This window comes from Neopsephotus bourkii, unplaced genomic scaffold, assembly GCF_033783945.1.
Source record: "Neopsephotus bourkii isolate Nb327-2 ecotype Australia unplaced genomic scaffold, CSIRO-AGI_Nbou_v1 NB_1139, whole genome shotgun sequence".
NCBI lineage: Eukaryota > Metazoa > Chordata > Aves > Psittaciformes > Psittacidae > Neopsephotus > Neopsephotus bourkii.
Genome location: NW_026901625.1, coordinates 2,475,808 through 2,533,573, shown reverse-complemented (window position 1 = coordinate 2,533,573; position 57,766 = coordinate 2,475,808). Strand labels below are relative to the sequence as shown.

The window sequence follows — 57,766 nt, the reverse complement described above, 5'->3', positions numbered from 1 at the left end:
CTTCCAACAAATGAAAAACTATTAGTAAACGGGAGGGTTTTTAATGCAAACTGACCCAATTTTGATGCCGCTTCTCCCACCTCAGGAATAGTCTGTGCCAGAGTTGGAGCGAAATTAGGTCATTGCTGAACAAAGGTCATGAGAGAACATGAAAAGCTTTTCAGTGGGAAACCCCAGGTTTTATGGCTTTTGTTCTATGGAAATCCCCTCCCAAATAAAGTTGCAAATCGAGTGACCCAAAAGGCACAAAACACATCCCTGCATCCTCCCGCTATGCCCAGTTGGGTACGGTCAAAAAGTCCAGCTTGGCCCAGTTGTGGATGTGCACCTCTTGCAGTGAATTTGGGACAGAAAAATCAAAAACCCTAGTGAGAACCTGGTGGGTTTCCTACTAAATCCCTGCATCCTTCACACCCGAGCACTGCTGCCCTCCTGCAGAATGAGCATTTGGGAGCTCCGGGCAGGTAGGGCTCAGCGGTGCCTCTGATTCAGGAGCATGCACTCCCATCCCCTTGACTTAACCCTGGCTGAATCAAAGCTCTTACAGTAAATACTCACTTGGCTTTCACAATCGCCATCGGATGATCTAATCCCTGCCCGTTTCCCTGGGAAAGGACAGCAGAGGCAACTCCTTTCTGCAGAAAACCGATGCAGATGAGAGCCAGATTTGGAACCCCTGGGAATCTTTCACAAATAAGTGAATCAAAGCTCATCCAGGTCCAGCCCCTGGCACAGGCAGGGACACCTTCCACTGGAGCAGCTTGCTCCAAGCCCCATCCAGCCTGGCCTAGAAGGTTGGGAAGATCAATAAAGTTAGAAATGGGGAAGTTTGGGAAGGGCTGCAGACAAAGGAGGCTGATCCTGCACCAGATGCAGCTCTGGTCCATTGTTCGGCTTGATTTTAAGGGCTCCTCTGTGTGTGTACACACACATACAGATGTATCTTCAAATGCACAACGCCGTGCATATTTTCCCCTCATTCTTCAAGGGAAGTTTGGTCTCAACTGCATCTGATTTGGGCGGTTGCTCAGGGTGCTGGTGGTGACTTCCCCATCTGGTCCTGCAGGACCAGCTCGCTCCCACTGCTGCCCATCCCTGGTCCCGGATTCAGAGCCCTGCTGCATCCCATCCCCATCAAGCACCTCAGCAGGGGCTGGGACCTGGCCTGAGGGCCCTGCAAGCAGCGGCACAAGATGCACAAGGGGTGCCCCTGAACTCAGGGGAGCTGCTCCATGGCCCTGGCCCAGTTCCTGGCTGGCATCAGCCAAATGGGAGCGGGGAGGTGGAGGAGCCCTGGGTGAGGGACGCAAACTCCAGCCCCAGACAAAGCGCTTTTGTGCTCCCTCCAGCTTCCTGCCTCCTGCTCTGGGGGCTGCTTCCCTCATCCTCTGCGTCCTGTCCTGCTGCTGGAGCATCAGACAGGCAGATCCTGACCCCCAGAGCCTCCCTCCAAACCCCTGTTCCTACCCAAGCGCGTTGCAACCCCAGCACCTTTCCCTCTCCTCCTCCCAAAGCACCATTAACATCCTCCCGGTGTCCATTTTAATGGATTGTCATCACCCAAAGTAATCACCAGTTGGTGAAACTTAATTTTACAAAAAGACAAAAAGAGGCTTCACTCTAATTGATGGAAAATTGGTCCTTTCTTGGCAGGTTATTGTTCATTTCCCACCTGCTAATGACTGCTCCCACCAGCCATGCCACCCTAAAACCATCACGAAGAGCATCCCGGTGAGCACCCCAGTGAGCAACCCCTTGCCCTGAGTGGAGCCTCTATGAAACTGGGATGAAGAGGGATGTTTTCACTAATAAACAGACCTGCCCCACACTGTCCCAAATCACTGCTGCTCAGGGATCACATCACAGCAGTGCCCAGGGCCCATGGCCTGGTCCCTTCTTGCTGGGCATCGTCTCAACGTGCCCATGGACCGCGCGGAGTTGCATCCCTGCTCCGGCGGCCCCCGGCCTCCCCGGGCTTGGTCTACACAGGCTATTACGGTAATTTGATAAGCCAGTTCCTCGTGATATGAATCTTTGCCTTCGTTAAAGAGAGGAGAAAAAAACCTCCATTGCATTTTGATGGCTCACAGGGACAGTTCATTAAGCAATCAACTCTTTTAATGAAATATTTCTTTGTTAAAATATTCATTGATCTGCCGCGGGTTTGCATGGAGGAAGGGAAGGGCCGTGTCCCAAATGCTTTCCCCTTGAGCCTTGCCCATCACCGGGTTTTGCCTGGCATTGCCAACACGGTGAGTCCCACAACAGGCGCCTTCAGGGAGCCCAGGCGAGCCCCAGCCTGAAACCGGGAGCTGGGGCTTCCTGGATTCTTCTCCCTGCCTTTCTGCCACTGTGATGCCTGATGAGGGCTGGGGTTGTGTGCACCAGGGCTGGATCTTTGGAGGAAGCAGCGGGTGATGCCGGTTCTGCTCTGGTCCAGCTCAGGCAGAGGCATTGATGCCATGCGGGGACATCTGTGAGACATGGGGAGAAGCTGGAACAAGAAGGAGTGGAAATGGGCAGAGAGTGAAAGGGGGTGTCCCAAAGGGATGCTCTGTCCCCAGTGGAAAGCAAGGAGGAGGGAGCTCAGAGAGCCAGGATGGAGCGAGCGTTGGCAGAAGGAGTAAGAGAGGAGGGGAACGAAAATATATCAAAGGGTGGGAAATGAACAACTGCAGACAAAGCACTGAATGCGGGCTCCCCCCCTCCTCAAACCTTACACCGTGAGTAATCCCCACCCTCGGCACCCTGACGACTCACACAAGGAGTCACCACGTGCGGGTAAGCATCTCCCTGAGGAAACAGCGCAGACAAGCACGGTGCGGTGAGCGCAGCCGTCCCGCTCCGGATGAGTAACGGCCTTTGAAAGGCAGATAAAGGGGAAAAAAGAAAGGAGGGGAAAGAAAAGAGAGAAAAACACCAAACCACGGCACATGCCAGTGGGGAGGGAGAAGCCAAATGTGCTGTCTCTGCGCCTCGGTGTGCTGGTAGCGCGCAGAGCAGGAGGCACGGCTCCATCGGGGATGCCCTGCTCGCAGACTCCTTCCTCTCCCGCTCTAAGGCTTTGCAGACACGGAGGAAAACCGGTCACTGTCTGGAGACCCCCCCGGCACCACATCCTCTGCTCCGTGTGTGGAAGCAGCACACCCAAGCGCTGCGGAATCCTCTCATTTCACTGTTACCTTCGGCTCAATAACACCCAGCTGAGCCCTGTCTGCCTGAGCCTCCTCTGCGCCTGCAAGCAGGGGAAACTGAGGCACGGCACAACCACAACCCCGAGGGGCTGCAGAGCCCCCGCTGGGCTCTGAGGCTGCGCCAGCGCTGCTGCACCCCCACATTGTTTCCCCCCATGTCCCTTTTCTGTGCGCAGCCGGGGGTGCCAGGACCCCCCCCCCCCCCATCCCGGGGGCTGCTCCCTGAAGGGTCTGTGACTGAGGGCACTGGGGACCCTCTGGCCAGGGCAGGGGAGCGATGCCAGACCCCAGGCAGACGCCGCCTGTCGCTTTAAAAGGGAGCCAGGAGCCTCTCATCACTTACAGTAACCGGTGCATCATTTCTGCGCCTTACGCAAGAGGCGAGCGGGGTCCAAGAGCTCGGCGTGGCCCCGCCAGCACGTCCGGGCAACGCCGGATTCCTCCGGGCGCCGGCCGGCGTGCTTGGCCCCGACGGCATCATCCCGAGGGGCCCCGGGGGTCCCCTTGGGGTGAACCCCGAAACAGCCCCGGGTGCTTCAGGCGCTGTGCGGAAGGGTCCGGTGTCATTTGGGTGGAAAAGCAGCTTTTCGGCTGCTGTTGTTGAAATGTGCACCTTGGAAGGGACAGGAATTTGGGGCTTTGCTGCATTAACCCACAGTTCCCTCCCCAGAACACTGCTCAGAAGGGAAAAAGTAACTTTCTTCCCTTGTTCTCCCTATTTTCCCATTCCTAACTTTCTTCTTTCCATATATTTTTGTCTCTATTTTGCCTTGAAGGAAGGAGGGAGAGAACCGAGGTGAGGCAGGAAGCAGAGTTCAGGGGACAGTTTTGCATCCTCAGATGCAGACCTTCCAAAGGAGCATCTTCAGAGAAGTCAGGTTTTGGTTTTGAAGTGACTCTCCCCATAGAAGAGAAACTAAAAACCAAACGGATGCTTTCCAGAATGGCCGATTCCTAACCTGTGGCAAACAGGATTTGGATCCAGCTTGGAGAGGAGGTTCCTGGGAGGATGAGGATGCTCCCGGGCTGGAGCTGCTTTGCTTTTTGTGGGATTAAGGACAAACCCAAACTGATCTTCTCCAGAGAAGATATCAGCTTCTGTCTACCCTGAGGGCGAACTGGGGCTGTTTCCATTCCGGGCAGCACTGGGATAAAATCCTTGGTTGAAAACCTACACTTTTAAAATGGCTTTGATATCCCTGATAGAAGAGCAGAAACTTTGCTGGGCAAACCAGTTTCCCCCAGATAAGAGTGTGGGGATCAACCACAGAGGCAGGAAAGTGAGGATGAGTTTGGAAGAGGTGGAACATGTGGTTTTCCCACAAGAGCCACACGTTCGGGACCCATCACTCCTGGTCCTCGTGCCACGTGTCTCAAGGCTTTATAACCAGACATTATGCAAAAGGTTTAATCCAAGGACTATAAATCCTCCTGCCTCTGTTGCACCCTTCTGGAGGTGATACATGTCCAGAGCTTTGCCTGGTGCAGAACAAAAGGAAGGTTTTTCCCTTCCTTTTTTCCCCTCTTTTGGAAGGGAGGGAATTGTCCCCCTGGGAATCTCTGGATGCCCCCGATGTCCATCAGCTCCCCAGCTGTGGCAGGAGTGATGCTTCAGGGACCAAACCCACTGAGCAAGAATCCATACAAACCCTGGCTAAACCCTTGTCCTGCTGTGTCCTTACCCAGACTCTTCCTTGTTCCTGGTCTTTTGGCTGACACAGATGAACAAAGAGGGGTCTTTGGGCCCGTTCCTTGGAGCCCTTTCCTTGGAGGAAAGCTGCCCATGTCTTTTTGTGCAAATCCTTCCCACTCAGATGCTGTTTGATGTCTTCAAAGGGGCTGTTCTTATGTTGGGAATAGAGGGCAAGCGCAGGTTTGGCTGGGGCTCGTCCCTCAGCTACTTTTCACTCAGAAAAGTGCCAGTTTGGGGCTAGAAAAATAGATTTTGGGTTTTTTAGGCTGATATTTGGGTATAAATGTGGGGAGATGGATGGGAAAACAGCTTTTGTGTATCTGGGGGGGGGAATAAAACTCTCTGAACCCACAACACTGCCTGGAGAGGATCGTGTCAGTGGGCCAGGGCACAACCAAGCAGTGGTGCCTCTGCTCAGGACCATGGGACCTCCGGGACCCCCATGGGGCAGGGGAGGGCAGTGACCCTCTGTGGGGCTGCTCCTCTGCTTGTGGGGAACCAGCTCATTGGGGTTTGCAATGTGCCAGGAGGGATCCAGTCTGAGCTGGGGGAACTGATGCTGCTCCGCTTCCCATATGTGAACCAGCCCCAGAACGGGTCGGGGAGTCCCACACCTGAGTCCTGAGCAGGAAAAGTGTGGGGCACTTCCCCCCTTTCTGATGCTCACTTTATAATTCCCCTTTGAGCACATAAATACCTAAATAAAGGGGAAAATGCCTTTGCCATGGGTGATGCCATGGGTGCAGAGCCTGCCTTGGCTGGTCACTGGCCAAAGATCCAAGGGGTGATTGGTACTCCCCAAGGGCTGGCTGGGGGGTTATCATCTTGGTTTCCCATTGCCAGGGATAGGGGAAAGCTGTCGCTCCCTACGGAAAGCACTCGGCTCCAATGGGAGCCCAAAACTGCTTGGGAACAAGCTGAGCCTCCCAGGATTCCCAGTCCTCCGAAAGGGTTGGGCGAAGGCCTGGGTTAAGGCTTGGCTTAGCCCAGAGCAGGGCTCACAGCGGGCTCACACTGGGCCTGTTTGTCACCTTGATGGGAGATTTTGGGGGGGGCAAAACTGATGGTTTCACTGGGGTCTTTGCTGGGCCCAGCAGAGCTTGCAGCTGGGGGGACCTGCTTTCCATGGCACAGGAATTCCCGATCCAGACTTTTCATTCAGAAATGGATTCATTTTTAAAACAGTTTTCATGTAGAAAAATAAATTATAGGCGAAAAAAACCAAAACCAAAAACCAACCAAAAATAAAAACTCCAGGTGCGTTGGAATACTTTTCATTCCAATTTTCAAAGCTCTTTTATCTGCCCATAAAATGGAAACTACAAAAGAGCTCCCCTGGGAACTCGGGGTGCAACAGGGCTGGGGGCTGCCGGCATCCCCATGTGTACACTGGGGTCAGCGGCGCACGCTGGGGGGGATGATGCTCCCCGTGCCTCAGTTTCCCTCCCGCGATCCCCCCCCCCCCTCCATCCGCAGCGCTGCGCCCTGGGGAAACCAATTAGCGCAGGCGTTAATGAGCTAAAGCACGGGGTGGGGGGGATGCTGGGAGTGGGGACACCGCCTCCCTTCACACCCAAAGGGGTTGGGGTTGGGGGGGGGATGCGGCCCCGGGAAGGGAAGAGAAGGGAAGGGGAGGGGAGCGGGCGGGGAAAGCGGCTGCACCTGCTTTAGAGGAACTATGGTAGGGCCGGTGCCCGCCCCGCGCCGCCGCGCCCGCGCCGCTGCCGCCGCCGCGCCGAGCCGGACCTGAGCGCGGCCCCGGCCCGGCCCCGGGCTGCCCGCGCCCCGCTTCGGCCCGGCGCCGCCCAGCACCGCCAGCAGCGCGCCAGGCCAGGGGCGGCGGCGCCGGCGCCCGGGAGCCCCCCAGCCATGGCGCGCCGCTCCTGAGCCCCGCCGCGCCGCCCCGTCCAAGTTTGGGGGAAGCGGAGCGGAGCGGGGGGGGGGGGCGGCCGCATGCCCGCCGCTGGACCCCGGCGAGACCAAGGTGGGTGAGAGCGAGCCCCCGGCACCGCCGCACGCCGCGGCCAGGGGGGCTTGGATGTGCCCCCAGCCCCGCCGGCAGGTGTGGGGCACGGACCCCCCCACATAAACCCCGGTTCTCCGCTCCCGGAGCGCTCGGAAGTTTGTTGCGGCGCCTGGACAAAGGGAGCGGGGCCGGGGCGCGGGGTCCTGGGGGGCTTGGGGCAGTCCCGACGCGGGGTCCCAGCTTCCCCTCCCACCCCCCCTTGGGGGTTTTATCGCCTGGCGGGGGGGGTTTCGGGGACCCGCGGCCGGGGTTTGGGGGGGGGAATCGGGCATCGGGAACTCGCGCTGCCGGTGCCGGATCCAGACCTGCTGGGGCCCCGCACCGGGAGGTGGGGGGGGGCACGGCCCTGCTTGCCGCCCCGGGCTCCCTTTGTTGGGGCTTCCCATTCCCCCCCCCCATCCATCTTTTTCTCTTCACCAGTTTTGTTTTAATTCCGGTTGTTTGGGGCGCTCGGGTCGGGTTTTTTTCCTCCTTATTCCCTTTTCTTCCCTCCCATCGCATTTTAACTGAGCCCCAGCCCCGCCGCTCTGTGCTGCGGGCGCGATCCCCTCCTTTGGGGAGGAATCAGTAAGTCGGGAGCCATCCCTTAAGTTTTGAGGTCGCTGGAGAAGCCGCCGCCGTCCCCGTGAACCTGCGTCGCTCCTGGGGAATCCTCGGCGGAGCCTGGAGTAAGCACTAACCCCGGCAGCGAGGTGAGGGGAGAGCAGGACGGGACGCGCGGCTGCGGATGGAGCTGGAGAATATTCCCGAGCCATCCCTGCAGGTTTGGATGCCGGAGGGGGTGGCGGGGCCGGGAAGCCCCGCGCTGCGTTCGCCCGGTGCAAAGTTTGGGAGGCTTCGGTGCTGCTTTGTCTGCGGGCAGTGGGTTTGGGGGGGGGGGGGGGTTTGTAAGCTCCACACCGTGCCCGGTACCGGTTAGGAGCCCGCTGCAGCGACCACCGCTAAGAGCAGCAACAATAACGTGTTCGGAGGGAGTTTGATCACGGAGCTGTCGGCTTCGGGGAGTTCAGTGATTCTCGGGCTAACGCCGTCCGACTTGTGGAGCCGGGAGCAGCCTCTTCCATCCCCTTCCCACCCCGGTGTCCGCTTCTTGTCGCAAAGTTCGGCCCTTTCTGTTCTCCCCGGCTCCATCTCGCTGTCCGGGGGATGAACAAACGCGCCTCTGTCTCGCTGGCCGGGATCGCTCGGAGGTTTCTTGGTGGTAAATCTGGTTTGAGTTGGCAGGCGCGTTTCGGAGGTGTGCAGCGGAGAGGACAAGTGGAGCGGAATCGGGGTTTCTGTTTCCATTTGGGAATGGTTCCTTTTTCTCCCTTTCTTTCCCCTTTTAAAACGACCCGGACCGCGTCTCTCCCTCCTGGGCACTTTTTAATACCAGCAAACAATGCACGGAGGAGGAAGCGCACTCCTGCAGGCTCCGTGGTGCTCGCAAAGTGCCCGCTTGGAAAACTTGCTCCAGGGTGGGTTGGTTTTTTACTCTTAACGTAGTCCAAGAGGAATTCGTGTCCGAATTGAGCCTCGGGGGCTGCTCCATCCCCATCGCTCCGGCTGCGAGCCGATACCGGGCGATTTCCCTTTTCCCACCCTCGGAACCGGTTCAGCAGCGATGGAGACCCCAGCGCTGTAAAGCTGTGGGGCATTCGATAAAAACCTGATCAGTTTCTGCATGGAAAGGGTTGGTTTTAACCCAAACCAGAGGCAGGATTTACTTTGTCAGATTTCCTCTTATGTGTTTAGAAACTGACCCGAGGAACATCCAGCACCGTGCTGGGTGTTGGATTCCCGGCGTGCGGCTCGGGCACGGCACGATTTCGGGTTCCCCTTCCTCGATTCCCTGTATTCCCAATTAACTGTAGTGGTGTCTTGGGCTCTTGTGAAAATCCAACTCTAAATGGAGTGTTATTTTTTAGCATTATTTATAGGAATTTCCACTCCACCTTAAAGTCTACTAAAAAAAAGAACAAATCCGATGAGCCCCTGGGGCTGGGTGGATGGAGAAAATCATCAGATTTGGGAAAAATTTCCCTTTTTCCCCCTCCTGTTTTTTCCTTTCATTTTTTCCTGTTTAATTTTTTTCCCTCCCCTTCACGTTGCTTAAATCAAGCTGGGACTGGGGGAGAAGGGGCAGCAGTGCCCGTGCTGAGCTGGGGAGGCTTTGTGAGGGCTGCGAAGCCTCACAAAGGCAGGAGCAGGGGGTAAAGGGGGGGATCAAATAATGGTCCAGGCTCCGGGTTGCAGATACTCCTGGTTTGGGGGTTTTAAGCTCTTTTTTAATAGTAATCGATTAGTTATTGGGGGGGGGGTTGGTGTGTGTTCTTTTTCCCCCCTGTCCCAAGCTCCCATTGGGATGTTTGGTGTGGGGAGGGGGCTGCTCCCATGTCCAGCATCGCTCCTGCCACAAACCCCTGAGAAACTGGCAGTGCAAAGTTGGACTCGGTGGTGGCGGCAGGGAAAAAGTGCAGGAGAACGGGATTGGGGTGGAAAATCCCCCCCTTAACATGGGCACCCCGGGATGTGTTGCCCAACAGGGCTGGGGGTGGCAGGTACCCCCTGGATTGGGGATGGAGGATGCCTGGCTGAAGGAGGGGGGGCTCAGTCTATGTGTGCCGGTGGGTAGAAGGCTGGGAAAAGGGAATGAAATGGATTAAAGTTGCTGTTGGAGGAGGGGGTTGATACACAGACCCCCCCCAAATAACATAGGAAATATCAGTAAATGCCGTGTCCAGCCTTAGCCCCATCCCCGATAGTTGGGTATCCATAGGTTTTACGTCCCGGTTTGGGAAGGGAAGAGCAGGGCCCGTTACAAACAAATCTGTGCAGTGTATAAAATGAAGTGACACTCAAACATCCAGTCGGGCCCTCGCCCTTTTCTCTCCCAGTAACCCGGCAGGAATGCGAGTGCACTCGCTTGTGAAGTTGCTGCCCTGGAGTCCGGGAGCTTTTCTTCTCTGCGCCGGAGAGGGGGATGCTGGAGCTGGGGGATGCTGGAGCTGCGCTGGGTCTCGCTGGGGGGGTTCGGGGCTGCCTTTCAGGGTTTGCTTTCCTTTTATTTCTTACTCCTCCCTCCCCCCTTTTTCCTCTTTTGTGGGGCAGGCGGAAGGGGGAGAGGTGCGGAGCTGGGGTTGCCTTTGTAGCACAAGGTGGGGGGGAGCTGTGCCCCGGCCGGCACTGGGTTAATTCTTCCAAGCGGAGAAAGGCGGGAGAGCCTGGGGGTCCCGGCTTTTCTTCTTGCTCCTTTTAAAGTAACACCCGTTTATGGCTCTTTGCCTCGTGTTTTCCCACTGCCGAGTGGGGTCTGTAGCTGGGAATACTTGGGGGAATTCTCTTCATGCATGGAGAAGGGAGCTGGGGCCGTTTATCCCCTTGGTTTGGGAGCCTGGGAGAGCCCCCGGGTTGGAGCTGGCAGGTGGTTTGCGGGGGTCTCAAGGGGATGCTTGCAGCCCCCATCTCCCCGGTGGGCATCAGGGTTTATCCCGGGGTTTATCCGGGTGTTCCCGCTGTGGCCTCGCCGTCACCTGCTGCTGCTGGAAGTGGAAACTTGAAATTTCCTGTCCCGTCCTCTTTGATTTCCAGCTCCTCCGGCACCGCCGCGGGAGTTACTGGGTGCACTGGGAGCTCGGTGCTGCCCCGGTGGGATGCTCTGTGGGCATCTTCATGTGGAGCAATGAGCTGCGTTAGTGGGAAGGAGAAATGGGGGGCATCAAAACCACAGATGCACTCGGAAAGCTGCGTGTTCCCCTCGGCGGAGGTAAAACCCCTCCGTGTGCCACTGGAGCCCGTGATGCGCTCACGGAAAGCACAGGGGTAGATGTTGAGAACAACCCAGGGCTGTGACAGCGGCTGCAGGGTGAAGCTCTTCCATGGGGAAGGACTCGCACCCGTGTTAGCCTCTTGCAAAACCTCCCCCTGCTCCCTGCGCTGCACCTTTTAAAGTCAAATAGAACTTGTAGATCAAGATGGGGCTGGGCACAGCTTGAGAAACTTCCTAGTGTTTTATTCCCCCCCTCACCCGCAATTGTTTGTTGTATAAAATGCATCAAAGCTACTGCTCGAGCATGGGGGTTTTAACTTTTGTTAATTCAAACCCTTTTGTCAGTTGCAAATCTCGGTGATAAAATGCGTTGGTGGTGATGGTGCTGCCTGCGACTGAACTGGGGAATGGCACTGGGAAAGGGAAGAACCGAGAGGCGAAAACGGAGAAGGAGGAGAGCTGCTCCCTTCGGAGATGGGAAGCGTGGTGCTGCTGAGGAGAACACAACCCAACAGGTTTTACTCTATAAAGATCCTGCTGGAGGAGAGATGAGATCTGGGAATGGAGCTGGACGGGAGGCATTAAGGGATTCCGATGCCTTGTGCCGAGGCTGTAACGGGACGTGGTACCCGGGCAAGGGAGTTCTGTGTGTGCGGATGGGCACTGGGAGTCGGGATCCTTTCTCCTTGTGTTTTTTAAGGAATAGGACAAGCAGAGGCTGTGTTTGCAGCGGCTCTGTGGAGCGCTGCGCTGGGGCGAAGGAACCTGCTGTCGGTGTCTGTCGGTGTCTCCTAGCCCTGGTTAACGTTCGCCACCGGCTCGTGCCCTGGCAAGTTGGCTCTAAGTCTATAGCGTTGTGTTGTGTCGGTGGGAACGCTCCTCCTGTGGGTCCGGATGAGCAGCAAAAACATCCTTGTTTTGTAGCGAAGCAGGGAGTGGAGCGTGGCTGCGGGAGGGGATTTCACCCGGTGCCGGCTCAGCTGCGGGCTCCGGGGCGTTTGTCAGCAGCCAAAGGTGCTGTAATAAAACTGTTCTTTGGGAGATCGTGTTCCAGACCATGGAAAAGTGCGAGGAAACGTTTCTGTTTAAGGTGCCAAAGGAGGAAAAGCTCCTGGGGTGGGGGGGGTTGGCTTGGAGGGGATTGGGAAAGTGTTTGTTCTGCCTCATTGGCAAACCTTGGTGCGACCGGTGTTGATGGGGAGCTGGTGATGGGAATGGGGGCACTGATGCTGATGGGAAGCAGGGGAGCCTCAGCTGATGGGGACATGTTGTGTGTGTTGTGCGGCTGGTGGGCAACTCATGAGATGCCGTCCTGGGGGTGTCTTTGCTCAGGCACCGATGCTCCCGTCTAAGCAAACACGGGATCGGGATCAGCCGGGATGAGCCGCTCACCCAGAGCGGGGGGTGTTGAAACATCTTATTTCAACACACCTCTGCCAGGTCGCTGGGTTTATCCGGGGGGATTTAGCTGTACTGAGGCTAATAAAGGCATAAAAGAAAGGCATAAAAACCCCAGCAGTGCCGGGCAGGGCCAGCCGAGCATCGTGCTGCAGCCTGACTCTGAACCCTTCACTTGCTTCCTCCCAGGCATGGTTTATTCCACAAAGTAGATTTTAGGTGAGTGACTTTCTGCCTGCCTGCTTATTGTGAGTCTGCAAGCTGGGGATGCTCCTGTATTTGTCCTCCTGTTGCAAGATCTGGATGGGGACCACCTAGAAGAAGCTGTCACGGGCTTGGGAAGAGATGTCTTCAGCCTTAGGAAAGAGGGACAGTGGAGGAAGGATGGAGGTAGGTTGCTCAATGCAGAATACAAGGCCAGAACCTGTTTGCAAGCAAAGGATGTGGTGGGATCCGTTTGTTCAGGAGCTTTTCCTCCTTCTGGTGTTCTCTTGACTTCAGTTTTCTCCTTGTGAGTTGTTCCCTGCGGCTTCTTACTGGGAATTAGTAGCCCATCACTTTGCCCATTGACTCAGAGCACAGATCCCTCTGTGCTTGAGCTCACGGCTCGGTTGAGTGCCACCATCATGTGCCAGGATCACAGCACATTCCTAGGCTTGGCCACTGTGGGATGGGGTTTCCAGCACGAATGATCCCGCTTTGGCCACGCGGTACTGGGTGCTGCTGGGAGGATGCTGCTGGATGCAGGACTGTCCCTGAACCCTGCAGGGGCCCTTTTGCAAGGGCTGGCGAAGCTCATCCCAAAACTGCCTGCTCTTAGGCATGGGTTGGCCTGTTAAAAATGGAAAGAGGAGAGAAATTGAGGGGTGGGGGACAGAGGGAGAGTGTCAGGAAATGTGGGGTTTGAAATGATGCTGTGCCGGGTATAGCTGCACAAACCTGGTGTTGCCGATGGGTTCTGGTGGGGGTGAGGCTGTGCTCTTGGGAAGCGCTGTCTCCAGCTTTGCCCTTCTCCTGGGCTGTTCCCAAAGGATTTGCACTTTCTCCTTTTGCTCTCCAAGCTGCTTTCCACACAGCGACGTCGCTTCCCGACCAGAGCAGTGCCACTTTTACTGTGGATGTCTGCCATGGGATGGGGTTTGTGCCATGGGCAGGGAGGGGTATCCCCGTCTCCTGCTTATGCTGCTCTGGCTTCGGCTCTGCTGGCGCAGGATTTGGGAAGCGGGGCTGGCCCACATATTCGCTGTTAATGAATTAAAACCTCAAAATCGACAGGGTTCCTCATTTGGAAAACAAAAGAGGCGTTTGTGCCCTGCTGCGTGGGGAAATGTGGTGCTGGAGGAGGAGGAGGATGTTGGTGCTGCTGCTGCTGCTGCGCATCCCATCGCTCCCCATTTGTCTCAGCCTCTCAGCACCCGCAGTCTGGGGCACTTGTGCCTTCTCCTGCCCCAGTGGGTCCCATCCTGTTCCTCTGCCCCCTGGACCGGGTGGTGGGTTTGTAAGGTGCTGCTGGCAGGGGGCCTGGTTGCTCCCCACTAAAGGTGTGAAGCGGATGAAACACCAAAAGCATTTGTGTTGGGGCGATGCTGATGCTTTGCGAGGGGATGTGGGGTCCCCTCTGTCCTGGGAGCTTCTGGTGTGGTGCCAGGTTTGTTTCATCTCTCTTGCTGGGAGGTTTGTGCTGAAATCTGGGTCTGAGGTTCCCTGGCTCCTTTGCTTGTCCTGGCAGCAGGATGGGGACCCCTGGGGCCGGCTCTGCCTGCCTGGAAGGATGCTCGAGACTCTCCAGATGCAGGTCAGGGTCAGCACAGCTCTATTCAGGTTATTTGTGCTGCTGCTTTTAAACCAGGTTTTGTCTGTACCTCTCATGGCACAGCCTGCTTTTAGGGCCTGTTTCAAAATCCATTGAAGTCTTCCTGTTGGTGCTGGTGGGCTTGAGCCCTGAACAAATGTCCCTTTCCTTGGGAAGTGGAGCTTGGTTGAACTTTGGGGCTGTCAGAGCATCCCCATGTGCAGATCCTGTACCACGGGGGTGTTGCATCAGTGCCGACACGGGCATCGCTGCTTGTGTGGCTGGGCAGAAGCAGTGCCAAAGCGATTCCCCTGGCTCATAGAGCTGGTGGCTTGAAAAGACCCTGCTGAAAAGGCCAAATCTGTTTAGAAATGCAACAAGATGAAGTTTAACAGGCGAGGGGGCTCGTTTGGGTGTTGGTGGTGGCTTTGGGGCAGGTCACTCGTGTCCCCATTGCACTGGAGCAGCGGATGCCGCAGTGGGGAGCATCAGTGCTGCTGAATCTCTTGCTGTGGATTTGGGCTGCTGTGGGCACAGAACCTTGGGGACACGCAGCTCCTTTCATTGCAGGATTGGTCCTTCTAAACGCAGTGGAGATCTGTGCTGGTCCTTGCTGTCACAGATACAAATGCTCTGGGAATTCCTGGGGCTGGGAATGGGCAGATGCTGGTTTTAGCCTGAGGTTTAAAATCATAATTGGTGTTCTAAGTTACCTGGCAATGGTCTGTGCTGGGGCAGGTACCAGGGGCTCACGGGTCACGTCCCTGGGAGAGTTGGTGACCCGGCTGTGTCCGGATGCTACATTCCGGTGTCACATCCTTCCCTCACCCTCATGTGATGAGGTTTGGTCTGGGAGGAAGAGGGATGTCCCCTGGGTTGCTGCCCTGCCCGGGGCAGCCGGTGATGGAGACCTGATGGCACTGTGTCCTGCAGACAGTGGTCATGGAGCACTCACTTCCTGCTGGGACAGGGTTATCAGTGACCCTGTCTGAGCAGGAGATGCAGAAAGATGATGGGACCTGATTGTGGAGGAGTGGTGCTGCTGTGGGGCATGGAGCCCCAGTGCAGTGATGGGGGGGGTTGTGTCAACGCTTCCTTTGGGCACCCATACAGGAGATGCTCAGGGTGCTGCTGTGGCTCCCATCAGCCAGCGGTGAGTGGGCACATCAGGAGACAACTGGGCACTGAGTGCCATGAGGCCCTTCCTGGCCCAGCACCCATGGGTGCTCTCAGGGCCTCTGGGACTTGGCAGCCGGAGCTGTGGGCTGGGCGAGGTGCGGGATGTTGGAGCTTGCAAGGGGTGAATCATAAACTGGGATTGTAAAGAGCAAGGATTATTTTGAAGAGGGATAGGGGGAGGAAAAGTGCACAATTTCCAGGGGTGCTTTGCAGGGAGGATGCATCGGCCCCCTCAGGAGCAGTAGAAATCTGTGGATTTGCTCTGTGCTCTGTCCCACACCAGCGGGAAGGTGTCGGTGGCTTCCTTGGCCACCTCAGTACAGATCACCGCAGTTTACTTCATGCTCCCATTGCTCTGTTCCAATCCATGAAGGAGGGATGTGCTGCCCAGTTTGGGAAGATGCTGCATCCTTATGTGCAAGGGCTGAGCTCAGGATGCCCAGGGCTCAGGAGTCTGGATTGGCATGACCTGGGAATGCCGTGGGTGACACCAGAGTGATGCTGCGGGACCGGATCACCCTCCCGTGTTGCCAAGCGGTCCAGAGGGATGCTGAAACCATGGAGTGCGCTCCAGGAATGCAGGGGAGAAGCTCTTGCTGCATCTTGCACTGGGCAGTGTCACCCGGTGGAGGGTGCTGGAGGAGGATGCTCTTCCCTGGAAGAGGATGTGGCAGCTGAACACGGCTCATCCAGCTCACACAGAGGAGCAGCACGGGGGACCCCGGTGATCTTCTGGCTTCAACACAGGTCTGTGTAGGGAAACGCTTCCCCTGGCCGGAGGGATGCTCCGTGCCTCTCCCCTGAGCCTTGCTCTCATCCCAAGCGCCCTAAAAAGTTGAATGCACCTTCCCAATCCCTGCCCGCAGCCACCCATCACCATTCCCAGTGCAAGACCCCAGGACAGCCCAGTTCCTCTGCTGGGGGTGCTGCTTCCCAGCTTTTAAGAAAGCCCTGGAAAAATCGCTGATGTTATTCCAGTCGCTGCTCTGCGCAGGGCTGGTTGTGTGTGCGGCTGCGATGCCGGGGCAGAGCAGGAGATGGTGAGTCCATGTGAGATGGAGCCGAGCTGTGCAGGAATCAGATGAGGAAGGATGTTTGGAAGTGCTGCTCCGGCGGTGGCTGTGAGACGGAGCCGGCCTCGGGTCATGCTTGCCTCTGATTTGGATGCAAAATAATGGACTTCAGACCAGGAGTTTGAAAATGCCCAAGGATAGTTCTCCCCCCCACCGCCTTTCTTCTTCTCCCTCCTCGTGAGCAGCATAATTTCTGGATGGAAACCAAGCCTCTTCCTGCATAAAAATGGGATTTGTGATGGAGGGCATCAGTGTGCAGCAGGGAGCGCATTAAACAGAGCGTTTTCTGGATGAATTTTTGCACAAACACGACGGAGTCTGGGAAAACTTGTGGCATCCGAGTTCCTCCCTCCTGTTCCGTAGGCACCGGGACTTCTTTTCCTCCCTTCTGGATTATTTAAAGGCCAGAAGAGACTTTTTGCATCCTCCCATCTGACTTCACACAAACTCAGCTGGAAAATTCCTCTCGGGTCTGACATGGGAGCTCGTATTCCCAGTGCTGGTGGCTCTGCCATTGCTCCTCGTCCTGGTCCAGGTTGTCCCTCTATTGCTCCAGGTCATTCTCTTCCTCCCCAACTCTGCTCTCACCCTTGGCAGCCGCCCCTGATGGGATCAAGGGCCAGGGCAGGGGGAGCTCCTGCAGCTTGGTGTTGATTTTAGGAGCTTCCTCCATACACACCCCTGCCCAGAGCCTTCCTCCGCTCCGGTGCTACCTTTGCCATTCCCAGGGCTGCTGGGTGCAGTGGGCACATCAGGATGCTTCCCTTCAGCCCTCCTCTTCCTCAGCTTCTGTGCGGCGATGTCCTTCATCGCTCTATCCAAGAGGATGAGCCCTGCTCTTCCTTGGGTGACCGAGGCTCTGGTAGGAGGGATACCCAGGAGCATGGGACCGTGTTGGGGTTGTCTGCATGTAAAAGGGATGGAGATTTTGTGTGTGCCCTGGATGGGCTCGGGGCTCTGCTGCAGCAGGAAGGCTGGGTGAGATGTGCACCATGGGCACGTAGCCGTGTTGTGTGTGTTACTGATGGGGTGTAAAATAACGGGGTGAGCTGGGCATGCGGGCAGAGACATAACCGTGAGCTATGATATGCTGGAGGAGCCTTGGGGAAGCACTGGTGTGATGCTGGCAGGGATGGACACGGTGGCTGGCACCATGTGGAGTGATGCCAGGGTGATGGCCACAGGCTGTGCAGCAGCGTGTGAGCTTGCAGCAACAGCACCACGGTCCTTGCACTGTGCTGATCCCTGCTTTTGGGCTTGGACTCTGCTTGGCTCTCGGAGCATCCGCTCCACACCAGCAGTGTGAGGTGCATGTAATGACTGTGGTAGGGTTTGGGAGGGGGCTGCTGGAAGCGCCACGTCTCCATACCCCGTATCCCATATGGAAGCACGGAGCGGCTCTCGGCAGTGAGTTTGGGGGAATCTCACGTCCTTCCTCCTGTGGGTTTCTTTTCTCATTCTTTTCCTGGGAGTTTGGAGGAATCTTTTACTTCTCCATGGATTTTCCCCCACCCTGTTCATTACCATCTTTGTTAATTAGATTGTGATGGGGCACGGTCTCTATTCAAAAGAGAGAACCTCCGAGATGCGTTGTCACGAGTGCGATGGGGGGGGAGAGACCCAAAGATGCTTGAAAGAAATGACTTTAAAATAATTCCTTCACAAAGCTCTTCACAAGCAGAACCCCCCCATTCCCCCCCCTGCATTGAGACCCCCCCAAACCCCCCCTCCTAATTAAACGATTTGAATTTCCCCGTTAACCGCTTGGTGCTTCCCCGGCGCCTCAGATGATTAGAAAGGGATATTCATTTATGCCTTTTAAACGCCGCCCCGATTAAAATCAGAGAGATTTTTTTTTTTTCCCTTCATCAAAATCTAACATCCTTGAAAAATTAATTTGATGCCTCTTGTTATCAATTAATTGAATCTCGTTGGGAGAGAGGCTCGTGCGGCGGGTGGTTGGAGCTGGCCCTTCTGTTCTTACTTGCTTTCCCCCCCTCTCCTCTCCGTTCTGCTGCTTCCAAACACTGACATTGTCCAACTCTTTTTTTATATATATATATTATTTTTACTCATTACATAAAATAAATGAATAAAACTTGCTCTCTCTTCCCACCCTCCTCCCCCATTCCCTCGAGTTCCTCTGTATGAAAGACCCTTTTTTCCCCCTTCCTTTCTCTCATCCCTCTTTCCTATAACTTCCGAGTCGGGAAGGGAAGGGGGGGGAAGAAAGTTGGGGCTTCAGCAATCTCGTGCGTCGCAAAGCGGCCAGCGTCCGTCTTTCTTCCTTTCTTTCACGGGGGATATTGGATGTTTCATTTGAATCTCCCTCTTTTCAATTAAAAGCTCACAGCTCCTGCTCGTGGAGCTGCTCTATTCTCCGGCAGCCGGGGAAGCGATTTTCCTTTCTTTAATACTGCAGCTCTTCCCTCGAGACGGGCTCTGCCTGCCTTGCTTCTTTCAATAGACTGTTTCTCCCTCTATTAAACTTTTCCAATCTCCGTCCCTTTATTTTCTTTTTTCCTTTTCCCACTTCTTTTAACCAAAAAAAAGAGAGGACAAGTTGGAACGTTTCAAGAACTGGGTCATTCAGGAAGTGATTTGAATCGCTTGAAAACCAGGCGTGCGCTTCGTTCCTGCTCTCTTTGGCGTGAGCTACCTGGTTGCTTTTAGGTTGAGTCTCTTCTTTAGTGCCTCTGTTATTTATGTCCCGTTGTGAATTTGGGGTTGGAGGCTCGGGGATGACTCCGGTGAGTGCCGAGGGCATCCCTGCTCCGGTAGGGAACTGGTTTTGTTTCCTATGGAGAAAGGGTCTGTGTTGGGTGCTGTTGGTGCCTGCGGGATGCTGGGGTGAGGGATGTACATGGGGTTTCTCTGTAGACTCCCCACAGATGGTGCCTTGAGCAAGTCCTGACTTGGTGCCATCAGTGCGGGCATCCCCCCTGTGCTGTGCCTGCCCCATCCATCCCACCCCATTGTGGTGAGGGGATGAGGTGTCCTGCAGGTCAGGGATGCTGCGGCCTGTGCTCACTTGGGTGCCTCCTGCGTGTAGGTTGTGAGGGTTTGGGGCTGCTCTACAGGTGTCTTGAGAGCCTGCCCCATGAGCCCAGGGGCCTGCAGGGCTGTGTCTGTGCTTCGGGACCTTTTTCCATTGAATTCCCATTTGGCACACGCTGGACAGAAGGAAAGCCAGGTTTTGGGTGATGGGAAATTGGAGTCCACGTGGGCTTCCCAGGGCTCAGGCTCTGCCCTGCTACAGCTGCATCCATCGGGCGTTGGGTACCAGACCTGCGGGATGCTCCAGCACAGCAGCAGTGCACCACAACCTGCACCACCGGGTGCTGCCCCTCGGGGTCCCCTGATGCAGCTCCCGAGCAGCGGGGCTGGAGCCCCCCGTGCTCCACGTCACTATTTAATTAGACATCCCTGATTAACAAAACTTGGCGTTTGCTTCCTCCTGCCCTGTCTTCCCTGGCTCCGAATCAATGGCTTTGATATGCTAATTAGGGAGTAATTTAATTTCAAAAGGCCGCAATTAACAAGGGTGTTGTGGACATGCTGTAGTTAAGCAGCGTAATCTAATTTGCATTAGTAACAAGCAGGGACTAATTAGAAGCTTAATTAGACACTTAGACGGCTCTTGTGTTTATTTTCCTAATGAGATGGAGTGGGGCTCTTTTTAATCTTTTCAAGAGCACAGCGAGGGAAGCGCAGGATGGAGATGGGCGGATGGAATGGGATGGATGGAGCAGGATGGAGCAGCCCCGGCACGTGCCCAGCCTGTGTCCAGCCAGCCCCCCCTTCATGCTGGTTTCATTTTCCTTGCAGCTTGGCAGGGAACGGGAGCCGTGCCAGCCGTTGGCAGCTCTGGGGATGCTCTGTGTCCTGGTGTGGATGGTTCGCTGGCGTGGGCACCGGGAGGAGGATCTCCCATAGGATGCTCCGGTCGCGGTGTCCTTGCTGGTGCATGGTGCGAGCTCCAGAGGGAAGGATGCTCTGAGGAAGATGCGTTTTGGAAAGGCAGAACTCAAGCAGGAATAGTGCTATGTCGCACTGACTGGTGTGGCTTGGTCCCCAGGGGCTTCCCCCATTGGTGATGCTCATGATTCCTGGCTGTCTGAGTGAGACGACCAACCTTTTGGGGAGAAGAGCCTTGCCGTGGTCATTCTTGCCTGATTTCTGTGCAGCAGCAAATGAGCGTGGCCAGGGCAGCGAGGGCACAGGGGCAGGTAGGTGAGGATTGCTGCAGGGTGAAGGTCTGTGCACCCGGAGCTTGGTTCTTCCCAAAGAAGTTGCTGGGAGTGAGATGAAAGTAGGAGATGAAAGTGCCCAGAGGTGAGATCCCATTAAAGCAGTGCCCAGGCTTAGCCAGTCCTTGGTTCCTTAAATCTCTTCTAATTTACAGTAATGCTCTAGATTCGTTTCAGCTCCTCCAGACTTGTATTTTAATCCCCTTTCCACATTTCCATGTGTTTATGTGTTAATTAAAGGGTAAAAAGCCACTCACGGAGCAATCCCGAGCAATCCCGGCTGCTGCTTCTCTTCAAGCCAAAGCCTTTTAAGATTAGCCAGCCACTTCCTAAAGCCTCGCGGTGCTGGATCCGGATGGGCAGGTTGCTCAACTTTCTGTAGCTCGGAGCAGATCCGGTGCCTGGGATCAAGCCTCCCAGAGGAGCATCCCGCTGGACTTCCAACGGCTTTGAGGGATTTGCTTGGTCCGTGCTCCTCCATCATCTGCTGGTACCTGCAGGAGAGCCCTCACGGTGCTGCAAGGCAGCCTACAGCTCCCCTCCAGGGCCTGGCAGGGCTGGAGCTGGGAAGGCAGGGTCTGGAAAACTGCTTTGGAAGTGGGATGTAGTGGGAAGGGTGGAAAAAGCGTCTGGAGCATCACTGTAGCGAGCTGCTTATACACATGTGCTGTCACCTTGCTAAATGTGGATCAATGTTGGGAACTTGTTCAGCTCGGGATGTGGAGTGGGAAGCGTTTTCCCGCTGGTGTTTCCCACTGTTCAACCCCATCCCTCCCGCGTGGTGCCTTTGAGCTCTTTGGGTTTGGATGCGGGGAAGCTGAGGCTGAGGGGCATGCAGTGCTATTGGCACAGGGATCTGCTGGCAGCAGGAGGTGCCCATGATGCCGTGTCTGTGCACGGTCCTGCGAAGGGCAGCCCAAAGTTACAGAGCCCCAGAGGACCAAGGTATTGAGGGTAGTTAAAAATAGGAGAAGCTGCTGCTTAGGAGCTTATGGGCTCGGCTGTACCTGTTTCTGTGCGTCCCGGGGGCTGAAAAGCTCTATTCAGTTTTCCTGTCTGTGGAGCTGAATCGGGTGGAGAAGCAGCATCGCTCCGGTGGGGCTGGATGCTCCAAGATTCCTCAGGAGCTTTTGGGGAGAGATCCCGGTGTGAATGCTTCGTCTGCTGTTCCTGCTCCTGAAGCCCCCGTGTTCCTGGGTGCAGATCTGTGCTTTTGAGTCCGCCGGCTCACTTGCCTCTGTGCTCATCCTGCTCTTTCTGCTCAGCTTGGGAAGGCTCCATGGCGATGCTGGGCTCTGTGGCACGGCACACACGTGGTGCTCCCATGGGACATGGGGAGCATGGCACAGGCGTGTTAGGCACATGTGCATGCCATGTCCAGCAGCCCAACGAGCTGATCTGCCCCCTCTCCCTGGCAGGGAAGCTCTGGGCATCCATCAGCCTGTTAATTGTGCTAATCAGAGAGTGTGGAGGTGTTAATTGGCAATCCCTGGTATCGTGCCTCTTTGCAGCGAGGAGGGGGTGTCAGTAAAACTGGATTGATGGCTTGGCGTGGCGCGTGCACTTCGCAGGTTAGCGGCGAGTCAGGGGTGTCAGGGAGATGTGACTGCTCAGATGAAGCAATTGTTAATTAAAAAGCAACAGTAATTAATATCCTCTCATTGCCATATGGTGCTGCTCAAGGTTGGGGGATTCTTTACCCTCGTCGTAGTTCTGTTTCCCTTTGTCCCGTGAAAGGTGCATGTTTAAGGAAAAGGCAGAGCACTCATTCCGTGCGGTGGTTTTGAGCCTGAGATGGGGATTAGCAATCCGTTTGTGTAGCCTCTGTGGTTCCTTCCCATTAGAGGGGTCTCCTCCCCTTCCCTCTGAAGTAAAACCACCCTTTTCTGCTTCATGTGGGTGTTGTATCCCTGTGGAGACTGTCTTGTCAGGGTCCCTGCCTTAATGCCTCGGGGAAGTCTGATCCTGATCAGACCCTCTGGATACCAGCGTATGGAGAATCCCTGAAACGCTGGCTGTGTTTAAACTAGAACAGATGAAAAGCAGGAGCCGGGATGCTGTGGCTTGCCCCATCTATGCACAGGGATGCTCGAGTCGTGCAGCCGGGTTTTGCTCCTTCCAACGCGGCTTCAATCATCCCAGCTCAGTCCTGGCTGGAAAACGCTTGTTCCCGATTTAAGTCGCTTTCAGAGCGTTGCAGACCCTGGCTTCGCTCTTTTTCTTGAAGGTTTTGTAGAACTTTTATATGAATGGAAATATTTTCATTATTATTATGACTTTCTTTTATGACTTCCCTTGCAGCGCTGGGAGCGCAGACACCAGCGTCCCGCAGGCTTTGCGAACGGGAAGTGGAGTTTTACTAGACTTGGAAAGGGAACCCCTGGCCTGGTGTCCTGGGAATCACCCGGCCGGACCCCAGCGCGGCTCATCGGCTCCAGCATCCCGCCTCTGGCCGGGCTGGGGATGACAGAGCGAGCCCACGGTCACAGCTCCTCCACCAGAGGAGATTTCCTCCTAATTCCCAGTAGTTACGCTTCAATTTGTGCCCCGAAGCCAGGAAAATTTTATATCCTTTCCAAAACCTTTTTTTTTTTTTTCCCCTTTTTTTTCCCTTTTTTAATACTTCCTGTTGTAACTCTGGATATTCTTGTTCTCCATATAAAAGTCAAATCGCTTTTTGAATCCCGCTGAGTTTCTGGCCGGGGCCGTGCCTTGTGACTGCTGGGCAGGGGCAGAGCCCGGCGTTCCCGGTGAGGCCGCTTGCCTGCTCGAAGGAGAAGGAAAAGGGGGAAAGAAACAGGAATAGCTCAGTATTCCTGCAGGCTCTTGTTTGATTTGGGCAGGGGGAGGAGGTGCTTTCTTCCAGGTCCTTTTGCTCCTGATATCAGCGAGCATCCCCATCCGTTCCCCATACTTTCTCAGGAAGCTGCTCCAACATTGCCATGCTCCCGCACAACCAGAGCCCAGTAATCCCGTTACCAAGCCGCCCTGCTTGGGTTTGGTAGCACCAGGCTAACAGGAGGGAGCCAACAGCTCCACATGGGAATTAATGTCAGTCATATACCCTGCGGAAATGACTTTTGAAATGCATATAATCTCCAACATGCAAATGAGAAGCTTGCTTCACCCTGTTTAATATGAATGATCAGCTTCTGAATAGCTATTATTACACGCCACATTTCAGCAATTATGTTGTTCGCAGTTTGTCTTTCTGTCTTTTGGGGCGGGGAGGGGGAAGACAGGGGGGAAAAGAGAAGAAAAAGGCAGAGAAATGGTATCTCTTCTCCTGTCCCTCTTTCTTTATTCCCCTCCTGTTCCCAACTCACCAGCCGGCTGCGAACGGCGGTGAGTGGATGCCGATCCCGCTCCAGCACCCGCTGATGGGGAAGGAGCTGGATTGAATGAGATCAAACTGTATCCTGTGCTGTTCCACAGAGCAGAATGTGTGTTGGGAAGCAGGGAGAGACCCCCTGCCCTGGCAGGGCTCCCTGTGAGCCACGGGTGTTGGGGCTGGATGTGGCCGCCAGGGCTTGGTGGCTCAGGTTGGTGCTGGATGCTGTGGTTGTGTTTCCTCCAGTGTTAGCCGGGATCTGGGATGCTCAGGTTCCCAGCTGACGAGCTCCCTGCTGACCAGCCCAGCAGAGCAGGGTCTCTCCATGTCATTGCCTTGAAGCCAAGATCCCAGCTCTCCTGCAGCCAGACACACACTGGGGTGCAGGCGGCTGTCCCAGCCCGCAGCTCTCCCGGTGCTGGTGCTTCCCTCCGGCTCCGTGCGGTGCCTCAGGAGCTCTGGTGGCCGAGCTGAGCTCCAGCCCTGAGGCTGCTGCTGGCATCCCATGGACTTGCAAGTGTTATGCTGCTGCCTGGTGAGAGGGAAGCCTGGAACTGCATGCAATGAGGTGCAAGAACAGCCACATGCACTGAAGCGCCCAGCTCAGTCCTTTGATGGTACCCAAGGGGTGCACGGAGGTGCCAGGGATGCAGGCAGGATATTCCAATGGGTGTTTCCTGAAGCACCCCACACTCTCATTCTGCCATGTCCCAGTTCCATTCGGGTACCTTTTGAGCTTCCTCATCTTGATGGCAAACTTCATGCCAGGGAAGTGCTGGTTTGTGGAAACGTGTCAGCTTTGCTGGGATTCTGATGGTGAAATGCATGGCCCGGCTCCACATGCCTGGGGAGCAGCCTCGCTGTCTCCAGCGCCTCAAAGTGAAATATTTTGGGATTCTGTGAGAAATGCCTGGATTCCTGGGGTTTTGTATCTTGCATCTGGCTGGGAGAAAGCTGAAACCACGGTGTTTTCCAAAGGGATGGGTTGCACTTGTTTTCCTCAGTGTTGTACAGCGCGTTCACGGCAGCTCATGCTGCTGCACACTTGGGTTATGGAGTCAATTGAATGTGGCTAAAGCTGGCCAGGGTTTGACATCGGCTCCCTGCTGGACCTCATGGGGATGGGAGATGGGGCCATGTGGAAGTAGGGCTGCCAAGCAGGGGTTTCATGCTCTCTCCTCCTCCTCCTCAGGTCCTGCTAGCAAGTCATGATGGTTGAATCCGCCTCGGAGACGATACGGTCCACTCCGTCCGGCCAGAACGGGGTCAGCAGCCTCAGCAACCAGCCCGATGGCGGCGGCACCGGCGGCGCTGCAGCGGGTGCAGGACGAGAAGGAGCCACGAGTGGGGAGACCAATGGTGAGATGAGCCCTGTGGAGCTCCTGCACTTCCAGCAGCAGCAGGTAGGAGAGACACCCTGCTTCTTACCAATGTGAAACCCAGGTTTGGGGGTAGCGCTGGATTTGACCCTCCTCTCGTCCCCCAGGGCTGGCACCAGTTTTGGCCATCCCTGATGAAGCTGGGGTGCAAGTGCTGCTGCCTTTGGGGGACACATCCCTAAGGAGATGGAGCCCATTGGTCCGGTGCAGTTCGTGGGCTGGTACCTTCTGCCCCAGAGATGGCTGTGGTTTGGGGTGGTCCTGCCTGCTCCACTCCCAGTGGGCACAGGGACCCACACAGGGTGCAGGAGAACAGGGAAAAGACCTGTTGGATGTAAAATCAGGAGCAGGTTTTCTCTGGGTCTGCCTTTGGTTACCCAGGAGGGTGCCCAGAGGTGGTCCCCATCCTTGGGGGGGGGTGCGGTCCTGGTGCCTTCAAGGTAAAGAATTAACCTCACACATCTGAAAATGTGGGACTGCCACATGTGCATGGAGCAGCTCTGTCCCCTCGGGGAGCTGCGTGGCCCACGTTCTCCCCTTGCATCGTGTGCGCTGTGGGGAAGGGGGGCTCTGCGTGCGTGCCTGCAGGTTACCTTTCAAAACAAACTTGGGCAAAACCATAAATTTCCCTGCTCGGATACTAAATAAGGCAATGATCCCTGCCTGGGATGGAGATCGCCTCCCTGAGCCATAAATTCCAGCGTGAAAGCTGTAAAAAATTGCTGTGTCTGATACTTTAGTAGCGAGTGCTGTAAATCCATTACCTGAATAACAGCCGTTTCTCACGCAGTTAAGCCCCCGTTCCCCTGATCTGAAGGCTAATCATGCGTGTAATGCTGCTGCGAGTCACCCTGCCAGGGAAGGAGCCTGCACGGTGCACATCAGAGGATGGGCAGGCACCGTGGTGGTGAAACAGGGTCACCTCCTTGGCAAAATAAGGGGGAAAAGGGGTTTTTGCAGCTGCTGTTGGCTCATCCCTGTGGGCGCTGCTCCCACCCTGCCCAAAGTACATCCTATGTTTGATTTGCACCCTCTTGCGCTGCTTCTTTTGGCTTCCCAGTGTAACTGCCCTGGGAAACTCACTGGCACATGGAATTGTGAAGGGTTTGGTCAACTTCCAAAACCAAATGACATCCGCAATGACAGCACCTTGGGAAGGGGGAAGGAAACCATCCAGAGCGCTATCAATCTTCATGCTTCAGGGAACAGGCTGAGCACCAGCTGGGGTCAGGAATAAATGTCCCCATATAGAGAGCTTTGCACAATTAGGTGCTTTATGAAGGCGTTGCACCATCCTTGGGAGCATCCCATTGGCGCAGGCAGGATCTCGGACCACTGGGCTCTTCCCATCTCACAGCTCCTCCATCCCGGCTCCTGAAATATTGGCCCTCAGTTCTTATCTAACTGTATGAAATCCCCCCAAAACCCATTTGGGAGTGTGGAGGGGTGGACCCCCCCACTCAACAAGCCCAACCTGGCCTTGGGGGCCACTAGTGGCTTAAAACTGTGTCTGTAGGGGTTCATTCCCTGGGGGCTTGTGCTCTGCCCTCTGTTTTGGCTGGTTTTGCACCTTTGGGTGACGTGAGCTGGACTGGACCTTTTTGGGTATCCACAGCCTCCTTTTGAAAGGGTGAAATCAGGTACCCTGGTGCTTGTTGGCAGGGATTTCTCAGGTTAAACCCCACTTTCTTAGTGCTGCTTGGAGGTGGGTGCCCTGGGTGGGAGCTGGAAGGGAGCTGTGTGTTTCATGAGGTGTTTGGGGACCCCTTGAAGCTGGTTTGTGGCTTCTGGGCAGTCCCAAGAGCAAAAGGATGGGGGTGTCCAGCTCTGCTTGCACCTTTGTCACCCTCCTCCTTGCGCCTGCTCTGCCTGTCCATGTCACTGCAGAGCATCCTGCGGTCTGGAGCACCTGGAGGGAGAGCAGGAGCCCGATGGGATGGGGTGAGGAACAGGCTGCAGAGCTGGAGCATCCCCCTCTCCCTTCCCTCCTTCCTTCCCCTCTCCCCCGCAGCCCAGGGGATGGTTTTCAGGTTAAATCCCTGGACTTCAATGGTGGGGTTGGGCTGAAAAGGTTGAATAGCGCCTGCTGGCATTGTACCGGGGGTGGCAGAGGGGAGAGGTCGGATGGGGGCATGGGAGGGCTCCCACCGCTGTTGCTGTGGGAACGTGGTGAGACCTCCAGCACGGGGACATCCTGCAGCCGGGCTGCAGAGCATCGCTCATCACTGAGCATTCATCAGCTTTTAACGTGGGGCTGGCCCCTTGGCCCTGCCATGATGGGTTCCCCCCACCCCGGACCCCTCAGCTGGGGAGGGAACAGGGGCACCAAGTGATTGGGATGTTGCATCCCTGCAATGGGAGGAGGATGAGGGATGCGCCAGCTTGGGACTGGGGATACAGGGGAGACCCATGGGTGGGCATCGCACATGGTGGTGTGCCGAACAGGAGCTGCTCTCCCATAGTTTGGGTCTCTTCAGGGTTTCCTTGCATCCCTACAGAGAATCCCAGGTTCCAAGCTGAACCCCGGAGCTAGGGTTTAAACCATGGGGTGCAGAGACTGCAGCTTCGGGAGTGCAAGGTGCTCGGAGCAGGGATGTCCATGGGGAGTCACGGGGAAGATCCCCGAGCATGGCGGCTGCATGGTAGCGGTTTCCAACTTGTTATCCTATGGAAATGGAGCCATCTGGAAAATCATCCTTCGGTGGGGTTTTATTATGCAAAAAGAAATTGTAGTTTATGGCAGGCACGTGTCGGAAGAAATGTGTAGTTATTAAACAAAAGTAAGACTTTTGTCTTTACTTGAAAAAGAAGCAAATTGGACTTTTTTTGGTAGTTAAAGGGGGGGAGGCACTTCCCTGCCGTGGCACAGATACTGTTCCATAAAGCATGTGATCACATCTCAAATATATTGTGTAATCCGCTATTATTAGGGTATTTCAGATAAAATGAGACCGGAGCACTTAAGTAAAACTCATCTCTCCATAGGTGCCTTGGTTTATACTTCCTATTTTACGGAGTACAAAACAAGGAGGGGTTTCCCTTCTTGTTACTCTCTTTTTCCCTCCGGGGGTAGGCTTGTCGGGAGCATGTTCCTGGTGTTCTTCATTAGTGGGAATGGGTTTAACCCCTCGCCTGGCAGGATTGAAGAGGCAAGAGTGGAGGAAGCAAGTCCGCAGGCATTAGCGTGTGCAGCGATGGGAGTGCAGCCGGGGCTGCTCTGCTGTCAGAAGGGCTTTCTGGGGTTTTTTGCCTCCTTCCCCTATGAAGAATTATGTCATTTTTGTGAATTCTGATCTTTTTGGAGCAGTTTGGTTCTGGTTAAGCCCAGCCAGGGCTGGGCTGGGTGGAAGCGCTTCTCAATATGGCATCATTTACTGTTAATATCCAGCTAAAAATACCCATGTGTGTGTGTTGTTTTAATAGCTCTAATTCTGGAATGTGACGATGTCATTTTTATGAGGCTAGTGTAAAATTATTCCTTTTTTTTTTCTCTTCATGTTTTTTCATCCCTTCCCAATCTCTTTCTATCCTCAAAAGGGACAGAGGGAAAAGGGACGATAACAGACTGTCTTTGTAGATCCACTTGCTGCCCCATTCTTTGCACAGCTCTTGGTTTAGTGTCATTTTTAGGGTGGCTTTTCACTCGCTGGACATTAAAACCCCATTGCAGTGCTTTGATCCCATCCAAGTGGAAAATCCCACACTGGCTTTGGGCAGTTCCCACCATAGGCCAGGCAAACCCGCTTTGGCCCCAGCACCATAATTATGTGTGTGCCCTCCTAAACTGAAATACCTGCTGGGATGAGGGAGGTCAGGAATACCCTGGGCAAGGTTGTGCTATGGGATGGAATGGAATGGGAGCTGCTGTCTCTGCTCCTCAAGCACTTCCATCACTGGGGCTGGGTGGGACATGGTGGTCCTTGTGGAGGTAGGGATGTTTGTGGTGTTTGTCATAGGAAGCCAGCCAAGAGGTGGCCCTCGTGGGGAGCCTCCATCATGGACAGGGGTATCCCACTGGCCAGAGCACGAGTGTTTGGGGGAAGTATTAACAATAAGCCCAGGTACACTTGGGGGAAGCTGGGATAACGGGCTGCTTCCCTGCTGGAGGAGATGCAGTGGGTTTATCCAGTGAACTGAAGGGATTTGGCATCCCCAGGGGGAGATAAGAATCCCACAGGCTGGGTACTGCAGTGTCCCCTGCCCTGGCACAGAAGCCTCTGCTCCCATGGGAGCAGCTTGGAGCTGGTCCTGGCAGGGTGGCTGCTGTCTGAGCAGAGCATTCCCACACCTGGGATTAATCCCAGGCGCTGTTTCGTTACTGACCCCTCCCTGTCCCATACAACCTGGTGTGTTACATGCAGCATGGGGCAGTTAGGGGCCACCCCCAGCAGAGTGCGGGTCTCCATCCTCTTCCTCAGCACTGAAACCTGCTCTGGGGAAGGGCAAAGCCGACCAGCAGCAGCTCCTGATGGAAGTGTCTGAGGCATTACATACTTTTTTATGGGATAATTTGCTGATCAAAGGGAGCCATCCAGGAGCATGATGAATTTGACACAAGCCATTCGTTCCTAATTACGGGTAACGTGCTAATGGTTCTTGAATAACACCATGCAGCAGGATACAGGGTTTTAAATAAAAAGTCATTTTTTTCCCTCTGGTTCACAGAGCCAGGAGGTGGAATCCCATCCACTCTGCAAGGCAGGATTGCTTCCTTCTGCTCCCACATCTCCATGCAAAGGAGAGGATGGGGATGCGGGTGAACCATCCTTGCTCATCCCTATGGAAAGGCTGCACCCAGCTGCAGTCCCCTCTGCCCTGCAGGGTGAGGGTAGCGAATACAGATATAGCACAGGGCTCTGCATCCCCAAACTGGGTTCTTGGGGTTCCAGCTGCTTCATGCAACAGGTCTGCAGCGCCGTGTGCTGTTAGGCACAGCATCCACAGGCTGAGGTGGACTTGCTGCCAGTGATGGGGATGGATGGATGGAGGAAGGGAAGGAGGGGGGAGCTCCGGGTGCTGGGGGGAGGCCCCCATGTGCAATTGTAAGGCCATGTCAGTTTTGTTTCCTGTAAATCTTGTAATTTCGTGCTTCAGAGCACAGCAAAGTGAGAGCCAGCGGGGAGTGAATTCAATTCCCCCCTGAGAGCTGATGTGGTGGGGACACGGTGGCACCTGGGGCCAGACAGCGTTTGGGGTTAGAAAGGGAGACACTGGGAGAAGTCCTGCACGGTGCTCGGCTTGGACCCTGCTTTGTGTCTGTTTGTCCCCTCCTTGCTGTGCCTTCCGTACCCGCTGCACTGTTTGTTGGGCTGGGGCAGCCTCACCAGCTCACCTCGGTGAGATGCTCCTTGCAAACATGGGAGGGATTTCATGTGGTGCAGGTGGAGAACCAGATCCATGCAAACCTCTGTCCATCGGACACATGGCAAAGGCAGCTGAAGCTCGAGCAGCCGGTGTGCACCCAGGGAATGGTCCAGCACCCATCCCTGGATGAGTGCCTTGGGCCTGCTGTGCGCTGAGCAGCGTCGATTGAATCCCTCCACCCTGGGCTTTTAAAGGGAATTACTGTTTTCATTTCAAAAAGTAATTAAACTATCAGACCTTGAGCTGTCATAACTGTCACATAGTTTTTGTGTTCACATTACTGATGCACATCTATTACCGTTAATAACAGGGAAATAACATGCCCGTGGAGAAGCGCGCCTGTGTCAGCTCCAGGACGTGGACCACGGGCTCGTGCCATCAGGATTCCCAGCAGCAAATTGCAGTGTTTTGTCCTCATGGATTTTATGCTTTAGAATCGTTTGGAGTTTGCAAGTTGAGAGGTTGTGCAGGGCTGGAGCATCCCCAGCAGCAGACAGGGATGCTCAGGAAGAGGCAAGGGGGCGCTTTGGGTGCACCCTGGGTGCATTATAGAGTGCGATGTTAGGATCCCATCTGCTTTTGGATCCTGATCTTTTAGCTTTCTTGAGGCCACTTGGTTCAAGGCATGTGGTGGCAACTGCAGCTGGGGAGGGCAGAGGCTGCCCTGTGCTGTGACTGGGGCACAGCTCTTGGGTTTGGGGTCCTTGCAGTGAAATGATCATGGTCTGAATCTGCTAAATGCTCTGCTCGCAGCCTCCACTTTCAGCAGTGGCTTTAAAATCCCCTCTCGTTTTGCAAGTGCACTTCTAATGCCTGTCCACGTGCAAGGAGTGGGTCGGATGGATTCATCCCCCAAAACCCCCACGTGGGGCACAGCTCGGACAGCCTTTGCTTTAGGTCTGTTCATATGCTCTTCCCAAGCAGCCCCCTGCAGGGAGAGGCACAAAATGGGACCTAAACCCCAGCCCTTTGGTGGAGCTTTATTCCTTGTCTTGGCTCCTGATTGAAGCCCCTGGTTTGTGCCATGCTCACATGTGGCCAACTCCTTTCTCCCCACTGTCTCTTTGCAGGGCACTGGCCATGGCTCGCTCATGGCTGCTTGTGCCTGCCTGTGTTTCCACAAGTGCTTTCTATCCATTCACGTTGGTTTCTCCCTCTTTTACCTGTTGTAAACCTTCCCAGCGAGGCACCTTCATCCTGCAACCAAGTTAAGGAAACCCTGAACTCTTTATAGGCAAGCATCCATAAAAATAAGCAGGTTTTGTGTTGGTCACTTGTGGGAGTTCCTGATCTCCTCCTGCACCACTATAAACTCCATGGGGATGTGTTCATGGGTTATGAATTCGGGGTGGAATCCTGCACTTGGCCTGAGCCGAAGCTGGGCAATGAGGGGGACTTCCTGGGGCTCCGGTGTGGCAGTCTGATGTGAAGTTAGAGATGGGAGCTTTAGGCATAAGCAACAGTGGCTGCAGCAGGAATGTCCTGGTGGCTCCATGCAGAGGGGGAATAAATCAGGGAGCAAACCCCTGCACAGGACCTTTGGTTATGTATTGGCTGTGCTGAAAACCTGCTGAGGCACAAAGATGCTGGACCTGGCAACTTGATGGAGATGGAGAAGGGCTTTTGGAAGAGGGCTGCCCCCAAGCCCCTGTGGCCCTCAGTGGCTCTGGGGTTGGAATGGTTGGTCTGTAATGGGATGTACTGGTCATGCCCTTCTCATACATTGCTTGAGGAGGAGGATGAGGCGGGCAGCCTTCCTCCTGCCCACCCGCTGTGTCTCTCTTGCAGGCTCTCCAGGTGGCACGCCAGTTCCTGCTGCAGCAGGCCACGGGGCTGAGCTCCCCCAGCAGCAATGAGGGCAAGCAGCCGGCGGTGCAGGTGAGCCCAGGATGTGTGTGTGTCTTCCCCTTCCCCATCACCCCCTTCCCGGGGAGGGCTCAGCTGCAGTCGGGTGCTGTGGGAAAGCACATGCGCAGATGTGCATCACCTCTGGCTTCGGGATGCCTGGAACATGCCAGGAGCCCACAGAGAGTTAAATTCTCTATATATCTCCAGATATCTCTTCTTTTTGGGGGGTTGTGGTCCCCATTGTGTGCTGAGGTGGTGGGAAAGGGTGATGCGAGGGGAAGGCTGGCTCCAGGCGAGGTGAGGACTGGGGAGAGAAGGTCACTGGGGAGAGAAGGTCACTGTGTATAGTCATCCCTTGGGATGGCATTTGGATAGGAAGGTGTGGTTTCCCAGGGTCGGAGCACCCCAGGATTGATGCTGTGTGGGCGGTGCAGGACCGGTTCTCCATCATGGGACAGGGGAAAGGCCCATCTGAGGTGGGGGTTTATGGCACTGGCAGGAAAATGGGTCTTCAGGTGGATGCAGCACCCTTGGGTGGCATCTGGCTCCCATACAAGAGAGGGGACCTCCCACTTCTTGCTGTCCTCTGCCAAAGGGAAGGGACAGAAGAGGAATGTGAACCTGGGGAGTGGGGGAGGCAGAAAGAAGCAAAGCCCAAGCGATGGAGAGTGACAATTTAAATAGCTGTGTGGAGGGGCTCTCCCTTCAGGCTAATTAAATTTATCAGAGAACAGCAGGTTACTTTATTAGAGCCACGTGGCTTTAATTAACAAAGGAAAGTAATTAGCACAAGCACTCTCAGAGCTGGGGGTCCTGCCGATGCCAGGCTGAGCCGGCACAAGAGCAGGATGGGGCATCACTTGTCCCTCTCTTGGCTTGGGAAGCAGGGGATGGCTGAGCCTCAGCCAGTGCATCCCAGTGCTGCTGGTGCTGGGTGGGCACCTTGCAGGGGTCATGGAGCCTGGAGCCTTGGAAGCCCTGCTGGGATGAGAAGCAGGAGCCGGGTCCGGGCAGTGGGAATTAGTCAGGGCTCCCGCGGCACAAACAGGCAGCTTTTTCCAGTGGTGCTGGCAGGAAGGAAATGCAGTCACTGCATGGAAAATGTCTGCGAAGGACAAAGGCAGCGAGGGTGAAGTCAGATTCCGGTAACCGGCGCCTCACTCCCCTCCATGGGTGCGTGTCCCTGCCTGTGCTCTCCTGGCTGCTCCCATCGATGCGCCATGCACTCCGCTCACTCAACATCCCAATCCCTCTTGCCTTTCCTTCCCTCGCCTCCCGTCCCTGCCTATCCTTCCACTGGAGTGAACTGGATCTGCCTTCGCTTCCCCTCCTCCCCTTCTCCCTTGCAAAAGGACTTGTGAAAGTTGTAGACGTGAGTCAGAAATAGCTCATAACTCAGCAGCGACCGGCCTCTTCCTCCCCCCCAGCAGCTGGAGCGGGATCTGACCGAGGGGAGATAGAGGATTAAGCAGGCTCCTTTGAAAGGAAGTTTATCTAACAGCAGCGTGGTGTGGATGAGACTGGCCAGGCCGGCTGGAGGAGGAGGAGGAGGAGGAAGGCTGGGTCCCAGTGCAGCAGCCGCTGGCTGGGGAGGGATGGGGGAGCAGGACTGGGGTTCATTGCAGTGTTTGGGAGCCAGCCTGGACCCTTGTGGCTGGGAGCTGGATTTCCACATCGCTTGGGGGTTTTGGGGTTTGATGTTTCAGTGGCCTCTCCTTGGCTCCCAGTCCCAGGTTGGTCCCTGTGCCAGCACTGCACAACCCCATGCACTTGCTATTGCAGGAGCAGCTCCCCACCACCTTGCTGATGGGGATGGGACGTTCATGGGGCACCCAGCCAGCAGGAATACTAACAACAGTCAGTGTGTGCTCTGTGCAAGCAAGGAGCTGCTGAGCTCAGCAGGGATCTTTGGGTTGTTTTGGAGCACCTCTCTACCCCCAGATGCCTGGAGGTGTGCGTGGGGAGAGCCTCAGAGCTGATGCTCGAGCTGCAGCTGGAAACACCCTGGAACACCTTCCAATGGGTTTATTTGTTTGCAACTTGAAAGCTATTAGAAACTTGCCAACACAGTGTTGCATTGGAGGAGTCTTGGTCTGCGGGGTGCTCCTCTCCTGTGGGAGCTGATCCCCCCGGTTCCTCCCGGTGTGGGGAGATGCTGCTGGGATGCAGGGAAGCCACGGTGCGAGGTGCTGGAGCGTGTTTGAACTGGTGTTTGCAGTGCTGGGGTATTTCTGGCTTGGAGGCATTGCTGAACCCTGGGTGCTCTCTTTGGGGTCCCTTCCCCAGCTCAGAGCCAGGCCTCTCCCAGGCCAACTTGCTGAGGTTCAGAAGCCTCTGAGGTGGGAGAGGGGCTGAGGGGAGGGAAGGGGAGAGGAGTTTGGAGCAACCAGTGGGAAATTGCTTTTCTTTTGTCTGCGGCGGCCGGGGAGGGCAGCGGAGCGGAAAAGTGCATTTTGTTGATTTGAAACTTGAGTGCAATGGGGAATGAAGGAGATCAATACCAGCCCTTGCGCCTTCCCTCGCCCGGAGAAAGCTCAGCAGCGCGTCCGCTTTGGCTTGCACTGTGCTAGGCTTTGCCATTTGAACTCGCAGCACCGGTGTCGGTCCCCGGTCCCCCTCATCCTTCCCGGAGCTCCTTGCCGTGTGCTTTGGGTTGACAGGGAAGCAGAGTTGTCCCTTCAGTCCCTGTAGGTTTCATCAGCACCCAGTGCCCATGGAGGAAATGTGGGATCCTGCCCCAAGGAAGGCGGTGCTGGGCACAGCATCCCCACTGCCATCAGCATCCCCCAGCCAAATCCCTTTCAACTTCAGTGGCACACAGTGCAGCTATGGGTGATCAGTGTCTCCCCATCCTAACAGGGATGCACGTTGGGTTGAGCGTAACAGGGATCTATTCCTTCTTTCCTTTCATGCGACATAATCAGCGGTCAGTTGCCCTCCATGCAGCTACATGGGTGCCCCCTCGCCCTGTGCTGCTGCCACCCTCACCCAGGGCAATTAATCCTCTTTTGTGGAGGCTGTTCAAAGGATTCATAAAAGCCCCATGGAGCTGGAGCTCCCGTGCAGATCTGGGTTTGGTTTCTCCTCTGATGCTGCGTCGATTTTGGTCCATTTTCCCTGTCCCATCTCAGTGAGGTCTGGGCACAGCGTGGTGTGAGCAGAAGGGGCAGAGCAGCGTCTGGGTGGCCCTGTGCCACCCGTCAGGGTACATAAACCCTGGCTGATGTGAGTGTCATCGTTGCTGCCTGGCCTCAGGCGCTGGAAGCTCTTGCAGATGGTCTGAGCCAGCAGAACCTTGGCACTTGCTCGGGGATGCTGCGCGCAGGAGGGGATGTGGGGATGTGCTTGCGTGCTTTGGCTGGATGGGGGTGGAAGGTTTGCTCCTATCCAGCTGCAGCAGTGAGAAGTGGGTGCTCTGGGGTGGGGGGGGTGGTTGCTCATTCCCTGCCCCTGAAATCAGACCCAAAGGTGCTCTTGGTGGTGGTTGTTCCCCCCCTGCCCTGTTCCCAGCTCCCAGATGAGCTCCTCATTTGTTGCTATAGGTTTTGGATCTGAAAATAGTGTTAAACAAACAAGAAACACAGTGCAGACCTGTTTGTTGTTGTGTCTGACTGGGAGTTGAACCCCGAGATCAGATCAGAGAAAAGGATGTGCAGTGCCATGGGCTCTATGGGAAGCACAAAGCACTGCAGGTAGCTGGTGTGCACCCACATGGGGAGAGGTTTGCTTAAGGCCAGGTTGTACGGGGCTTGGAGCAAGGTGCTCCAGTGGAAGTGTCCCTGCCCATGGCAGGGGTTGGAACTGGATGAGCTTTAAGGCCCCTTCCAACCCAAACCAGGCTGGGATTCTGTGATCCTTGGGCTTGCAGAGGCTCCCAGGTCATCAGGGATGGAGGAGATGAGCTCTGGCCTGTGCCTGCCCCAATGCAGGAGCTTTATGTATGGTTTTAAGGTGTGTACCTGGAGATGCTCCCTCCAGCTTCCAGCGTGCTCCCTGGGGACACTGTGGCTCCTGCATCAACCTCCCTGCATGGGTGATGCAGGGATTGAGGGCTGGTGATGGGGATATCCCGGTGCTGGTGCTGTGCCGAGCCATGGAACCAGGATCAGCCATGGGGCCACGGCTTCCCCTGCTCCACCTCATGGCTGGGAGCTGCTATCTGCTTCCCGTCAAAACAACATCAAATCCCTAAGGAAAAGTGATGCGAGAGCATCGCTGCGATCCTGCTGCGGCCGCCCGGCCCAGTCCTCTTTCTCTCAGCCAGCTTTGGCAGAGCCGCCCTGTGCTGAGTTTCCTTGTAATACCTGTCTGTGTTCCCACCCGCTGCCTGCTGATCCCAGCACACGGGGATTCCAGCAGCCGGGACCGCCTGGAAGAGCACCCCCGGAGATGCCGCTCGCGGTGTGAGCCGCAGCGCCGGGCTCCTGGGAGGCAGCAGAGCTGTGAGTGAGCAGTTGTGTGGGGTGGCAGCCGGCCAAGGCGTGAGTCAAACCCTTCCTGACGCGGTGTCTGGCAGATGCCAGCTTGTGACGCTGGGACCTGCTTCCCAAGGGATTTGCCGGGTGCAGCGCGAGCAGGGGATGGATGGATGGATGGATGGAGGCAGTTGGGTACAGCTCATCCCTTGTACCTCCTGTGTTGCTCTGCATGGCACCCTTTGCTCTCACTTGTGGTGTTGAGTGCCTGGAGCTGAGCTTTGGAGGTGACCATTGCCCAAAAACCTCCTGTTATCCAGGGATCCTAAGAGAAGAAGATCCAGGGAGACCTTAGAACTGTCTTCCGGAGGGCCTGTAAGAAACCAGGAGAGGGGCTTGGGACAAGGGCCTGTAGGGACAGGCCAAGGGGAATGGCTTGAACCTGCCCGAGGGGAGACTGAGCTGAGCTCTTAGGCAGAAGCTCTTCCCTGTGAGGGTGCTGAGGCGCTGGCACAGGGTGCCCAGAGAAGCTGTGGCTGCCCCATCCCTGGCAGTGTTCAAGGCACTGGCACATGTGGTGACCAGCTGCAGTGGGTCAAAACTTGCTGTAAATGGGAATTTCTCCTAAAGAAAGTTCCTGCCCTCCTTGGAAAACCTGAGCTGGGACAAGGAGGGAAATTGTTCCTGTGGCTTCAGCATCAGTTGGGGCTCAGGTTGGTGGTGAAGCCCGGCTGCCCCTCACTAGAGCCGGCACCGGTTCACCCCATTCACCCCCTTTAGAAGCCACCATCATTTCCCCGTGTCAGTTCTGCATCCGAGCGCAGAAGAGGGGGAAAAAAAAAGAAAGCCATTTATTGCAGACAAAGGTTGTATGAAAATATAATTCTGCTTTTGTTAGCAGCCATCAAACTCTAAAAAGCATCACTTTTGTTTTCTTGTAACATTGTGAAAACCTCGTGTCGGATCGAGAGCTGGGGCCCTCTCGACTAATCGCCTCTCCTTTGTGTTTTTAGATTATAGGGGCAATTAGTGTTGTCAAAACCTCTGGCAATTCTCTTTGCTCTTGACAGGGTGTCAGTCCGCTGGGTGAGAAATGGAAGGTGTTATAACTCTCCGGTAATTAGGATGCCTCCGATTTGAAAATGCCAGCAAACGGGGTGGGAGCGGGCGCACGGAGGGGGTGGGAGCCCGCCCGGAGCGGGGATGCGGAGCAGCAATTAATCAGGGGCTCTCATTCTGAGCACGTTGCCAGCTGATGAATTGGCAAAGGGAAAGGAGCGGGATGCCCGTGCTCCTCGCACCCGCCTCGCCAGCATCCTCCCTTCCAGATGTTCACCGAGGGCTTTGCACAGCTGTCGGCGAGCACCTGAGCGCAGAAACAGCTTTGTCCCAGTGTTGGTGCTGCAGGGCAGGGGCTCCCATGGCTCCAGCACCCCTTTGCTGGGGATGCTCCTCCCAACCGGAGCAGGGGAGGGTGCCCTGCAGCAGGCTTTGGGTGTGAACATGCAGCAGTTAATCAATAACTGACACGAAGGGGGGGGAACTGCCGGCCACAAATGAAACTCGGCCGCTGGCCATGCCTCCCTCCAGCAAAATGCCTGAGTAAACAGATAAGCCTTTGCAATCTCCCTTGAAGGTCAGTGTGCTCCAGCCTGGCACCCAGTACAGGCAGGAGGGACTGAATGGGGCCACCCTGTGGTCCTGTCCCTGCTCTGTGTCTCACTGGGGGTGGCCGAAGGGGGGAAGCAGCCCCAGGGGTCTGAGCATCACTGGGCAGGAGGGGCTGGCAGGGACCAGGCTCTGAATCCGGTTGCTTTGATTCTCTGTCCCTTGGTCTCTGAGATCCTGAGCGTTTGGGAAGGGCTTTGGGCTGGTGGGATGGGCAGGGGGCTGGGAGAAGGCAGGATTGGGAAGGCAGCATCGCTTCACCTGGGCTGGGATCCATCACTGACACCTCTGTGGTGCTTTGCCGCAGGGGTGTGGACCCGTGTGATGATAACCAAAGGCAGGGGTTGTCAGGTTCTCCCAGCCTTCCCTCTGCTTGGCATGGTAATTGTGAGTTACTGGTGTCAGCTGGAGGTAAAGCTTTGATGTGTGTCTGTGGAAAACCTGGTAACCTCTTCCTCCGTGCTCTGCTCTGCAAAGTTATTTGGGTGATCGGTATCTTCCCCACTTCCCTTGGGGTTTCCCTCCTCCCTGCATCCTTCAGGACCTGGAGGGAAGGAGCAATGCCCTGCACCTTTCCCGTGCTCACAGAAGGGGAGGGAGCCGTGGTTTGGAGCTGGCTGCCCATGTGCTGCTGCCTCCTCCTGACTCCCAGGCCCTCCAGGTAAATTGCATTTAAAGAAGACCCTATGGGCAGAGAGCATCCTGCCCCGGGATGGGGGGAGCTCGGGGCTTAGGAAGCTTTGCCCCAGTGCCAGCTGCACCATGGAGCGTGTCCCTGTCATCACCAGTCCCCCTTGTGCACATGTCAGCAGCCTGAAGGTGACACAGGGTGGGGGGCATGGAGGATGCCCAGGAGGCACTGGCAGGCTGTTGGCATCAGGGGAGGGTTTTCCACGTTGGGAATGGTGATGTGTGTGTCCCCTCCGCAGGTCCCTGTGTCCGTGGCCATGATGTCCCCGCAGATGATCACGCCGCAGCAGATGCAGCAGATCCTGTCACCACCCCAGCTCCAGGCCCTCCTGCAGCAGCAGCAGGCGATAATGCTGCAACAGGTAACGCTGCTCCTGGGCAGCTCCTCGGTGATCCATGAACTCTGGAGCTTGCTGCAGGCAGGCGGATGGGTCCTTTCCTCCTTGGGCTCCTGCATCCCCGCTGTGTTTCCTTAGGGATTCCCAGCGTGTCCAGTACCAAGGGATGAAAAGAGCTGCAGGTGCTCACAGTGCTGGCAAAGCCGGATGCTGCTGCCTGCAGCCAGGGTGTCAAAGCCCAAAATCCTCCTGCACAAGGGCTGGTCTGGAGCTGCCCAGCTCGTGGGGTCAGTGTGGGTGTTCTCGGCTCTATGGACCCCAAGCAGAGCCCCTGTGGGCTTTGGGGTCGGTGTCTGGGTCCAGCTCCGGTGCGTGGGTTTGTTTCTCACGGCCCCGCTTGGCTTTTCTTGAGCACTTGTCAAGTGGAAACCGAACAGGGAGGGAAGAGAAAGGAGGAGACAGAAAAAACCAAACCTCAGCTCCAAAACAAAACAGGTCTGCTTGGGTAAACACCTCCCGCCGGCGGGAGGGAGAGCAGGAGGGATCCCACAAGCATCCTCCCCACCCTTCCTCCTGCCTCCAGTACCTGTTTACTCCAAACAGGCTGATAAGGATTCAAGGTTGGCCCCAGGGAAAGAACAAAGGGTAAACACTACCCTGGGTGGGTCCTTCTGCGAGGCTCTTTGGAGCCGGATAAAGAAACACGTTTGACTGCAAATTAAACAACCCAGGCCGGAATAGCTCGCATTCTCCACCAGAAGCAAACCAAACATCACACCTCTCACCCCTGACCCAATGTTCCTGCAGCCCTGCTCGACCATGCTGCAGAGCCCTGCCTTTGATTGGCTTTTGGGTAAACACCCGGCTCTCCAAACCTGTCCGCAGGCAGCAAGAGCCGAGTCGCTGCTGTCAGCCCCGAGCTGATAAAGGCTTCCCGGCATCCAAAGGGGCATTCCTGAGCCGCCACCGCGGGGGCTATGGGGTGGTGGGAGGGGGCTGCTGGGTCTCAGTGACCTCCCGGTGCCTCTGCCTCCCCCCTACCAGCAGATCCATCACCACCAGTTTATTTAGGGGCCAGGCGAGAGCTGGCGGCACGTCCCAGACTGGGACCCTCTGGGTGGCTCGGTGCAGGGCTGGGGTGGTTCTGTCTCTTCTGCTGTGAGGGGCCGGGTTGCCTGTGCTTTTCCATGGTGTCCATGGAATGGGATGCAGGTCAGAGCCCCCAGCACTTGCAGGGTTCCACTGTGCAGACCATGGGCTGTGGCTCCTCCTGGCCTCTTCCCAACTGGGAGCCCCCCCAGGGGTGTTTTGGGGTTCAACTGTGCCAAAGCTGGCGTTTCTCCACTGCTGAAACACCGCATTACATGCCAGAGCATCTGTCAAAGGGTTCACCCTCCTCCTGGTGGTTCACATTCCCCCTAGGACACACAGGATTGTGTCCCTCCTCCTTGGGGCCAGGCCGGGCAGAGCCAGGCCAACCGGTCGGCATTAGAACGGATGGCAGGTTTGGCTTGGTGGTGGTCAGGGATTTCACTTGCTGTGGGCATGCAGAGCCCTTGGGAGTGTGTCCCAAGGTTTCTTCTGCAGCTGTGGCTCCTTTGGAGAGGACTTTTCCTCTTAACCCACTGCCAAGAGCCTGCCCTGCCGGCGTGGTGCCAGGCACTGACGTGGCTGTGGCAGAGCCGGTGCTGGGCATGGGGTAGTGCCAGGCAGGGAGACGTGACCAGGGTGTTCCTGCTGCTAATTCTGCTCTCTCCCCTCCCATCCCTCCCAGTTGCAGGAATACTACAAGAAGCAACAGGAGCAGCTTCACCTGCAGCTATTGACACAGCAGCAAGCTGGAAAGCAGCAACCCAAAGAGGTGAGCTCACGCTGACGGGTTCTGGGCCATCAGATCTGGCAGCAAATAAAAGGGGGCCCAGCACAAAACAAGGTGTGTGTGAATCCCAGCACGCAGGGAGCCAGCAGGGGTGGGACATGGGGACATCCTGCTCATCCCTTCCTGATGCACTGCCCCTGCCAGGCTCTTGGCACAGCCCCTCCTGAGCAAGCTGGCGCACAGCACCCTGGTAAGTGGGTGAGCAGGGCTGGTCAGATGGGAGCTCAATCCAGGGCTTTCCCTGCTGGGAAAGGCAGCTCTGCAAGACCCAAACACCACATAAAACAGCAGTGATGCCAGCAAAGGCCTTTTCCAATGGGAGATGCCCCCCGATGACCAGGCCCTTTGCTGGTGGACAAGTGCTTATTCTGGTGTCATTGCATCAGTCTTGTATAACTCCCTTTACATGATGGGTTTTGCTCTCCTTTCCTTAAAAAGGACTTAAACCTCAACTCTCTTTTCAGGGAGGAAGTGTTAAAGCCCAGACTGTGCCCTGGGGTGGCTGCAGTGGGGGCTTCAGCAAAGCCCACATCAGCATAAGGGGAATAGGGTGGCTTTGGCAGCTCTGGGTCGGATTAGGACCCACTCAAGCCTTCGGTAGCCTTTGACCCAGGCTTTCAGTGCAGGATGTTGGTGTATTTATGCAGTGTGTGCAGGGTCAGGCTTTATCAGAGCCATCTCCAGGAGCTGGAGTAGCTGCTCGTGCTCTGGGAATGGGGGAGGCATAAATCTGAGCTTCCTCAAGGACTTTCCTCTTGGCCATGGTGATGTTATATTGCAGCCGCGAACGGGGATATAATTAAGCTCTAACAAAGGGCTTGCTTAGCGGGTTCCTGGTCTAAAAAGCACAGGTTAACTTTTAATTAAATGGTACAGAGGAGACAAGAAACTTCTCCGCTAACAAAGAGAGTGGCTGGCAGGGTGGGAGGGGAGTTGGGTGATGCTGAGGGCGCGTGTGCCCAGCTCCTGCGGCACCACCACCCCATGGCTATGGGAATCACTGAGGGGATCTCCATGAGTGGATGTCAGAGCATTCCCCCTCCCTGAGCACCCCAGCTGGGCTCTGTGGGGTCAGCTTCACCCTGAGGATTTGGGCAGCTGCTGTTAACGAAGCCTCATGCTGGGAATGGGGATGCCGCTGCTTCCCCCAGCGGCACAGGGAATAGCTGGCATGTCTGGGATGCCGCCACAGAGCCGCTCTTGGCCAGCGTCAGCTCCCTCATGGAACTCCACAATGGTGTTTAATTACAGCCCTGCTGCAAGGTTTGTGAACCAGGCACCTTCTGCTTCCCCTCTGCTTGATTCTAATGTGGTGTCATTGGGTGTCTCTGAGCGTGGATAGGGATCAGCAGGTGGGAATGGCTTTGGTGCAGAGCTTTGTGCCGGGAGCAGGCAGCAGCACCTTGTGGAGGAGAAGCTCAGGTCTCCCCAGGAGGAGCAGCACGGCTGGAGGTCCCCCAGGGAGCACAGGGAAGGGGAGAACAGGAAAAGAGGGAGCGCGAAGGATGGGAATGTGTCGGAAGCGCCTGTCGGCAGCATCCTGTCCTGGAGGATGCGGGGGTGCTTTGTGTCTGTGAGCTGGGGTGCAGGGAAGGGGCCAAGCAGGACAGCTCATCCATGAGTCCCGCCAGGATGGGGCTAAGCTGCAGCACATCCCAGCCCATCCTGGAGCCTTTTCCTGCTCCAGGGTGTAAGTGTGAGCCCCCAGCTCTAGCAGCATCCTGAGCATGGGATTGGGATGGCTCCAGGCCCTCGTGGCAGAGGTGGTGAAGCTGGGCTCTGCCATCCCACTCTTTCCCATTTGCGTTTCCTCTTCGAGCCCAGCTGCTGCAAGCAGCATCCGGGTGCAGAGACCCCAATATCCCCTGGGTTCAAGGCCAGTGGGTCTCCATGTGCCCCCAGAGCTGCTGGGGCAGGGGGTTGTCCCTCTGCCGAGCCTTGGGGTAGGGGAAGAGGGGGGGATGCAAGGGGGCTGCCTGCTGCCTAACCTTGGTGTCAGCTTAATGAACTGCTCCTGTCAGTCCCGCGTGTCACGCCGAAACTCCTCCTGATGTGCTCATAAATCAAAGTGACGGCGGCTCTTACCCCGGTAGCTGCACCCAGTCATCTGCGTCTAATGTACGGGAAGCGCTGGACCCCGAGCCCCTGTGCTGGGACAGGAGGCAGGGTTGGGATGCAGGGGGGGTGTCTGGATGCTAAACACAGGCCCTAATACAGAGCAGCCTCCTCTGGGGAGATGCTGAGGGTCCCTTTGGGAGCGACCCAGCCAGCATTTGCCAGGAGTGAAGCTCATGGAGTGATGGCCAGGGAGAGGTTTTGGGTAAGGCTGGGGGCTGACAGCATCTCACAGCCCTGCCTTCTCCAGGGCAAACTGATGCTGGAGGGTGGCTCTGCTCATGGGTGCACCTCTTCACCCATCGCACTCAGTGGGGTTTGGGTGTTGTGGGCTCCAGGCCCTGCGGTGCAGCGGCTGCTCTGTGGCACAGTGGCTTCTCCCATATCTCCCACTGCTGCCAGCCTGCATCCTCACAACCTGCACGCAGCGTCTGTGCAAACAGGGCTCTGAGGGGTTCCAGGGGTTACGGGGACGCCTGCCCCGCTAATGAGGCCGGGCAGGCCGGGGGCAGCTCCGCTCTCGGATTAGCAGCTGCCTGTCCCCATCCCTAATTGAATTCCCTCCCCTTCAGTTAATTCTCATGGATTTCTTGGTGCCTCCCCAGGGACTCGTCCTGTCTAACTAGTTTAGGGCCAGCTCTGCTGGTCAGAGCGCGGCCGGCTCCTGGGGATGGTGGGAGAGTTGCCTGCTCCGTGTGTGCTTGTGACTGGGGTGAGGGTGATGGGCACCTGCTCCCCTGTGACCCTCCTTCAGGAAGGGGCTTGTAATGGTCATTTTCGGCAAATAGGAACCATTTCCGTGTTTAGAGGAGGGTCCTGTGCATCCAGGATGCCTTCTGGGTGCTGGCAGCCCCCTTGCTTTCAGTGATGCTTGTGGGAGCTCACCCTGTGCTGAGCCTCCCCGTGTGGGACCTGCTCTAGTGGAAGGTGTCCCTTGCAACTGGATGATCTCAAGGTCCTTTCCACCCCAAACCAGTGCTTCCATGACCCTGCCGCTGGGCTCTGTGCGTTCCGAGCCTGCTCCCTGCTCTGAGCAAGCCCCCAGCTCCGCTCACTCCCTCTCATTTCAGTGCTTTATTTTTCCCTTCCCCTTTTCTTCCCCTCCTCTTCCGACAGCTCCAAGGCCGGGTCCGGCTGAGCCGCAATGGGACCGGCCCTGCAGCGGGATGGAGCATGCAGGGCTGCAACCCCATCACCATGGGCACCCCTCGCTGCTGCCATCCTCCCCTGCGAGGCTCCTGCTGCAAGGCTGGCAATAACAGGCTTTGATTTCTCCCTTTTGTCTCCCGGCAGCCGTTAGGGAACAAGCAGCTGGCCTTCCAGCAGCAGCTCCTGCAGATGCAGCAGCTCCAGCAGCAGCACCTGCTCAACCTGCAGCGCCAGGGGCTGGTGAGCCTCCCACCGGGGCAGGGCTCTGTGCCCCTGCAGACCCTGCCCCAAGGTAAGGACCCTGCGGTGGGGAGCACGTTGAGGGGGGCCCCACGGCTGCAGCTTCTCCCTGCTGCGGGTGAGGGAGGGCAGGGGACAGGCCTGGGTCACTGCTTTTCCCATCTGAAGTTTGGGAGCTGATCGCGTTAATGCTGGAGCAGCTCGGGAGAGTTGGAGCTGGGTTGGGTCCTGCTTTCCTCTTGCACTGGGGTATGGGCACTGGGGTCTCCTCCCCTTTGGGGATGCTCTGCTGGACTCTGGGTGCTGCGGGTGCCTTGTTTTGGGCATCACGATGGGGCCGTGTGTGCCTGGCCTTGGGTGATGATTTCCTGGTGCTGGGTCCCAAGCCAGCCCGGTGCCTGGGTGCCAGTGGGTGCTGCTGCTCCTCCCCGCTGACAGCGGGTGCTTTCTCCCTGTGCCATAGCTGTGTGCCCCTCGGACCTCCAGCAGCTCTGGAAGGAGGTCACGGCCGCCCAGCCCGTCGAGGACAGCATCAAGCAAGAAGGTCTCGACCTCAGCACCAACACCTCCAACTCTACCTCGTTTTCGGCCGCCAAGGTCTCGCCTCCCATTTCCCATCACCCTCTGCCCAATGGACAGAGCACCATGCACACGCCGAGAAGGGACAGGTAGAGCCGGGGCTGGCACTTTGTGTTTTTACCCCAGGAGAGGTGGAAGGGGCTGGGATCCATCACCTGTGGGGCTGGCAATAGGGTTGGGAGGGTTCAGTCCACCTCATCAGTGTTTGCCTGCACTGATGCATCTGCAGAGGACAGGGAGACATCACTGTGGGGTCTCCTGAGAGCTGGCGCCATGCCTGGGAACGCTGGAGCATCGTGGCTGCTCCATCTGATGGTCCCTTTCCCTCTTCTGCAGCTCTTCCCATGAAGAGACCCCTGGCTCCCACCCGCTCTATGGCCACGGAGAGTGCAAGTGGCCTGGCTGCGAAACCCTCTGTGAGGACTTGGGACAGTTTGTCAAGTAAGTGCTCTGCTTTTTGAGGGAGGTCTTCCCAGAGGAGGGGTGCAGCCCTGCTCTCAGGCCAGGACACATGGGGCTGGTGGAAGGGAAACAGGTCCAGACACCCCAAAGTCTGTCCATTGCTGGAGAGGCCCATGCAACAGGAAGGAAGCACAGCCGGGATTGCTGCTAGAGGAGAGCCCCAGTGCAATGGGCAGGAGCAGGCAGGAGTCTGCAGCTCCCTCCTGGGGGGGGCAAGAGGAGGGAGGAAGCAGATGGCAGCCGCTGACACCGCTCCTGGGCTCCGGCGCTGACTGATTAACTCCGCTGTCGAGGAGCCCTCTGCCAGCGTCAGGGTCAAACAAATTGTTTTCACGCTTCGTCAGAGGTTTACTTAATTAGTTCATTTGCAATTAGATCTCTTTGTAGCCGGGATTTTTAGCAAAGACATCAGAAGGAACTGACGGGCTTGCTTCCTCCTTCCCCCCCTCCTTCTCTCTGGCTGGCTGCTCAGTGGCCAAGATGCACCAGTGTGCGCTTCGCTCTGCATCCGTAAGGGTTTGGGTTGGTATAGACTGATCCTGTCTGCTGCTGCACACTCAGAGCTGGCTCCAATGGGGCCATTCCCTGGCCTCCTCATTCCCAGGGAAGGAGCTGGGCAGAGGCTTTGCACAGGAAGAGGGAAAGCACACCGGGGGAGTGTTGCTTGGTGGCGATGGAGTGAGTGAGTCAGACTCCTGTGTCTTCCTTCCTTCCTCTGACTCATGGGGTGAACCTAGATAAGGCATCTCCAAACATGTTTACATGGCACAGGGCAGATGAGCAAGCTCTGGTTTGGAAGCTGAGCTTGGCAAGGGATTGCCAGGGCTGGATGGTGGTGCCAGCAGAGCCTTGCTATGAGTCCTCTGTCCCCTAAGCACACCTAGAGCTTCAGGGGGAAGCCCAAGGGGCAGCATCCCTGCCAGCACTAGTGCACCATGTCTGTCCAACGTGAGTGCATGCTGGGGTGTGAGACAGACAGATGGAAGACTCCCACATCCCAAAGGCTGAGCCCAGCTGCAGTGTGGACCTTGCTTTGAGTCCAGGCACTGGCTTTGAGCCTGTTCTGAGCATGCCCTCCATGGAGTAGCTTGGAAACGTCAGCACTGGGGTAGAGAGGGGCAGCAGATCCTTTAAGCAGTGATGAGACTTGGTGGGATGCATCTCCCTTGTTCCTGCTCAACACAAGCTTAGGTTCTCAATAGCTTCTTCCCTGGAGAAGCAGCCATGCCCTCAGTCTGTTTGAGGAGCGGTGCAGGGCTGACACTGCTGGGGTTTGCTCACACAGTCCCAGTTACCTGACCTGTTTTTGCAAGTTGGGGCTGGAAGTCTCACAAGCAGCCGGGTGAAACTCCTCCATCTTCCACATCCGGATCCTCCTGAGGCACCTTCTCCTGCGATGCCTCAGCAGAAATAGCTCAGTTTTGGTGCTGGAGAGCATTGGCCCTGGGACACCTTTGTGTTTCCCAGCAGTGGGTCCCAGGTACAGTTTGCCCTTGCACCCATCATCCCCTCTCTGACCTGTCCCACTCCTCTCAGTGAGGACCCTCTGGGTTTGCACCCACCCCAGCAAGGACAAGGCCCAGCCATGTGATGTTGTCAGGACTGGATGCGTTCCTAGGCTGCCAGTGTGCTGGGTCTGGGGGCTGAGGACCCCCACAAGGATGTCCCTGGCTCTGTAGCAGTGGCCCTGTCACCACTCCCAGGAGCCCTTCCCCTCAGAAAGAAGGAGGGTGACGGGGTCCAAAGGTCCTTGTGCTTCATAAAGCACCTTATAAACATAGGGCATGAAAGCGGTAGGATGAGGAGCACCCTGGAAATGTCACTTTCTGCCTTCAGGGCTTTCCTTAGAGGGTGTAAGTAAACCTCCATAATGCCACCTTTGTCTTGGGAACCTGCTGCTCAGGTCCTCCAGGGTGCCTCCTGCCAGCCACCTTCTCAAGGACTTCCCATCAACCATGACTGCTCCTGAGCACCACAGGGCTGGTTGTCCATGACCAGCCTCCGGTCTGGGCTTGAGGAGGAGGCACAGCCCATTTTGGTTGGCCGTTGTGCCTCGGTTTCCTTTCAGCTCTTCACACTTCAGGCACTGGTGCCAGAGCATCCCAGGCAGCTCCTTGCAGTGTGCCTGGCGTGGCTGGTACAGGAGTTCAGGGCAGGGCTGATCCCAAGTGTGGTCCCAGCGAGGGGGCTGCATATTGGGCACATGCAGGCATCGACACCGGCGTTCTCCTCCCCAGACACCTCAATACAGAACATGCACTTGATGACCGAAGCACGGCCCAGTGTCGAGTCCAGATGCAAGTGGTACAGCAGCTGGAAATACAGGTGGGTGCTGCCCAGCCCTAAGGACATGGGTTCAGACAGCATCTCCTTTCTGCACTGTGTTGTGGCTGCTCTCTGTGGGATGGGGTTAGTGAGGTTGGAGACAGTAGTGGGTTAACCAGCCACCCTAGGGCTCATTAAAGCATCCTTCCTGAATCGTGCTGGATCTGGGCCACATCCTGGTGGAGATCAAGGCTTGGGGGACCCTCAGACTGGTTCCCCCTGTGATACCAGCCCCCCCTGCATGATTATGATGGGGCTGGAAGAAGGGATAACCCATCCTTCCTGCCCAAAGTGTCCCGGGGAGTACAATGAGATGCCATTCCAGACACCTGGAACCCGTGGTGCTGTGGAGCAGGACATGACCCTGCTCCAGCCCAGCAAGAGCCGTAGGACTGCGTGGCTCTTTGGAAATCAGGCCACTTATTTTGGTCTTTGGAGGCCAACTTGAGGGGGCTATTTATGGAAAGCTGGTTCTTTAAATAGCATCTCCAACTCCCTGATGTGTTGTGTGGAATTTGGTTAATAGGAAAGGGGAGAAATGGGAGGAAAGGGAGGGGTTTCATCTTGGGACCTGAAAGCAGGACATGGCGGGGTCTCTGTTAGAGGGTTGCTCACTGGGACCCCCATGGCACTCCAGTGCCTGGGGGCCTGGGTGTCTGGCCAGGGGCTGTGGGGAGCTCAAAGCACTTCATGCCCATCGCTGTGTGTCATGGTGGGGGATACTGGCCCTAGGGAGCAACAGGCCATGATGTGTGCAGCCCTGGGAGCCCCTGCCTGGCCTTACAACAACAGGGGCTGCAGAAGGGGCCACGCAGCAAACCCCTCCCAGGCGGGAGGGCTGCGACGCTGGGCGAAGCCTCGTGATCGCATCCTGCTCTCCAGCCCTCGCTAAAGCGAGAGGTTGAAAGCAATTACTGGGGCTTAAAGAGGGGAGGGAGAAGGGAGGCGGAGGGGAGAGCTGAAGGGCGAGGGGAGAGCTGTGTGTGCACAGAGGAGAACCTGCCACCGGAGCTACCAATTATAAAGTTTTCAGCATGGAGCTCCCGCTGTGCCGGCGGAGAGCGTCTGCATCACGAGGGGAGACCTGTCAGCTCTAATGAGCACCACGACAGCACCAAAGCGTCTGAGCTGCTCCAAACTTGCAGCAAACTCTGCTCTGGCTCCTGCCTTTAACTCCTTCCTCGCCCAAGTCCCAGCTCTGAGAAGGGGGCTTGGCTGGTGGAGCTGGCAGCATGTGGGGATGCGGAGCCCTGAGCGTGAGGGGTCTGGGTGGAAAGGGAAGGTGACGGGAGGAGAGCGGGTGTCAGATCCCATCGCCTCCGCCGGGCTCAAAGTCTCCCCTGGTGCCACAGTGAATATTTCACCCTTCTCCACACTCCAGGGAGTAAACAGGGGGGGAGCGCGCAATTAGAGCGATGCTGTGCGTCCGGGTGGATGGATGGAGGGATGGGGGCATGGACAGGGACCTGCTGGGGAGTGGGAGACAGCAGGGACTGGAGGAGGGCGAAGGGGATGGGGACATGGGGCACAGGGAGGAGAGGGATGCAGTGGGACGGGGCTGTCATTGAAGCTGTGGTTGTGAGTGATTGCGCACATGGAGCTGAAGCGGGGTCCCTTGTGTCCCACAGCATGGGTGCTGCAGCGCCCCCCACAGAGCCACGGCCTCACTGGGCTCTTGGAGGGGCTCCACATGGGGCAGGAGGTAACTCCTGCAGGGCTGATGGAGGATGCTGGGGGCTTGGTGGGCAGCTGCATGCAGGCCATGGGTACCTCTGTAGTGAGCACCAGCACTGCCTGACCATCTCCCTTCTACTTCTTGCTTCCTGCAGCTGGCAAAGGAGAGTGAGCGTCTCCAAGCAATGATGGCCCATCTTCACATGAGACCTTCAGAGCCAAAGCCTTTCAGCCAGCCTGTAAGCCTGTGTCCCCCTCCTGCCCCTCTCCTTCCTCACTGCTGGCTGCTGTGCTCTCCTTGCCCTGTGCATGCTCACCACAACCCTTTGTGGCCCCAATGGGCTCCCTGGGATGGGCATGCCCTGACCACACTCCGCACACATAGCCTGGTCCCTTGTGCAAGGCATCAAGCAGGAGTGAAACACAACCCATGTCAGCATGTTGTGTTGCTCAGCCAGCTTGGAACATGTAGTAGAGGCATCCCATCCCATGGGTGCATCTTGTGGCATGGTTACATCCCATCCCATGGGTGCATCTCGTCGCACAGTTACATCCCATCCCATGGATGCATCTTGTGGCATGGTTACATCCCATCCTATGGGTGCATCTTGTGGCATGGTTACATCCCATCCCATGGATGCATCTTGTGGCATGGTTACATCCCATCCCATGCGTGCATCTTGTGGCATGGTTGCATCCCATCCCATGGGTACATCTCGTCGCATGGTTACATCCCATCCCATGGGTGCATCTCGTCGCATGGTTACATCCCATCCCATGGGTGCATCTCGTCGCATGGTTACATCCCATCCCATGGGTGTATGTTGTCGCATGGTTACATCCCACCCCATGGGTGCATCTCGTTGCACAGTTACATCCCATCCTATGGGTTCATCCTCTTCCATGGTTGCCTCCCACCCGTTTTGAGCCCAGCAAGTCCCCCCCACAAGCCCTTCTTCCCTTGCCTTGTGGCACGAGCGGCTCAGCCCTGCCGCTGCCTTCCCCACACTGGTACCCAACCGCCATCCTCCCTCCTGTCCGTGCAGCTGAACCTGGTCTCCAGTGCCACCCTCTCCAAGAGCACTTCCGACACGTTCCCTGATGGCTTACCTCATCCCCCCACCTCCGCCACGGCGCCCATCACCCCGCTGCGGCAGGGCCCCTCCGTCATCAGCTCTTCCACTTTACACAACGTGGGGCCCATCCGCAGGAGAAACTCGGAGAAGTTCTGCACCCCAATATCTTCAGGTGAGCTCTGGGGTGCAGCCCAGCCCCCTCCATCACACGGTCCCCAGGTCCCAAAGTGGGTCCCTTCACCCCCGGCCCCCCCTGTTTCTTGTCCCCCCCTCCAGAACTTGCACAGAATCACGAGTTTTACAAGAACGCCGATGTCCGCCCGCCCTTCACGTACGCCTCGCTCATCAGGCAGGTGAGTGGCTCTGGGCTTCACTCTGCATCCCAAAACCTGCCTGCAGGAGCCTCGGGCAATGCTCTTCCCCCCTTTCTGTGGCCTGGAGAGCCCCCAGTGCCTGCTGAACCCCCTCATGCCTCACCATGGATGGGTGTTGAACCGCACCAAGGCGATGCGAGTGATGCTCTTTTTTCCCCCTCTGGCTTCCCAGGCCATCCTGGAGACCCCCGACAGGCAGCTAACGCTGAACGAGATCTATAACTGGTTCACACGGATGTTTGCCTACTTCCGGAGGAACACAGCTACCTGGAAGGTGAGAGCAGCCCTGGGGCTCACCCCATCCCGCTGGGGCTGCAGGAGATGCTCTGGTTTATATGAGCACCGGTGGTAGCGGGTCAGTTCATTGCACAGTTGGTGATTTTGTGGGTAAAACCCACACTATTCCCCTCTGAAATGCATCCCCCTTGCCTGGGGATGCATCGTCCGTGTCGTAGGATATGGCAAAGTAGTGTAGAAATCCAGGTTGGAGTGCAGTCACCCACTGCAGCACCAGGAGAAGGGCAGAGAAAAGAGGGAGACACTGGAAATACCAGCTCAGGTTGGTGATGATCCAGTCGGATGGTGTGCTGAGAGCAGGATGTGCTGCAGCCAGATGAGGGCAATCTGCGAGGGGCAGCTTATGGGTGCAGGGGCTGCTCCCCCCTTGGGTATATAGAAATCAATAGCTGAGAAAACGCATCTCCAAGAGCAGGGGGGTGGTGAGAAGGAGCAGTTATTGCCCTAACAGAGGAGATTTATTTGTTGTTTCCTGCTGCGTGTATTTACGGAGCCACGGCTTCCTCCTGCAAGAATGGCAGAGGGAAACCAACCCTTAATGAAATCAGGAGCGAGGGGCAAGCGAGGTGGTGCCTTTTGAAAGGGTTAAGGAGGAATCGGTTCTTCTGGAGCCCCCGTGTGTCCGGAGCTGCCTGCAGCAGGGGTTTGCTTCTCACAGCAAACTTTGGCTGAATACCGGTTGCTTTGGCTCCAAAGTGCTTTGAGTGGCCCCTGGCTTGAGCATGGCCCATCCTGAGCATCCCAAGGGTAGCGGTGGGAAGGAGCAGGGTGGTCAGAGGTGCCGGGGTCATTCTTGGTGCTGGCCGTGGCCCGGCATCAGTCTGGGGTCCCCCTCATGGAACTCGTGCAGCACTGCAGGCTGGCAGTGCATCCCTGGGCACATCCCTGGGCTGGCCTCAGCCCATGGGGACATCCCCAGGGTTGGAAGCTAATGGGGAGCACTGGGACAGGGAGCCTGGAGCAGCTCCAGTGCCTCACCATCCAGTGCAGAGCGGGGAGTGTCCATGGCAGCACTTTACCTGTTCCGTGCCTCGGTTTCCCCATCTGTGCAGTGAGATAGTGGCAGCTGAAGATGCCTTTTTCCTGCCCTTTTACTGGCTGAAAGGAATAAATATTTGGGGTTTTTTCTTTCCTTTGGGGCTCCTCACACCCCTTGTTCCCCAAGGGCAGAATTGATGTCTTAGAGAAGGGCACCCCCAGCCCTTCTAGTTCCCTTGTTGCTACTCTTTATCTGTTCCATGACCAGAAGGGGATTAGAAAGAGCTGCAGGGGGATGCTTCCCTTCACAACCCTCAGCGTCCAAGGCTGGGCCTCTTTTGAAGGAGGAGGAAAAAATGCTGTATTTCCACTCATTGGAGAACCCCCGTTCCTGCTGTGCCTTCTCCTTGTCTCTGTAGCTTCCCCTGGGATGGGGCAGGGGTGCTGGGTACCCCATCCCCACTGTGGGAGAGACCCCCAGCACGGCACAGGGAGCAGGGCCGGGGATGTAGAGCAAACATCATTAGCAAAGACAGATGAGAAGCAAACAGAGCAGCCAGGTCTGGCACTGAGCAAATACTCTGTCAAAACAGAAAAACCACGTTAGGATGAGGCAGGGGACCCGCTGCCATCACCGGGGGGAGGATTCCCATGTTGGGGATCTCACCCAGCATCTCTTCCATGTCCTGGGACCAGGTCCCTGCTTGACACCCAGCACCAGGGATGGGGCATCCCAGGCTCTGGTGAGGCTCAATCACATCCTGCCCAGTGCCAGGATTTATTACACTTTTGCCTTTGTGAGCACATACCCACTGATGCCCCCGAGCAGGGGATGTCACTGTGGGGACAGGGGGGACGTGTGCCTCCATGTGCAGGAAAGGTTTCAGCTTTGCCATGCTTTTTGCCTTTAATCAGGGCTTTGTTTGGACGAGGAGTCCCCTGCGTGCACAGGAAGGAGGAAGGGGAGCATGGGCAGGATCCGGGAGGAATTCCTGTGTTTGCTCAGCAGGGGACAGGGGTTCAAGGGCAGCAAGAGGACCCAGCCCTGGTTGGGCTTCAGACCCCCAGGCATGGGAAGCAAGGGTAGAATTGGGGCCTGGGCTCATCCTTATTGAGAGCAGCTGGACCCTCCTCAATGGGTGATGCCAGTATGGGGTGTGGGGACCAGGGATGCTTCAGTCCCATGGCCCAGATGGAGCGCATCCCTCTGGGTAATGGCACCAGGCTCTACACCCACTGAGCATCACCCGAGGAGCTGGGCCGGCGTGTTCCTGGTGTGATGCAGGGGTTTCCAGTTATCCCAAAAAATCCCATCAAACAGCACGGATGCGCCTGAATCTCCTTCCCAGGAAGGAGCCAGGGAGCTGCTTGCAGAGTTCCCCTTCAGGCTGGCTTTGCCAAATGGTGAGAGGAGCCAATGGTGCCAAATGAGATGCCAAATGGTAAGAGGAGCCAGGAGCTTGAGCATCCCTGCTCCTGTGCAACTGCTCTCACTGGGGCTGTTGTGGCAGCACCAGGCACCATAGCATAGCCAGGGATACTGGGGCAGCAGGCAGAGGGCAGCAGCTGGAGGATGGGTGGATGGATGGATGGATGGATGGATGGATGGATGGATGGATGGATGGATGGATGAGGGAAGGAGCTCAGCTTTGGTTTTGTCCTTAAGTCAGAAAGGAGAAGGGGTGATGGTTCAATGTGATGAGTTTCTGGGAACTCCAACACTTCCCAGCACCAGGGGTGGGGGGGTTCAGTCCTTGTGTCTCCTTTTGCCTTGTTGTGTTGGCCAGCTCCTTTGTTTACCCAGCCCCTGTTCGACCTTTCCAATTGCTGTTAATGTTTTAGCGGAACGAATTAGTCTCTCATCACGAATCAGGACTCGGAATAAAAAAAAAAAGAAATAGAAAAAAAACCCCCCTCCGAGGCCAACTTCCTGAAATTGGGGTCATTCTCATTTGCAAGGCAGAGAATCCGAGAACCTTAATGCAAGGAAATTTATTCAAAGGCAGAGCCCCGGCGTGATTAGGCCCTTTGTAATTATAGCTCGGAGAGATTCCACTCCAGCCTCCTGCCTCCCTCATGGATTAGCAAGTGAGTCGGAAAAATACACAGGATTTAATTAGAGGCAAATTAAAATTGGTAATGAAATAGGGGCAGTAGCAAATGGCAGGGAGTTGGAAGGGGAAAAGGGAGCTGGTATCTCTCGGGGCTGCGCTGTCTGCCTACGTGTGCGTCTCTTTATTTTACATTTAGAAATGTAAAGATGGTCGATGTAAAGAAGAAAGGGAGGGAAAGGACCAAAAAGGGAGGGTGGGGGAAGAAAAAAGAAAGGGAAAGATTAACTGGCTTTGCTTAGCATCACTGAGAGAGCTGCGGCGGAGAGGGCGGCTCTGCCCCTGGGTCCTTGCTGGCATCGCTTATCCCTTGTCCCACACTGTCTTCATCATCCTCAGCATCTGACCAAGGTCCATGAGGCAGGGCTGTGTCCTACGTGTGGTTCTGGGGGCTCAGATGGGGTGAGCCTTGGCCATGTCCCTCTGTGGCTCTGCAGAGCGTTGGGCTGCAGACGGGACAGCCCAGGGACATGGGGAGCCGGAGGGGCTGAGTGAGGAGGAGGATGGTGATGAAGAGGAGGGGTCTGGGCAACGGGATGAGGGCTGTGCCGCTGAGCTCTCCTGCCTGCTCTGCCTGCAGAACGCCGTCCGCCACAACCTGAGCCTGCACAAGTGCTTTGTGCGCGTGGAGAACGTCAAGGGAGCCGTGTGGACCGTCGATGAGCACGAGTACCAAAAGCGAAGGCCACCAAAGATGACAGGGTGGGTCCTGGAGCCACACTCACACCTTCCCCCCCTCTGCCAAGGCCTGGAGCTCATCCCTGCATCCTTCTGCTTTCTCTTCCTGCAGGAGTCCGACTTTAGTCAAAAACATGATTTCAGGACTCGGTTACGGAGCACTTAATGCAAGTTACCAGGTAAGGACCCAGTCCTGTCCCTGGTAGGGCTTCGGGGGGACTAAACCTTCCCTCTGCAGCCCCATGTGGCCTCACAGCCTCCATACCTGAGCCGATGCCACTCTGTTGCAGGCTGCGCTGGCAGAGAGCAGCTTCCCGCTGCTCAACAGCCCCACCATGATCAACACGAGCTCTGCCAGCGCCATGCTGCACGTGGGCCACGATGACGTGAGCAGCACCGTGGAGCAGGTCAACAGCAACGGCAGCAACAGCCCGCGCCTGTCCCCGCAGCAGTACAGGTCAGCCCACCCGGGGCCAGGGCATGGGGGATGCTGTTGGTGGGTGTTACTGGGAGGGCTTGGAGCTAGGGGATGGTGGCAAAGGGGGCACCGGGAGCTGGTTGTTGCCTCCTGTGGCTCTTGTCCCCCAGGGGAGGTGATGATTGGAGCGAGGGGGATCAGCACCCCGAGGCTGAAGGCTTCTCTCCCCGCAGCCATCCCGTGCACGTGAAGGAGGAACCAGCCGAGGCAGAGGATGACACCAGACCCGTCTCGCTGATGGCCACCACCAACCAGAATGTGACGATTCCCGACGACAGGGACCTGGAGGAGGAGCTGCCGGTGGAAGACTTGTCCTAAGGACCCCTTCCTCCTCCCCACCGAGGGGCAAACCCTTCCCACCATCCCGGCCGGAGACCAAGCGACGGCTCCCACCTCCCCAAGGTGACCTTCGGCGTTAACCTGTTCTTTAAAGGCACTTCCACAGAGCAAAAGGGTTTCCTTGGTGCAACAACCTGTTGCTGACGGCGCATCCCTCACGCTCCCCACTGCCCCGCGCTGCGCCCCGGTGACTGACTGACCCCTGCCGCGGGGGACATCCCGCGACATGAGAAGCAAAAACCCAAGAGCTGGACTTTTTCTCCCCATCTCCCTTGGTTAGTGAGTGGTGAACGAGGATGGTAGGTTGTTTCTGTCCGAAATGGTCCCTCCTTCCTTCCCTGTGCACGGTGGGTGCAGGGAAGGCAGCTCCGTCCCCTCTTCCCTGCGGTGCTCGAGCCTCCACCAGCGACCGCCCCGGCAAGGGAAGGCGATGGCAGGAACCCGCTGTCATCTCTCCCATCACCCAGTGGGGTTTGCACTAGGAGGGACTGTGGACCCTGCCCATGTGCTGCTTCCACCCAGCTTTGGGGGAAGAAACAGCGGAACCAGGAGGCAAGTCCTCTGCCATGGTCTGGATGGGAGTGAGGCTTGCACCGTTGTCTCCCGGCTGCGCAAGGATGAGGACCGGCGTTTTAGTGGGCCTGTGTCCCCTTGGCCTTGCCACCTCCAGCAGGTCCCTAAACCACCCAACCCCTGGTCCACGATGATGGGGAGCTGGTGGCACCAGCAGTGATGACGGTCCCCAGCCATCCACCAGCGCTGGCAGGGAGGACACGGCTCCTGCTTCCTTCTTGATGTCATCTGCAGCAGGTCACACCCCTCCCAGTGGCCCAACTTCAGCTTCAGGGGAGGCTCCTGACCCCTATGTGCCCAATCCCTGCTCCAAAGCCAGGGCAGGGTCTCCAAGGCTGCAGCTTGACCATCCTGCTGGTGGCAAAGCCGAATCAGTGAACCCCTGGGGTGGCCAAACCTGGCCGTGGCCGCTGAGCTGAGCCTGCTGCCTCCGGGGCTCCCGCTTTCATCTTGTCCTTTCGTTATCCTTTTGTGTGCGTCCAGATGGGAAGATACCAAAAGATTTCTAGAGACAGAAGGTCCATAGTTCAGGTGAACAGATGGTATTCATGCCAAAAAGAAAAGAAATATTAATAATAACGAGAACAACACAACCAAACACCCCTCTTCTCCCTGCTCTTTCTTTCGGTGGTGGTGATGCGGGTACCCAGCTGCTGGGCTCCTCCTCTCCTCCTCCACGGCCAGGCTGGCACTGGCTGTACTGGTACGCAGCGGGGTCTGCTGTGATGGACGTGGAGCACTCCCAGAACACTGCTCCATCCTCCCAGTACCCTGGGTTGACTGTGCTGGGGTCCTGGCAGCAGCAGCACCCTGGGAGCTGTGGTTTGGGTTGCAAGTGCCACACGCAGCTTTGGTTCAGGAGGTACTTGTCTGTCCCCGTGCATCACCCCTGTGACATCCCCCGGGGCATCTCAGCTCTGTGCCACGTGTCCCCTGTGCAAGCCTGCACCTCAGAGCATCCTTTATGCTGCTTCTTGCATCCTCCGTGCCCACTGCACCCATGGGTGAGGCTGGGTTGCCCTGGGCCACCCAGGTACTGCTCCAGGGGATGCT

General features: G+C 56.5%; 1 protein-coding gene across 3 annotated transcripts; it reads left to right on the top strand.

Annotated features, from left to right (window-relative positions):
- The first annotated feature begins 7,453 nt into the window (after positions 1-7,453).
- On the top strand, positions 7,454-57,311 carry FOXP4 (forkhead box P4). 3 transcript variants are annotated; one of them, XM_061362977.1, is made up of 17 exons: positions 7,454-7,676; positions 24,877-25,087; positions 32,216-32,305; positions 39,288-39,410; positions 41,161-41,247; positions 44,674-44,821; positions 45,233-45,437; positions 45,685-45,789; positions 48,048-48,135; positions 49,965-50,048; positions 50,856-51,057; positions 51,162-51,238; positions 51,432-51,533; positions 55,226-55,347; positions 55,436-55,502; positions 55,614-55,780; positions 55,975-57,311. In XM_061362977.1, exons 2-17 carry the CDS (start codon positions 24,893-24,895, stop codon positions 56,117-56,119), a joined length of 2,007 nt encoding a protein of 668 aa, XP_061218961.1. In that variant the 5' UTR covers positions 7,454-7,676; positions 24,877-24,892; the 3' UTR covers positions 56,120-57,311. The 3 variants fall into 3 exon arrangements, with proteins under 3 accessions (XP_061218961.1, XP_061218962.1, XP_061218960.1); XM_061362976.1 differs by lacking the exon at positions 7,454-7,676 and adding an exon at positions 12,333-12,449; XM_061362978.1 differs by lacking the exons at positions 7,454-7,676; positions 32,216-32,305 and adding an exon at positions 12,320-12,449.
- Positions 57,312-57,766: the final 455 nt, after the last annotated feature.

Bases quoted from the DNA above. Each gene is read 5' to 3' on its own strand.
- FOXP4 (XM_061362977.1), top strand. From the start codon at position 24,893: ATGATGGTTGAATCCGCCTCGGAGACGATACGGTCCACTCCGTCCGGC. The intron at 51,239-51,431 runs GTGAGTGGCTCT...CTGGCTTCCCAG, and splicing joins ACGCCTCGCTCATCAGGCAG to GCCATCCTGGAGACCCCCGA. The intron at 55,348-55,435 runs GTGGGTCCTGGA...CTCTTCCTGCAG, and splicing joins AGGCCACCAAAGATGACAGG to GAGTCCGACTTTAGTCAAAA.